General features: G+C 36.8%; 7 protein-coding genes across 7 annotated transcripts; all 7 read left to right on the plus strand.

Moving 5' to 3' along the window:
• Nucleotides 1-3,615: 3,615 nt before the first annotated feature.
• LOC311170494 (olfactory receptor 10AG1-like) lies at nt 3,616-4,572 on the plus strand (the record flags this gene model as incomplete). The annotated part of the gene is made up of 1 exon (XM_084232911.1): nt 3,616-4,572. One exon carries the CDS (start codon nt 3,616-3,618, stop codon nt 4,570-4,572), a length of 957 nt encoding a protein of 318 aa, XP_084089037.1.
• An 8,617-nt stretch (nt 4,573-13,189) lies between these two features.
• Nucleotides 13,190-14,146, plus strand: LOC311169255 (olfactory receptor 10AG1-like; the record flags this gene model as incomplete). Its single annotated transcript, XM_084231062.1, has 1 exon — nt 13,190-14,146. The coding sequence occupies one exon, from the start codon at nt 13,190-13,192 to the stop codon at nt 14,144-14,146; it is 957 nt and encodes a 318-aa protein (XP_084087188.1).
• Nucleotides 14,147-21,645: 7,499 nt separating this feature from the next.
• On the plus strand, nt 21,646-22,602 carry LOC311169344 (olfactory receptor 10AG1-like; the record flags this gene model as incomplete). Its single annotated transcript, XM_084231185.1, has 1 exon — nt 21,646-22,602. The coding sequence occupies one exon, from the start codon at nt 21,646-21,648 to the stop codon at nt 22,600-22,602; it is 957 nt and encodes a 318-aa protein (XP_084087311.1).
• Nucleotides 22,603-35,248: 12,646 nt separating this feature from the next.
• Nucleotides 35,249-36,205, plus strand: LOC311170505 (olfactory receptor 10AG1-like; the record flags this gene model as incomplete). Its single annotated transcript, XM_084232920.1, has 1 exon — nt 35,249-36,205. The coding sequence occupies one exon, from the start codon at nt 35,249-35,251 to the stop codon at nt 36,203-36,205; it is 957 nt and encodes a 318-aa protein (XP_084089046.1).
• Nucleotides 36,206-43,148: 6,943 nt separating this feature from the next.
• LOC311170485 (olfactory receptor 10AG1-like) lies at nt 43,149-44,132 on the plus strand (the record flags this gene model as incomplete). The annotated part of the gene is made up of 1 exon (XM_084232902.1): nt 43,149-44,132. Exon 1 carries the CDS (start codon nt 43,176-43,178, stop codon nt 44,130-44,132), a length of 957 nt encoding a protein of 318 aa, XP_084089028.1. The 5' UTR covers nt 43,149-43,175.
• A 6,636-nt stretch (nt 44,133-50,768) lies between these two features.
• Nucleotides 50,769-51,725, plus strand: LOC311170459 (olfactory receptor 10AG1-like; the record flags this gene model as incomplete). The annotated part of the gene is made up of 1 exon (XM_084232864.1): nt 50,769-51,725. One exon carries the CDS (start codon nt 50,769-50,771, stop codon nt 51,723-51,725), a length of 957 nt encoding a protein of 318 aa, XP_084088990.1.
• A 5,933-nt stretch (nt 51,726-57,658) lies between these two features.
• Nucleotides 57,659-58,615, plus strand: LOC311170444 (olfactory receptor 10AG1-like; the record flags this gene model as incomplete). The annotated part of the gene is made up of 1 exon (XM_084232839.1): nt 57,659-58,615. The coding sequence occupies one exon, from the start codon at nt 57,659-57,661 to the stop codon at nt 58,613-58,615; it is 957 nt and encodes a 318-aa protein (XP_084088965.1).
• Nucleotides 58,616-72,089: the final 13,474 nt, after the last annotated feature.

Below are 72,089 nucleotides of genomic sequence, written 5' to 3' on the forward strand. Positions count from 1 at the left end.
AACATCAGAGCTACCTGTCATGTTGACACATTGAAGCTAACAAAGAAAATCTCACATACATTTGCATTGAGTCATAAAATTAAAGTGTATGGAAAATTTGATAAATTTAAAGTTAGAAGTTCACATTGGTGGAAATATGTATATTGGAGCCACAATTAATAAACACACATTAGCAGTGTTGTTTACCAAGACAAAGAGCTTCACACAGTCTTAATATAATTCATGTGACCTTCTCTTCCAATTACTTACACACAGTAAGGACACAACTTCAAGTCTGATTCTGGCCTATATCTTCTCCTACATAAAGTATTGCAATCACTTCCCAAGAGGTGATTCTGCTTCTTTTCAATCCAAATTACCACATTGTGTTCTGATTTCACACTGCCTTTCACTGACATTTTACTCCTTTCCAACAATGGAAAAATACACACAATACATGTTATTAGTGGCTTAATTTGCAGAAATTAAATAACCCAGATGTAATTACTGAGTCTCTGATTTATTGAGCCCTAGATGTACTGTGTAAATGATGCCACAATTGGAGCTAAGTATTTAGAGTTAACAAGACAAATGAGTTGGAGCTGAGTTGTTTATAAAACAACGAAAATGTCAAAATGGAAGAAAAGTCAAAATGTCATATAAGGGCCAAAAGGAAATTATATTAGAGGGATATGAGAGTGTCAGACTTGAAATATTTACCTTTTTGGTCATTATTCATCCAATGTAACCATCAGGCTCCCTCTAAAGGATGAACAGGAGTCTAACAGCAAACACTGTGACCAGCCTACAGGGGGTAACTACTGTATCTGATGAAACAGAGCATAGCACTTTATATGTTTAGATATTTAATGATGTTTAATAAATAGAAAATTGAATGAATGTATTAATAATAAAATTTACTCTACTTTGTCACTCTTATCACTTTAAAAACCACATAATTTCATTTTCACAGTCATACCTTCTCAATATATAAAACTCAAGACTCAATGTCCTATATCTTCTTGTATGAACTCATTTTTCTTTCTTATAAAATTCTCTAACTAATTATAAATGATACCGGCCGAATAACAATTGGGATGATACATGAGCTCTAGAGACCTTCCAAGTTACATTATTTGAAGTAAAGAAATTGTGTTTGCAATTTGAAATTTAGTATCCTCAGATTTCATTTGTAGTTTTAGTCTAATAAAAACAAAAATATTTTTATTTTTAATAAAATAAATAAATATAAAAATGATAAATATAAAAATACTGTGAATGCCTTCTGCGACCTCTCCCAATGGAGATTTGCTCTATGCCCCAGAGGTGGGAAGCCAGGGCCAGAGGTCTGGTCAGGGGTTAATGCTCCTCAACCTCTATCCCCAGAGACAGAGCTGCCAGGCATTGTTAATCCAACTCAACACAGCCTTAGCTATTTCCTAGTTTCTACTTGATAAACAGATCATTGAGTTTAAAAATGCAACAAGAATTGGAACACAAATTCCCCACGGCAAATAAGACTCTTTACTATAAAGGTGTCCTTCTCATTTAAGTAAAGTATGAGTTCAAGGAAGAAAAATAATAGATGAATTTGTTACTTCATAATTAAAACCAAAAGTTTATATGACATAATATCTTATTCTTTGCAATAAGAGCAGTTCAGCGGTTTCTGTATAATATGAAAAGGGTAGGCATCATTATTTTACCCTGCTTATTTTATCATAGTGTATTTTTTAAACTCAATAGTCAAAAGTCCTTGAAAAGGCACTTTCTTTTTTCTAATCAAATTCATTTTTGAGAATGATCTTCTGAACTCAAAATATAAACTGAAACTGTGAGTAATCAGCTATTCATTTTTATAATAGTAAAATAGATATAAATGGACATGAAATAAACTTGGTTGTGAACAGTTTTACTTACATCTTCAACATATTGCATTAAAAATTACTTATCATTGAATGCTTTACGACAACCATGACTTTTGATTAAGAATGTGGAGTCTGCATTGTGCTGCTGAATTTGAAGCCACCTGGGTCAGATAGTCACTTCCTGACATTGGGCAGGTTGTTTAAACTTTCTATATATCTGGATTTTTTTCAAAATATAAATGTAATAGTGCTCACAGAATTCAGGATGCATTAATGAGAAAACACATGTAAAATATTAACAGCATGGTTATCATAATAAATATTATTAATAATTAAATTGCTAATAATAAAAAGTATCAAATAACCAGACCTCTCTATATTTCACAGCTATGCCAATCCCATGTTAAAACTGCTTAGTTCCTCTAATTCTTAATGGAGAGAGTAGACCAATTTCAGAAGAGAAAATATTTAAAGAAAGTTATCTTGGTATATGCCCTCAGATATTAAATAAAATTTGAGATAGATTGTTAGGTTTAATTTATTTGTATTTTTATAATATCTTCTTCTCTTATGTGCTCAAAATTCAAAAAATGGTACATAAAAGCCAATGAGTTAAAGTTGTTATCTCCAGGCATTAATGCTGGTTTGCATCACTGAGCATAGAACTGTCTACTATTTTTAAGCTCAGTATTCCTGCCAAATTACTACTATGTGCATTCTCTCCCTTCTAGATCAGGAAATATCTACTCCATGATTGGATCAAAGATGAACAACTTCAAGATAAAAAATGATATCTAAAATATATCACTTATGCTGTATGTATTTATCATAATATAACCACTTATATCATGATATATCATTTATGAATTATATTCTATGTATTATGTGTTAGTAATAGTAGATGATAGATAAATAAATGAATTGATAGATTTTCAAAACTCCTATTAAAAACAGAAGATATAAAATGGCAGACTTTATACACATAGATATGGTGTCATGTGTGAACTGTCTGATCAAATTCTCTGACAACCTTCAATTGCCTTTACTTTTTGTAACTATTCTCTAAAAGGGTAAGCTTAACAAATTATTACTAAAAGTCTAAAGTTTGTAAATTGCTTAGAATTTTAAGACTGTGGAGACTACGGTAGAACTGAGGGTGTCTTATAACAAAAATCAGACTTTATGTGCACATAGGACCTCATATGGTGCATTATTTCTTGTACAAGAACCTGATGAGTGACCAGGTATGCTGAAGTGGACCAGGCAGTGGAGACTTACTGATCACCTTCTCCTGGGCTGCCTGAGAATACCTCACAGGAGAAACATCAAAATCAATGTACAAAAATCATATAAACAGATTATAAATTTCACGGTGCTAGACAGAAAAATATAGACATAGGCATCGAATAGAGAATAAATTAATGAGGAAGGCGAAACATTTCTTATTGGAGAAGGTCTCAGGTTACCAGGAGCTGTTTGAGAAGAGGCTTCCTATCATGTTCTCTCTAATTTTATTTCATCTTCTTTTTAGTGTTAGTAATATACCTATAGTTTTTAGTATGATCAGAAAACGGATTATCTTTTTAAATTTCCTGGAATTTTATTATATTAGATTTCAAATGTATGATCCAAAATAGAAAGCAAACAAGAAAATCAGTATCTATTCTGTGTCAATGAGCTTGAAATCTATAACTTAATTTGTCCCAAATTTCAGCTTGAACCAAATAATTGAATTGACTTCTAAGCCGTGAAATCATTTTGTTCATAGATGGAATGCACAGGACAAAATTCCCCTCTGGGGAACCACACTGCATTGGTGGAATTCATCCTGATTGGGTTCTCTGATGTTCCCAACCTTCAAGGATTCCTTTTTGGTATATTTCTGATAATCTATGTCTTTATTCTTACAGGAAATAGCCTCATTATCATAATAACTAAGGCTGATCCTTCCCTACAGACCCCCATGTATTTCTTTCTTAGGAATTTTTCCCTTTTGGAAATATGTTATGTGTCAGTTACTGTTCCCAGATTATTAACAGATCTCTGTAGAAAATATGAAAATATTTCCTTTCTGGCTTGTGCTCTTCAAATGTATTTCTTTCTGGTTCTGGGAGACACGGAGTGCTTTATCCTCACTGCAATGGCTTATGACAGGTATGTTGCCATTTGCAACCCATTACTCTACCCTGTCATCATGAACAACAGACTGTGTATGCAGCTGGCAGTTGTCTGCTGGACCACTGCAATTCCGGTACATACAATATTCATCTCTGTTGTCTTCTCCTCAACCTTCTGTGGATGTAACCAGTTGAATCACTTTTTCTGTGATCCACCTCCAGTTGTTCAGCTTGTCTGTGGGGATACTTTCATGTTTGAAATGTTAACTTATGCAGTTGCTGCATTCGGCGCCAGTATACCTTCTTTTATGATTCTTGGATCATATGGGAAGATAATCTCCACCATCCTGAAGCTGCCATCAGCAACTGGGAGAGCCAAGGCCTTCTCTACTTGTTCTTCCCATCTCATGATTGTGACTTTATTCTTTGCATCAGGCATCATTGTATATATGAAACCTAAGTCCACTTACTCAACAGGAATGGACAAATTCCTTTCTCTTTTTTACACCATTTTGGTACCCATGTTCAACCCTATTATCTACTGTCTGAGGAACAAAGATGTAATAGTCGCATTAAGAAAATTCCTGCAGAAATGGACTGTGCTGTGACTCACAAACATAACTTCTTAAAACTCGCTTCATATTTTTGACATTCTCCATTTGTTTTTTCTTTAATTTTGCAAAAACCTGAACTATTATGAATGGTCTCATATATTTATCTCTAATAAATAAACTCACCTGTTACTGTTAAGCCAAATAAATACCCAACTCAATATAAAGTTTAGAAACATTGTTAATATCTCATTGGAGTCATTAAAGTTTGTTGATTTAAGTGTTGTTTTGAAAAGTATAGAATATTATCTTTTTACAAAAAATATTTACTTATATATCTGCAGAACCAATAGTTTCTGAACATAAATTTGTTGGTCTAAAGGGATGATTACCACACATGTGTAACAATTATTTTTTTTCTGCTTCAGCCAAATTATATTGTAATTATCCAAAGTGAAGTACAGAAATAAAGGTTTGGAGTCCAAGAAACTTAACTATAGTTTAATCTACTAAAAAGTCAAATCTGCTCTTGTGTCATCTGCTCTTATGTCAATTGAGTAGCTCAGTCCTTAATGATGAATCACATGAGAACAGTGCTCACACTATCTTGGTGATAGGATCCAGTCTTTCTCTAGAATGTGACTTAACTCTATTCAACTTTTATTGCATTCATCTCAACAGCTAAATTAAATTTTGTTATACGGGTCTTAAATGTACATAAGGAATGCTAAAACTATAGAAGAACAATATTTGAGTGATTCAATAAAAAATTAAACTATGGTTGTGTGTTACTTTTACTGACTGTCTTACTGAGGTAGAAATGTCCTGTTATGCTTACACTTTTCTTTACATAATTGTATAGGTTTTACTGAAAAAGAATAGCTTTGTAGGTTTTAAGAGATAAATTCTAATTTTAATTTTGTAAGATGTGTTTATTAATGTTTTTCCCACATTGTTTTCCTTCTCCATGAAACACATTCTGTAAGTCTCTTATCATCAACCCTCCCAGACTTGCATTATTCATGTTGACTTCCCATGAGTTTCCTTCCAATACAGAAACCCTCACTCACTTCCCCTGTCCCATCGTTCATGGCACATTTATGATTAGAGATCTCTATAAGGTAAATAACACAATGACTGCATAAATATTCCTGACATAAAATTCCAGTTAAGGAGAAAGAAAAATGGGGGAAAAAACTTTAAAACTTTATTTTCAATGCTAAATTTATTCCATTTTAACAAAATGTAGCTTTGTTCTTGAAGCACTGTTAAATAAGTTATCAAATATAAATAACTAAATCATAGAGATGTTCTTCCATTATTTGTGAAGGTGCTATTAAAAAAATAGAAGGGGGGTTTCAAACATGACCAGTATGTTCTCTTTAGAGTTGTCCCCTGCCCACAAACATCAGCTACCTCTCATTTGAGAATAGTGAAGCGATCAAAGATCTCAAGCAGAAGTAGAGAGGGTGAATACTGGCAAACACATTATGTGTGGGGAAATTACATATCCAGTCAACATCAACATGTCAAAATTTCATGTTTTTTTTTAACATAATTAATTGTGCTTTGATGGTGGATGTAGTGTGGTAACATACATTTAAACTTTATGAAACTACATCCATAAGAAAACTATAGTGTTCTAAATGGATGTTGTTAATATAAAATTATATTTTTTTAAAGGATATTAAGATGTGTTGCCTTAGAATTTTGTACTAGCAATTCTATGTTGGAAATCCAGCTTGAGGAGGATGAAGGAAAGAAGAATATTCACAGGGCTACATAGAACATCAAACCCTAGTGTGATCCAGAGCATGGCCTGATGCGTGTGGGCACATAGAGAAGGGCAGACCTTAGGTCAGCTGGACTTCTCAGAGGAGGACAACACCCTGGAAAAGGTGGGTCCCCTGTGAGGATGAGAGCTTGAGTTACTAAATACTCAATAGTCTATAGGTAGAAAGGACCCACTGATCACCAGTTTTAACTCCTCAAACACCATAGAACATTGGAAGAGGCATAATGGCTAGCTGCATTTGTTGAGGAAGACATTCTAGAAATTCTAGATAGAATATGTCAAGCCTGGTCAGGAAAATTTTCTTTACCTTTAGCACAAATCTCATGAAGGCAACATTTGCAACAACCTGCTGCAGAGAAGAATCTAGATATTGTTGGGACATGTGTTCTCTAAAGCATAAGGTTTGACCACAGTAATACCAAGAGGTGGCAGCTGCATTATCACCAAATAATTTAGATGGGGTTTTATGTGTGCTTCTAGACAGCAGTGAGTGCTGTGACACAGAATGTGTGATGTTCAATCCATATTCCTGTCTTCTAACAAGAGTCAGGGAAGGTATACTCTAGTATCCAACATTTATGCTGACAAAGCATCCTCATTATTGGGTTCTGAATATAACATTAGTTTGATACATTTTGCCTGTGTGAGGATCCTGGTATATATTCCTGTGGGTACAAGTTCACTCCTGTAAGGACTTGTTTCAACAGGACTTGTGAGAAGCAAAGCTCTGATTCTCTGGGCCTGATCCTGACCTGCAGAACCTGGTGTAAGCAGGTGCCTCTCTCTGAATATGCCCTTAAGTCGGCATTTGATTGTGTTCTTGGGTCATCCCCACACTTCCTCACCTGCTCAAGACAATTTTGAAAAGTGAAAAGACCCATTGTCCTGTGGGTTAAAGTGAAAAATATGAATGTTGCAAATATAGCTTTTAGGGAAAATATCATGACTACCAAGCAAGATTTTTCTGCAATATAAAGACTGAAGTTAAACACAGGTTATGATTCACAGAAGGAATCCAGAGTCTTTGATGAGTGGATGGATTATAAAGTGGACTGTTTAGAAGCAAGGAGATCATTGATTTGTTTCATAGTTCACTCTAGCAAAGGCCAGCTGTTATTGGGATTTGTGACACAAAAGAGAACCACTCCCAGACTTCAAACTATACTACAAAGCCATAATCATCAAAACTGCATGGTATTGGAACAAGAACAGACACACAGACCAATGGAATCGAATAGAAAATCCAGAAATAAACCCACAGATTTATGGTCAACTAATCTTTGACAAAGGAGCAAAGAATATGCATTGGAGCAAAGAAAGTTTGTTCAATAAATGGTGCTGGGAAAACTGGGTCACTACATGCAAAAGAATGAAGCTTGACTATGGTTTAAGGTTAAACCATACACAAAAACCAATTCAAAATGGATTAAAGATCTAGACAGAAGACCTGAAACCATAAAATACATAGAAGGAAATATAAGTGAAACACTACTTGATATGCACATCAAAGACATCTTTACAGACACATCACCCAAAGCAGTGATAGCGAAGGCAAAGATAAACAGCTGGGACTACATCAAATTAAAGAGCTTCTGCACAGCAAAAGGCACAATAACAAAAACAGAGAAACCCCAACGACTGGGAGAACATTTTTGCACACAACACTAATGATAAAGGACTGATCACAAAAATCTACAAAGAGCTGATGAGACTCAACCAAAACAAAGAAAATAATCCAGTCAAAAAATGGGCAGAAGAGCTAAAAAGAAACTTCTCTGAAGAGGAAAGGCAAATGGCCAACAGGCATATGAAAAAAATGTTCAACATCACTTGTAATCAGGGAAATGCAAATCAAAACTACCATGAGATACCATTTTACACCAGTGAGAATGGCACATATTAAAAAAACTAGCAACAACAAATGTTGGCGAGGTTGTGGAGAAAAAGGAACTCTCCTGCACTGTTGGTGGGAGTGCAAACTGGTCCAGCCACTATGGAGAGTTGTGTGGAGATTTCTTGACCTACTAAACATAGAGCTTCCATATAATCCAGCAATTCTGCTCCTAGGTATTTACCCAAAGGACACAGAAAAATCAATTCCAAAGAGCACCTGCACCCCTATGCTTATAGCAGCACTGTTTACAATAGATAAGCTTTGGAAACAACCCAAATGCCCAAAAATACATGACTGGATCAAGAAGATGTTGTATATATACACTATGGAATATTACTCAGCATTCAAAAAAAATATAAACACATGCAATTTGCAGCAACATGGATGACGCTGGAAGGGATCATGCTGAGCGAAATAAGACAGAAAGAAAAAGAAAAATACCGGATGGTCTCACTCATAGCAGGAATCTAGAAAACTTAAATAAGGGACCAGGAAAAAGAATAACTATAAGAAAGTAAAAATCAAAATCAACAAACAACTATGAACCAGAGACACTCTGTGGAGCTGGGGAGTGGGAAGGGGAGTGATTGGGGTCAAAATCAGGGGATTGCAATTTTATGGGGAATATAAAAATAAAATTCATAATAAATAAATAAATTAATTAATTAAGGTATCATCTTACGAAAAAAAAAAAAAGAGAGAACCAAAGGACTTCAATACAATTTAAATTGGACTTATTTTCAATATCTACTGACAATGAAAATTTCATTTTTAGATATCAACTTTGAATTCTTAAAACTTAAATGGGCTGTGTGTGTGTGTTCATGTGTGTGAGCGCTCCAAAGGGTTGGTAGTAACATATAGGCCATTTATAGGAAGTCAGTGACATTGGGTTCAACCCTTGAGAACAACTAGATCAGGTCAGCTCCTCCTGCAGGGCTTTTCTATTCCCCCATCACCCCCCATATTCCTATTTACTCAATCCAAAGCAGAAAAAATATGCTGAGCCTCATTTAGCAACTACAAAAATATAGAAAATGTGCACTCAGGTATGGCAGTTCACACATAGTAAGTCAGAGACCAATTTGTCATTTTCATATTCACACCTTCTCAATATATAAAACTCAAGAATCAGTGTACTAAGTCCTCTTCACCAAACCATTTTTTTTATTCTTATATAAATGCCTGTAATTAATGCTCAAAGCAAAACTCATATGTTCAGAGGGCCATGAGGACAAACAGGATGATGCATGAGCTCTAGAGACTATTCAAGTGAATTTTCTGAACTGAAGAAATAATTTTTTTAATAATTTAAATTTAATGTCCACAGATTTCATACATCAATCTAGACCAAAGTTAAGACTATACATGCCTTCTGCAGCCTCTTCTCATCGAGACTTGCTATACTCCCTAGAGATAAGAGGAGACATGCATGGGGAGTCTGGGACAGAGGAGTGGTCATGGAGTTAATGCTCCTTAACCCATATTCCCAGTGAAAGAACCTTCCAAGCATTGCTAATCCAGCAAGGGACAGACTTGGTTATTTCCTAGTGAGTTCTGACAAACATTTTGAATTTAAAAATGTAACAATATTTGAGCATAAATTCCCTATGGCAAATGAGGCACTCTATTATAAAATCAACTATGCCGTGTTGCTTTAAGTAAAGTTTGAACTCAAGAAAGAAAAACAACATTTGAATTTATTGCTTCATAATTAAAGCCACAAGTTTATATAACAACACCTTATGCTACATAAAAATGCAGCACAAAGATTTCTCCAATATATGAAAAAGGTAGGCAGAATTATTTTACCCTGCTTATTTTATTAAATGTAATTTTTGATATCAGTAATCAAAAATCATTTTTTGATTATTTTCTTTTTCTATTCAAATTCATTTGTCACTATAGTCTTCTAAACTTCAAATATACACTATAACTTTGAGTAATCAGCTCCTCATATTTATAACAGCATAGAATATATAAAATAGAATGAAATCAACATGCTTTTGTAAAGGATTTTATATAACTTAGTTTATTTACATTTTTGTGAATATTGCATTCAAAAATCACTTCTCACTGAAAGCTTTATGACAACCATTGAGTGTTGATTAGGAATATGGAGTCTGATCATACTGCTGAGTTCAAAGTCACCTGGGCCAGGCACCAGCTTCCTGACATTGGGCAGGTTATGTATATCTCTGTATATTGGGTACTTATGCAAAATGGGAATATTAACAGTGCCTACAGAAATCAGATGCATTAGTGAGGAAATCCAGGTAAAGTAGACTGAATATTAGATATGCAAACTTTAAGATAAAGAAAACAGGATATAAGATAAAGTAATGATGACAAAGACATTATATATGATAAAAATTATATAACAATGCTGAACAGAACTACAATTGCATCTTTTAAGCCAGCCTCTCAAATAGATTATGTCCTTAGGTCTTAAAATAACTCCCTTAGTTACACATTATTATGACTCTATATTTTCTTTCTTTAATTTTTTTTAAGATTTATTTATTTATTTATACAAGCACTGGGTAGAGTCAGAAGTGTGGGAGGGTGTGAGAATTCACCAGAGCCAGAGCAGGGAACAGAACAAGCAAACTGACGAAATACACTGCTGAGGGGAGCAGAGGGCGCAGCAGGAGAGGTCTGTCATGCCATGTGGGACCCTCGCCGGTGGCCTGGGATTGAACTGGTGCTGCAGAAGTTGTGGGCAGCTTTGCAGCCCAGCCCTCAACTGCTGTGCCACCAGGGGAGACCCATGACTCTATATTTTCAACATGAAAAACTGAGTAGAAAGATCTTTGGTCAGTGAAGATTTCAGGTACCTATGCAATATTATGAGTCAGTGGGAAACCATTTCCAATTACCCATCAGCAGGTATTTCTAAAACACTCACACCACAAACACTAGATAGTTTGGGTTATGGAATTGAAAGAGTATAAGGCCAATTTTTCTGGAAATAATGTTTATTCTCTTTCCGCAAAGGGGCAAAGGGATAATACCAGCACAAATCTGTTTTCTGACTAAATCTCAGAGTGATGTCATTTGCTTAGAAACAGCCCTCCTGCAAGACCAGGTAACTCTCCCCACATAGATCTGCCCTTTCTAGGGTGACATCTGACTTTCCTGTCTCACCTTACCACTGGTCGATAATTCTGTGAAGATGACTAAAATCATATAATTCACCACTATTATTATTATTATTACTCTCCTTAGCCATGGACACACTTGCATTTAACATGCACTTAATATTTATCCACTATAAACTGCAGTAATTCGTATTTAATATATATTGTTTAAATGCCTAATACACTTGAAACATTTTGGGTCATTGAAAATTCATTTCTCTTATTGCTATAGTTGTTTTTCTTAAGGTACAGCTTATATAAAAATACTTAGGAGTATGATACGCATATTCAAAATTTGAGAAGATATAATATGGAAAAATAAATACCAAATAGTGAATTTATAGAAAATAAAGGCACAGAGACTCAAACATAGAGATCCAAGAGAAGACTACTGTTTCAGGTTAGAGAGGATATTCTTTGAATCTCAAACATCCCAGATCCTTGATCCTTTCTGTTCAGAAATGTGAGTCATAAATATAAATGAGCGATGAGGAGCTTTGTCTTGAGGGTGTGCTGTGAAAAACTAAAGACATAAATCAGGATTCCTTGACCTGAGAAGGAAAGGATCTAGGGTTATAAGAACTAAGATACAAAATGTGCAAATAATAAATTGTTTCATTGGTTTCATTTGTGGGAAATGTGGAACTTGGTGTCACACAAGAAGAAAAGTTGTTGTATTTCAAAGAAATTGAAAAAATGGCTATAGTTTCAAACACCTGATAATGGCTATTTCAGACTATGGACTATGTGTGAAAAATGTCATTATTTCACATGGATAAATGCTACAAAGCCTGGATGGAAATAACAAAATTAAGATGTAGGATTCAGCACAGTACAGGAATTACTGAACATAATCTGATGTAAAAATGGTTTTATTTTGGGAGATTACAGAAAATTACACTGCAATTAGCAGTTTGTTTCTAAATTTCGATGGAGTTAATCAGTTTGTAATATGAACAGCATATTTATACATTAATAATTATATATGAGAGATGTTCAAATTCCTATTAAATATAGAGTAAAAGATACTATGCCAGATTTTACACATACCTACTCTCACATTTGAACTCTCTGTTCAGATTCTCTGACATGCCTTCATTTTCCTTTTATCTAATTACTCCCCAAAAGGATAGGCTTATCTAATTGTTACTAAAAGCCTAAAGTTTGGAATATCTTAGAATTTTTATAAATGTGGGGACATGGTAAAATTAAAGAAATTATATAATAAAATCCCAATTTATTTAATATTTTGGACTTTATGTGCATATAACACTTGCTAAAATGCAATATTTCCAATACTGATAGCTGGTGGGAGGCCAGGTTGCTTACAGTGGACCAGACAGTGGAGAATTACAGACCACCTTGCCACTGGGTTGCCTGAGAGTAACAAAAAGAAGAAACATCAAAAGCAATGTACAATAGCATAACAACTGACTACAAATTCAGTGGTGCAACACAGAAACAAAAGTAGACAGAAAAAAATGAATAGAGACCAAATTATCAGGAAGGTTAAACATTTCTCATTAGAGAAGTTCCCAGGTTACTTAGAGTTAAGCTTTGAGAAGAGGATTCCTGATGCTTTGCTCTACTACATTGTCATCTGTTTTGTAGTGTTAGTGACAAAACCATATTTTTAAATATGATCATGAAAATAGATGATCTCTTTTACTATCTTGCACTTTTAGGTTATTATATATGAATGTATTCCCTAAAATATAAAACAAACAAGAAAATGACATCTATCCTACCTCAATGGATTTGAAACCAGTCATATAATACATCCAGTTTCAACTCAAACCAAAGGACTGAATTGAAGACGAAGGCTTGAAATGATTTTGATCATAGATGGACTGCACAGCCCAAAATTCCTCACTGGGGAGCCACACTGCACTGATGGAATTCATCCTGATTGGGTTTTCTGACATTCCCAACCTTCAAGGATTCCTTTTTGGTATATTTCTAGTAATCTATGTCTTTATTCTTATGGGTAATAGCCTGATTATCATAATAACTAAGGTTGATCCTTCCCTACAGACCCCCATGTATTTCTTCCTTAGGAATTTTTCCCTTTTGGAAATATGTTATGTGTCAGTTACTGTTCCCAGATTATTAACAGATCTCTGTAGAAAATATGAAAATATTTCCTTTCTGGCTTGTGCTCTTCAAATGTATTTCTTTCTGGTTCTGGGAGACTCGGAGTGCTTTATTCTCACTGCAATGGCTTATGACAGGTATGTTGCCATTTGCAACCCATTACTCTACCCTGTCATCATGAACAACAGGCTGTGTATGCAGCTGGCAGTTGTCTGCTGGACCACTGCAATTCCGGTACATACAATGTTCATCTCTGTGGTCTTCTCTTCAACCTTCTGTGGATGTAACCAATTGAATCATTTTTTCTGTGATGCACCTCCAGTGGTTCAGCTTATTTGTGGGGATGCTTTCATGGTTGAAATGTTGCTGTATATGATTACTGCACTAGTTGCCAGTATACCTTCTTTTCTGATAGTTGGATCTTATGTGAAGATAGTCTCCACCATTCTGAAGCTTCCATCAGCAACTGGCAGAGCCAAGGCCTTCTCAACCTGTTTTTCCCATCTCACAGTTGTCACTTTATTCTTTGGCTCAGCCATCATTGTGTATTTCAGATCTACGACCAATCGCATAACAAGAGTGGACAAATTCCTTTCTCTCTTTTATACTATCTTGACACCCATGTTAAACCCCATTATATATTGTCTGAGAAACAAAGATGTTAAGGTGGCATTGGAGAAGTTACTACAAAAATGCACTCTGCTGTGACTTAGAAGCATAACATCTTTATATTTGGTCCTTATTTTACATATTATTCATTTGTTTTTTTATCAATTTTGCTAAAAAATTGAATTTTTTGAATGAATGATCTCACATTTTATCTCCCACATAATAAACTACCTGTTACTTTTAAGTCAAAGATCCCACTCAATGTAAATTTAGAAAAATTGTATCATTAGAGTATTAAAGTTTGTTGAATCAATTGTTTTAACAACTATAGAGCATTATCTATTTATTTTTTCAAGAAAATATTTATTTATGTCTTGAAACAATATATTGTCCAGAAAACAAAGATATTTAATTATATTTGTTGCTCTAAAAGGATGACTAATAGTAAAAGTGTAATTATTTCTTTTCCCAAATAACATTATAATCGTAAAAAGTGATGTCGACAAAAAGGTTTGGAGTCCAATAACCTTACTGTAATCAAATGTTAAAAAGTAAAATGCCCATCTGCTCTTATTGCTGATTTGTCAGTAATTCCCTAAAGATAGACCACACCTACACCAGGGCTCAAGCTATCTTAGTTCCAGAATCCAAGACTTCTCTAGAATGTGATCTATTTCCATTTAATTCCATTGCACTCATTTCAAAACTCAATTACATTGTTTAATACAGAGTTTATTTATTTTTTTTTATTTTTTGGAGTAGAAGAACTGGAGTATAGGTCAGGGAAACAAGGATGAGAAGATTTACCAGAACAGTCAGATAAATGGATATACACTGCTGAGGGGAGACGTGGGTGAGACAGGAGAGGTCTGCTGCATGATGTGGGTCACTCTGGCTGGGAACAAAACCTAGGCCACAAAATATACAGGTCTTAAATGCACATAAACAATGCTAAAACAGGGCCTCCCCGGTGGCGCAGCGGTTGAGCGCTGGGTTGCGAAACTGCGCGCGGCCTCTGCGGCGCCGGTTCGATCCTCGGCTGCTCCCCGGCCACCAGAGGAGGGTCCCACATGGCGCGCAGACCTCTCCTGCCGCCCGCTGCTCCCCTCAGCAGTGTACTTCGGTCCTTCTGCCTGCTCTGCTCCCAGCTCTGGCTCTGGTGAATTCTCTCACCCTCCCTCCTGCACTTCTGACTGTACCCAGTGCATGTATAAACAAAACAAACAAACCAGCAAAACAAATAAATAAAAAGCATGCCTCTATTAAAAAAAAAAAAAAAATGCTAAAACAAGTATTTGAATAATGGAATAAAGAAATTAACTGTGATTGTCAGTTACTTTTACTGACCTTCTCATGATGTGGAAATCATCAATTATGCTTTTTTTCCTTTAATGGTTTTATAGATTTTATTGAAAAAGAATAGCTGTATAAGTTTAAAGAGAGAAAATTGTAATTAGAATTTGGTAAGATGTGATTATTAGTCATGATCCACATTCTCTAAGTCAGTCATACCAAAACTTCCCAGACTCTTGTATTGTTCACCTGACTTTCCATGATGTTCCTTCCAAAATAGAAACCTTCAGTCGCTTCCCCTATACCATCACTCATGTCACATTATGACCAGAGATCTCTATGAGGTAATTAGTTGTACACATGATACAATATCTGCATAAATATTTCTTGACATAAATTTCCATGTTCAGTAGAAATAAAATGGGGGAATAAACCTACAAAAATGTTTCCAATGCAAAATATTATTCATTTTTTACAAAATGTATGTTTGTTCTTTGAGCACTCTCAAGAAGTTATCAAATATAAGTGACTAGGTTGTAATGCTGTTCTTAAATTTTGTGGAGTCATTATACTAAAAAATGATTAGGGCAATTTTTAAAACATTGGCAGTAATTGACTTGCCTGGCTGCCTCCTCCACCATACATCAGAGATACCTGTTATATTGAAAACAATGAAGTGATCAAAGATCTCTGAGCAAAAGTAGAGGGTTGAATATTGGCAAACACAGCACATGGGCCCAAATTATATATCCAGTTAACATCAAGTCAATTTTTATCTTTTTATAACATAATTAATTGGTGCTTGATGGTGGATGTAGTGTGATAATACACATCTAACTTTATGAAACTAAAGCCCAAAGAAAAATATAGGTTCTAAATTCTTGTTGCCATAGTAAAATGATACATTTTTTTAAAAAAAGATACCAAAACATGTGAATTTTATACAAGCGATTCCATGTTGGAAAACCACCTGGAGGATAAAGGAAAGATGAATAGGCATAAGGCTATGAAAGGCATCAAACCCTACTTTGATCCAGAGCATGGCCCAACTCATGTGAACACATGGAGAAGGGCAGACATTGGGTCAGCTGAACTTCTCAGAGTCTTTGCACCATGGCAAAAGCAGGTCCTCTGTGAAGATGAGAGCTTACGCTACCAAATACTCCACAGTCTGTAGATAGAAAGGAGCAACTGATCACCAGTTTTAACTCTTCAAACACCACAGAGCATTGGAAGAGGCATAATGACTGGCTGCATTTGATGAGGAAGACTTTCTAGAAATTCTAACTAGAATGTGTCAAGCCTGGTAGGGAAGATGTTCTTAACATCTAGCACAGATCTGATAAGGCAACATTTGCAACAGCCTGCTGCAGAGAAGAATCTAGATGTTGTTAGGACATGTGTTCTCTAAAGTTGTTTATAAGGTTTGACCACAGTAATACCAGAGGCGGCAGCTGCATATCACTGAATAATTTAGATGGGATTTTGTGTGTGCTCACAGACAGCAGAGAGTGCTGTGATTCAAAAAGTGTGATGTTCAACCCACATTCCTGTCTTCTAGCAAGAGTCAGAGAAGGTAGACTGAGGAATGTAATAATTAAGCTGGCAAAGCATCCCATTATTGGGTCCTGAATTTAACATTATTTCGAGGCACATTGCCTGTGTGTGGATCCTTGTGTATATTCCTGTGGGTACAAGTTCACTCCTGCAAGGACTTGTTTCAACAGGACCTGTGGAGCAGTAAAACTTCCCACATGTAAGTCTCTGTACCTGATCCTGACCTGCAGAACCCGGGTGAGGCAGGTGTCCATTCCCTGAATGTGCCCATAACACTGCATTTGATTGGGTGCTCACGTCATCCTCACACTTCTTCACATAAAATTTTGAAAAGTGTAAAGGCCCATTAGCCTATGATGCTAAAGTCAAAATTTGAATGTTGCGAAAATGACCTAAAGGGAAAATATCATGACAGTTAAAAGAGGCTTCTCTGCAATATAAAGACAAGTTAAAAACAAGTTATATTCACAGCAGGAATCCAGAGCCTTTGAGGAATGGAGGGGTTATAAAGTAGACTGTAAGCAGCAAGGTGATTATTAAGTTTTGTTTCATAATGGACACTAACAAAGGTCAGCAGTGTTGGAATTTGTGACATAAAAGAGAATCAAAGGACTTCAACATAAAATTGAACTGATTTAGAATTTCATTTGGCAATGAAATTTTATTCTCAGGTAGTAACCTTGTATTCTTAAAACACACACACATGGGCACACACACACACATACAAGCAGGAGGGCTTTGGAGTATCACATAAGATTTTTTGTAGAAAGTCATTCAATTTAGATTCAACCCTTGAGAAAAATAGAGCAAGGTCAGCAACTCCTGAAGGGTTTTTCTTCCCCCCTCCCCATAATCCTATATGTTCAATCCAGACCAGAAAGTATGTTGAGGATCATTTGGCAGCTACAAAAATATAGAAAATGTGCACTCAGATGTGGCAGTTCATATAGTGAGAGGGCCATAAAAACCAACAAGAGCTCTGGAATCTTTCCAAGTGACATTTATTCCACAGAAGAAATAATATTTTCATAATTCAAAATTTAATGTCCTCAGATCATTCATAGATCTAAACCAAAATTAAGACTGGGAACGCTTTCTACAACCTCTACCAACAGAGACTTGCTCTAACCCCTGAGACAAGAAGCTGGGAGGGGAGCATGGGACAGAGGAGAGGTCATGGGGCTAATGCTCCTAACCCATATTCCCCGTGAGAGAACAAGCCAGGCATTGCTAATCCAACAAGGGACAGCCTTGGTTATTTCCTAGTTACCAACTGATAAACATCTTTGAATTTAAAAATGCAACAATATTTGGAGCACACATTCCCCTTGGCAATTGAGACACTCTTTATTATAAAGGTGCCATGTTGATCAAGTCAAGTATGAATTCAAGGAAGAAAACAATGGTTAATTTGTTACTCATTATAAAAGCACAAGTTTATGTGACATACACCTTATTTAGTACAAAAGAGCAGCTCGGGGATTTCTTCACAGTATGAAAAAGGTGAGTAGCAATCACTTTACCCTGATTCTTCCATAATAGTGTGTTTTTTGATCTCAATAAACAAAGCTCATTGAAAATATATTTTCTTTTCCTATTCCGATTCATTTATCTTATAGTTGTCTGTCCTTCAAATATACATTACATGAGTAATGAGCCTCCAATTTTTAGAGCACCATAGAATATATAAAATGGGGATAAAATCAACTTGTTCTTATAAAAGTTTTATATAACTTAGTTTTACTCATATTTTTCAGAATATTGCATTCAAAAAATCATTTTCACTGAATACCTTATGACAGCCATTGACTGTTGATTAGGAATGTGAATTCTGATCACACTACTGAGTTTGAAGTCACCAGGGTCAGACATCAGCTTCCTGCCACTGGGCAGGTTCTTTATCTCTCTGCATTAGGTACTTATGCAAAATGGGAATATTAACAGTGCCTACAGATCAGATGCATTCATGAGGAAATCTGGGTAAAGTGGACTGTATTTAAGATAAGCAAACTTTAAAATAAAGTGAGTATAAGATAAAGTAATAATGATAAATACAATATCTATGATGAGCATCAAAACAATGCTGAACCGAACTACAACTGTGTATTTTAAACAAGGCTCTTAAATGGATTAAATCTCTTCTCAAAAGAAGTCTCACTTAGTTACTTATTATTATGACTCTGTATTATCAACAAGGAAAATTAAGCCTTGATAATTTAGATAACTACATATTACCAAAATATTTCTGATTTTGTATGTAATGGAATATAAAGTTCTTTGCTCAGTGAACTTTTTAGTTACCCTGGCAATATTGTGAGTCATTGGGAAATCATTTGCAATTAGCATCAGCAGGTATTTTTAAAACACTCACATTGCAAAGACTCGTTATTTGGGTTACAAAGTTGAATGAGTATGTCGACCTATTTTCTGGAAATAATGTTTATTTTCTTTCCTTATAGGTGATAATCCCAGCATGACTCTGTGATCTGACAAAATCTCAGAGTGATGGTCACTTTCTTAGGAATGTGTTCCTCCTGCAAGACCAGGTAACTCTCCCCATATAGATCTGCACTTTCTACATGACATCTAACTTCCCTGTGTGACCTTACCAGTGGCCAGTAAGCTTTGTAAAGATGACTGAATTCATGCAATTCACCACTATAATTTTTACTATCCTAAATCAATGTACATACATGTATTTATCATGCACTTAATATTTATCCACAATAAACAACAGTAATTCTTATTAAATATATCTTGCTTGACTGTCTGATACATTTGAAACATTTTGGGTCAATGAAAATTCATTTTTCTGAATGTTGTAGTTAGTTTTCAAAGATATAGCCTATATAAAAAAAAATTAAGGTGGTGTTATATTCATTTGAGAGATACAATATGGAAAATTAACTACCGAATTGTGAAATCAGAGAAAATAAAGGCACAGAGATGCAAACATAGAGATCCAAGAGAAGATTATGGTTTCTGTTTAGCGAGCATATTCTTTGAATCTCAAACATCCCTGGTCCTTGATCCCTCCTGTTCAAAAAGTGAGTCATATACACAGAAGAGACATGATGAGGTTTGTCCTGAGGGGGTGATTTGAGATACTAAAGACAGAATGCAGGATTCCTTGAACTGAGAAGGAAGGGATAAGTGTTTGAAGAACTTAGATACAAAATGTAGAAATTATAAATTGTTTCCTTGGTTTCAATTTGTGGGAACGGAAGAGGTTGGTGTCAGAGAGGAAGAAAGGGGAGTTGTACAGAAATGGAAATGGCTACACTTCCAAACACATGACAATATGGATTTCAGACTATGTGACAATGTGTGAATAGGTCATTGTTCACATGAATAAATGCCACAAAGACTGAATGGAAATAGGGCCTTCCCTGGTGGCTCAGTGGTTGAGGGCTGGGCCGTGAAGCTGTCCACAGCGCTGGGGCGTTCCCTGCCATCCAGCGAGGGTCACACATGGCTGGCAGACCTTTCCTGTCTCACCCACTGCTCCCCTCAGCAGTGTATTTTTCAGTCTGCCTGTTTGTTCCCCGCTGTGTCTCTGGTGAATCGTCTTACCCCCACCCCCCGCACCTCTGGCCAGTACCCCGGTTCTTGTATAAATGAATGAATAAATCTTTAAAAAAAGGAATATTATAAAAAAAGACTGAATGGAAATAACAAAAATTAAGATTTAGGATTCAGTGCAGTGCAGGAATTACTAAATATATTCTGATGTAAAAATAGTATTTTAGGAGATGACTAGAATAAGTTGCACTGCAATTAGCAGTGTGTTCCCAATTTTAAAAGGATATCAGCAAAGTTTGTATTATGCACAGCACCTATTAATCATAATACATAATGTGTGATATATATTATATATTATATTGTAATAATATAAGATGGATGGATAGATACATATCCCCAATTCCTATTAAACATAGAAGTACAGATACTACAGCAAGTTTTTCATATATCTGTTCTCATGTTTGAACTCTCTGCTCACATATCTGATATGCCTTCATTTTCCTTTTCTTTGTCTAATTACTGTCTGAAAGGATAAGCTTATCTAATTATTACTAAGAGCCTAAAGTTTTGATTATGTTTGAATTTTTATTTCTGTGGAGATGTGTTAGAATTAAAGAGATAATATAGTAAAATGTTAATTTATTTCCTATTTTGTATTTATGTTCACATAGGGCTTGCAAAGATGCAATATTTCCAATACTAATAGCTGGTGGTTGACCAGGGCGGTTGGAGTGGACCAGGCAGAGGAGACCTACTGACCAACTTGCCCCTGAGTTGCCTGAGAGTAGCGAACAGAAGAAATATCAAAATCAATGTACAAGATCATAAATTCAATGGTGCTAGACAGAAATAAAAATAGACAGGAAAAATGAAGAGATCAAATTGATCAGGAAGGGGAATCATTTCTCATTAGAGACGGTTCCAGGTTACCTAGAGCATTTTGAGAAGAGGCTCCCTAATGCTTTTCTCTTAATTTGTTGTTATCTATTTCATAGTGTTAGTGACAAAGCATAAATTTCAATATGATTATGAAAATAGATTATCTCTTTTAATATCTTGGACTTGTAGGATATTCAATTAGAAATGTATTCCCCAAAATAAAAAACAAACAAGAAAACAACATCTATCCCATGTCAATGGATTTGAAACCAGTCATGATACATCTACTATTCAACTCAAGCCAAAGGATTGTTGACTACTAAGACTTGAAATCATCTTGATCATAGATGGATTGCATAGGACAAAATTCCTCCCTGTGGAACCACACTGCATTGGTGGAATTCATCCTGATTGGGTTTTCTGATGTTCCCAACCTTCAAGGATTCCTTTTTGGTATATTTCTGATAATCTATGTCTTTATTCTTGTTGGAAATAGCCTCATCATCATGATAACTAAGATTGATCCTTCACTGCAGACCCCCATGTATTTTTTCCTTAGGAATTTTTCTTTTTTGGAAATATGTTATGTATCATTTACTGTCCCCAGATTATTAACAGATCTCTGTAGGCAATATGGAAATATTTCATTGCTGGCCTGTGCTATTCAAATGTATTTCTTCCTGATCTTGTCAGCCACTGAGTGTTTTATTCTCAGTGCCATGGCTTATGACAGGTATGTTGCCATTTGCAACCCATTACTCTACTCTGTCATCATGAATGATAGGGTGTGTATGCAGCTGGCAGTTGCCTGTTGGTCTACTGCAATTCCAATACATACATTGTTGATCTCTGTGGTCTTCTCTTCAACCTTCTGTGGATGCAACCAGTTGAATCACTTTTTCTGTGATGCACCTCCAGTGATTCAGCTTATTTGTGTGGATGCTTTCAGGGTTGAAATGTTGTTGTATATGATTACTGCACTACTTGCCGGTATACCTTCTTCTCTGATAGTTGGATCTTATATTAAAATAGTCTCCACCATTCTGAAGCTTCCATCAGCAACTGGCAGAGCCAAGGCCTTCTCGACCTGTTTTTCCCATCTCACGGTTGTCATTTTATTCTTTGGCTCAGGCATCATTGTGTATTTCAGATCTACGACCAGTCATTCAACAGGAGTGGACAAATTCCTTTCTCTCTTTTATACTATCTTGACACCAATGTTAAACCCAATTATATATTGTCTGAGGAACAAAGATGTTAAGCTGGCCTTGGAGAAGTTACTGCAAAAATGCATTGTGCTGTGACTCAGACACATAACAGTTCAAGTTGTTCCTTTTTTACATAATATTCATTAGTTTTTTATCAATTTTGCTATAAGCCAGAATTTTTCAGAATGATGTCACATTTTTATATCTCACGAAATAAACTATCTGTTATTTTTAAGTCAAATACCAACTCAATATAAGGTTTAGAAATATTATTAATATCTCATGGAGTAATTAAAGTTTGTTTATCCAATTGTTTTAAATACTATAAACATTGTCTATTTATTATTTTCATGAGAAATATTTATATATGTCTTGAACCTATTGTTTGGAAAACAAATACATTTAATTAAATTTGTTTCTCCAAAAGGGTAACTAATAGCACAGATGTAGCTATTGATTTTTTTTCCCCAAATTTTCATTATAATCATATAAAGTGATGTAGACATAAAGGTTTGGAGTCCAAGAACCATATTGTGATTAACATGTTAACAAAGTTGAGATTGCCATCTGCTTTTACTGCTGATTCATCAGTAACTCCCTAAAGATGCAGTACACATGCAACCGGGTTAAAGTGAAAATATGCATTTTGCAAATATGGTTTTTAGGGAAAATATCATGACTACTAAATGAGATTTCTCTGCAATATAAAGACTGAAGTTAAACACAGATTATGATTCACAGAAGGAATCCAGAGTCTTTGATGTGTGGACAGATTATAAAGTGGACTGTTTAGAAGCAAGGTGATCATTGTTTTGTTTCATAGTTCACTCTAGCAAAGGCCAGCTGTATTGGGATTTGTGACACAAAAGAGAACCAAAGGACTTCAATACAATTTAAATTGGACTTATTTTCAATATCTATTGACAATGAAAATTTTATTTTTAGATATCAACTTTGAATTCTTAAAACTTAAATGGTGTGTGTGTGTGTGTGTGTGTGTGTGTGTGTTCATGTGTGTGAGTGCTCTAAAGGCTTGGTAGTAACATAAAAGCCATTTGTAGGAAGTCAGTGACATTGGGTTCAACCCTTGAGAACAACTGGATCAGGTCAGCTCCTCCTGCAGGGCTTTTCTATTCCCCACCACACCCCATATTCCTATTTGCTCAATCCAGAGCAGAAAAAATATGCTGAGCCTCATTTAGCAACTACAAAAATATAGAAAATGTGCACTCAGGTATGGCAGTTCACACATAGTAAGTCAGAGACCAATTTGTCATTTTCATATTCACACCTTCTCAATATATAAAACTCAAGAATCAGTGTACTAGGTCCTCTTCACCAAACCAATTTTTTTGTTCTTATATAAATGCCTATAATTAATGCAAAACTCATATGGTGAGAGGGCCATGAGGACAAACAGGATGATGCATGAGCTCTAGAGACTATCCAAGTGAATTTTCTGAGCTGAAGAAATAATTTTTTAATAATTTAAATTTAATGTCCACAGATTTCATACATCAATCTAGACCAAAGTTAAGACTGTGAATGTCTTCCACAGCCTCTTCCCACCGAGACTTGCTATACTCACTAGAGACAAGAGGATGCATGCGTGGGGAGTCTGGGACAGAGGAATGGTCATGGGGTTAATGTGCTTCACCCATATTCCCAGTGAAAGAACCTTCCAAGCATTGCTAATCCAGCAAGGGACAGACTTGGTTATTTCCTAGTTAGCTCTGACAAACATTTTGAATTTAAAAATGTAACAATATTTGGAGCATAAATTCCCTATGGCAAATGAGGCACTCTACTATAAAATCAACTATGTCTTGTTGATTTAAGTAAAGTTTGATCTCAAGAAAGAAAAACAGCATTTGAATTTATTGCTTCATAATTAAAGCCAAAAGTTTATATGACATAACACCTTATACTACATAAAAATCCAGTAGAGATTTCTCCAATATATGAAAAATGTAGGCAGAATTATTTTACCCTGCTTATTTTATTAAATGTAGTTTTTGATATCAGTAATCAAAAATCATTCTTTTTTGATTATTTTCTTTTTCTATTCAAATTCATTTGTCTCTATAGTCTTCTGAACTTCGGATATACACTATAACTTTGAGTAATAATCAGCTCCTCATATTTATAACACCATAGAATATATTAAATGGAGTGAAATCAACATGCTTTTGTAAAGGATTTTATATAACTTAGTTTATTTACATTTTTGTGAATATTGCATTCAAAAATCACTTCTCACTGAATGCTTTATGTCAACATTGAGTGTTGATTAGGAATGTGGAGTCTGATCATACTGCTGAGTTCAAAGTCACCTGGGCCAGGCACCAGCTTCCGGACATTGGGCAGGTTATTTACATCTCTGTATATTGGGTACTTATGCAAAACAGGAATATTAACAGTGCCTACAGAAATCAGATGCATTAGTGAGGAAATCCAGGTAAAGTAGACTGAATATTAGATATGCAAACTTTAAGATAAAGAAAACAGGATATAAGATAAAGTAATGATGACAAAGACATTACATATAATAAAAATCATATAACAATGCTGAACAGAACTACAATTGTATCTTTTAAGCCAGCCTCTCAAATAGATTATGTCCTTAGGTCTTAAAATAACTCCCTTAGTTACACATTATTATGACTCTATATTTTCTTTCTTTAATTTTTTTTAAGATTTATTTATTTATTTATACAAGCACTGGGTAGAGTCAGAAGTGTGGGAGGGTGTGAGAATTCACCAGAGCCAGAGCAGGGAACAGAACAAGCAGACTGATGAAATACACTGCTGAGGGGAGCAGAGGGCGCGGCAGGAGAGGTCTGTCATGCCATGTGGGACCCTCGCCGGTGGCCTGGGATTGAACTGGTGCTGCAGAAGTTGTGGGCAGCTTTGCAGCCCAGCCCTCAACTGCTGTGCCACCAAGGGAGGCCCATGACTCTATATTTTCAACAGGAAGAATTGAGCAGAAAGATCTTTGGTCAGTGAAGATTTCAGGTACCTGTGCAATATTATGAGTCAGTGGGAAGATATAATATGGAAAAATAACTATCAAATAGTGAATTCAGAGAAAATAAAGGCACAGAGAATCAAATATAGAGATCCAAGAGAAGACTACTGTTTCAGGTTAGAGAGGATATTCTTTGAATCTCAAATATCCCAGATCCTTGATCCCTTCTGTTCAAAAATGTGAGTCAAACATATAAATGAGCGATGAGGAGCTTTGTCTTGAGGGTGTGCTGTGAGAAAGTAAAGACATAAATCAGGATTCCATAACTGAGAAGGAAAGGATCTAGGGTTATAAGAACTAAGATACAAAATGTGCAAATAATAAATTGTTTCATTGGTTTGATTTGTGGGAAATGTGGAACTTGGTGTCACACAAGAAGAAAAGTTGTTTTATTTCAAAGAAATTGAAAAAATGGCTATAGTTTCAAACACCTGATAATGGCTATTTCAGACTATGGACTATATGTGAAAAACATCATTATTTCACATGGATAAATGCTACAAAGCCTGGACGGAAATAACAAAATTAAGATGTAGGATTCAGTGCAGTACAGGAATTAATGAACATAATCTGATGGAAAAATGCTTATGTTTGGGAGATTAAATTACTCTGCAAGTAGCAGTTTGTTTCTAAATTTAGATGGAGTTAATCAGTTCATATTATGCACAGCGTATACTATACATTAGTAATAATATTATTATATTATTATAAATAATCAATTATTTATAATATTACTATAAATAATAATGATGATAGATGTTCAAATTCCTATTAAATACAGAGTAAAAGATACTATACCAGATTTTACACATACCTAGTCTCACATTTGAACTTGCTGCTCAAATTCTCTGACATACCTTCATTTTCCTTTTATCTCATTACTCGCCAAAAGGATAGGCTTATCTAATTATTACTAAAAACCAAAAGTTTGCAATATCTTAGAAATTTTATAAATGTGGGGACATGGTAGAATTAAAGAAATTATATAATAAATCCCAATTTATTTAATATTTTAGACTTTATGTGCATATAACACTTGCTAAAATGCAATATTTCCAATACTGATAGCTGGTGGGAGGCCAGGTTGCTTGCAGTGGACCAGGCAGTGGAGAATTACAGACCACTTTGCCACTGGGTTGCCTGAGAGTAACAAAAAGAAGAAACATCAAAAGCAATGTACAATAGCATATCAAGTGACTACAAATTCAATGGTGCAACACAGAAACAAAAGTAGACAGAAAAAAAAAATGAATAGAGACCAAGTTACCAAGAAGGAGAAACATTTTTCATTAGAGAAGTTCCCAGGTTACCTAGAGTTAAGCTTTGAGAAGAGGCTCCCTGATGCTTTGCTCTTACTACATTGCCATCTGTTTTGCAGTGTTAGTGACAAACCATAATTTTCAATATGACCATGAAAATAGATTATCTCTTTGACTATCTTGCACTTTTAGGATATTATATATGAATGTATTCCCTAAAATATAAAACTAACAAGAAAATGACATCTATCCTACCTCAATGGATTTGAAACCAGTCATATAATACATCCAATTTCAACTCAAACCAAAGGATTGAATTGAGCTACTAAGGCTTGAAATCATTTTATCATAGATGGAATGCATAGCACAAAATTCCTCACTGGGGAGCCACACTGCATTGATGGAATTCATCCTGATTGGGTTTTCTGACATTCCCAACCTTCAAGGATTCCTTTTTGGTATATTTCTAGTAATCTATGTATTTATTCTTATGGGAAATAGCCTCATTATCATAATAAATAAGGTTGATCCTTCCCTACAGACCCACATGTATTTCTTCCTTAGGAAATTTTCCCTTTTGGAAATATGTTATGTGTCAGTTACTGTTCCCAGATTATTAACAGATCTCTGTAGAAAATATGTAAATATTTCACTACTTGCTTGTGCTCTTCAAATGTATTTCTTTCTGGTTGTGGGAGATACGGAGTGCTTTATTCTCACTGCCATGACTTATGACATGTATGTTTCCATTTGCAACCCATTACTACACCCTGTCATCATGAATGATAGGCTGTGTATGTAGCTGGCAGTTGCCTGTTGGTCTACTGCAATTCTGATACATGCATTGTCAATATCTGTGGTCTTCTCTTCAACCTTCTGTGGATGTAACCAGTTGAATCACTTTTTCTGTGATGCACCTCCAGTGGTTCTGCTTATTTGTGGGGATGCTTTCAGAGTTTCCAGTATACCAGTATACTAGTTGCCAGTATACCTTCTTTTCTGATAGTTGGATCTTATGTGAAAATAGTCTCCACCATTATGAAGCTTCCATCAGCATCTGGGAGAGCCAAGGCCTTCTCGACCCGTTTTTCCCATCTCACGGTTGTCACTTGATTCTTTGGCTCAGCTTATCATTGTGTATTTCAGATCTACAACCAATCGCATAACAAGAGTGGACAAATTCCTTTCTCTCTTTTATACTATCTTGACACCCATGTTAAACCCCATTATATATTGTCTGAGAAACAAAGATGTTATTACGGTGGCATTGGAGAAGTTACTACAAAAAATGCGCTCTGCTGTGACTCAGAAGCATAACATCTTTAAATTTGGTCCTTATTTTACATATTATTCATTTGTTTTTATCAATTTTGCTAAAAAATTGAATTTTTTGAATGAATGATCTCACATTTATATCTCCCACATAATAAGCTACCTGTTAATTTTAAGTCAAAGACCCCACTCAATGTAAATTTAGAAATATTGTATCATTAGAGTATTAAAGTTTGTTGATCTAATTGTTTTAACAACTATAGAGCATTATCTATTTTTTCATGAAAAATATTTATTTATGTCTTGAAACCATATATTGTCCAGAAAACAAAGATATTTAATTAAATTTGTTGCTCTAAAAGGATGACTAATAGTACAAGTGTAACTATTTTTTTTCCCCAAGTAACGTTATAGTCATAAAAAGTGATGTCGACATAAAGGTTTGGAGTCCAATAACCTTACTGTAATCAAATGTTAAGAAGTAAAATGTCCATCTGCTCTTATTGCTGATTTGTGAGTAAACCCCTAAAGATAAATCATACCTGCACCAGGTCTCAAGCTATCTTAGTTCCAGAGTCTAAGACTTCTCTAGAATGTTATCTATTTCCATTGCATTCATTACAAAACTCAATTACATTGTTTAATACAGAGTTTATTTTTATTCATTTTTGGAGTAGAAGAACTGGAGTATAGGTCAGAGGATTTACCAGAACAGTCAGATAAACAGATATACACTGCTGAGGGGAGCAGTGCGAGACAGGAGAGGTCTGCTGCATGATGTGAGTCACTCTGGCTGGGGACAAAACTCGGGCCACAAAATATACAGGTCTTAAATGCACATAAACAATGCTAAAACAAGTATTTGTATAATGGAATAAAGAAATTAACTGTGATTGTCAGTTACTTTTACTGACCTTCTTATGATGTGGAAATCATCAATTATGCTTTTTTTCCTTAAATGGTTTTATAGATTTCACTGAAAAAGAATAGCTGTATAAGTTTAAAGAGAGAGAAATTGTAATTAGAATTTGGTAAGATGTGATTATTAGTCATGATTTTCTTCACCATGGTCCACATTCTCTAAGTCACTCATCCCAAACCTTCCCAGACTCTTCATTGTTCACATGACTTTCCATGATGTTCCTTCCAACATAGAAAACTTCAGTTGCTTCCCCTCTGCCATCACTCACGTCACATTATGATCAGAGATCTCTATGAGGTAATTAGTTGTACACATGATATAATATCTGCATAAATTTTTCTTGACATAAAATTCCATGTTTAGTAGAAATAAAATGGGGGAATAAAATTTCAACAATATTTCCATGCAAAATAGTATTCATTTTTTAAAAAATGTATGATTGTTCTTTGAGCACTCTCAAAGAAGTTTTCAAAGATAAGTGACTAGGTTGTAATGCTATTCTTAAATTTAGGGCAATTTTTAAAACATTGCCAGTAATTGACTTATCTGGGTGCATCCTCCCCCATACATCAGAGATACCTGTTATGTTGAAAACAATGAAGTGATCAAAGATCTCTGAGCAAAAGTGGAGGGTTGAATATTGGCAAACACAGCACATGGGCCCAAATTATATATCAAGTTAACATCAATAAGTCAATTTTTATCTTTTTATAACATAATTAATTGGTGCTTGATAGTGGATGTAGTGTGGTAATACACATCTAACTTTATGAAACTAAAGCCCGAAGAAAAATATAGGTTCTAAACTCTAGTTGCCACTGTAAAAAGATACATTTTTTTTTAAAAAGATACCAAAACATGTGAATTTTGTACAAGCAATTCCATGTTGGAAATCCACCTGGAGGATAAAGGAAAAATGAATAGGCATAAGGGTATGAAAAGCATCCAACCCTAGTGTGATCCAGAGCATGGCCCAACTCATGTGAGCACATGGAGAAGGGCAGACATTAGGTCAGCTGGACTTCTCAGAGTCTTTGCACCATGGCAAAGGCAGGTGCTCTGTGAGGATGAGAGCTTAGGCTACCACATACTCCATAGTCTGTAGATAGAAAGGAGCAACTGATCACCAGTTTTAACTCTTCAAACACCACAGAACATTGGAAGAGGCATAATGACTGGCTGCATTTGATGAGGAAGACTTTCTAGAAATTCTAACTAGAATGTGTCAAGCCTGGTAGGGAAGATATTCTTCACATCTAGCACAGCTCTCATAAGGCAACATTTGCAACAGCCTGCTGCAGAGAAGAATCTAGATGTTGTTGGGACATGTGTTCTCTAAAGTTGTTCATAAGGTTTGACCACAGTAATACCAGAGGCGGCAGCTGCATATCACTGAATAATTTAGATGGGATTTTGTGTGTGCTCACAGACAGCAGAGAGTGCTGTGATTCAAAAAGTGTGATGTTCAACCCACATTCCTGTCTTCTAGCAAGAGTCAGAGAAGGTAGACTGAGGAATGTAACAATCAATCTGGCAAATCATCCCATTATTGGGTCCTGAATTTAACATTATTTCGAGGCACATTGCCTGTGTGTGGATCCTTGTGTAAATTCCTGTGGGTACAAGTTCACTCCTGCAAGGACTTGTTTCAACAGGACCTGTGGAGCAGTAAAACTTCCCACATGTGAGTCTCTGCACCAGATCCTGACCTGCAGAACCTGGGTGAAGCAGGTGCCCCCGCCCTGAATGTGCCCTTAACACTGCATTTGATTGTGCGTGCATGTAATTCTCACACTTCTTCACATGAAAATTTTGAAAAGTGAAAAGGCCCATTAGCCTATGAGGGTAAAGTCAAAGTATGAATGTTGCAAAAATGACCTCAAGGGAAAATATCATGACTACTAAAAGAGATTTCTCTGCAATATAAAGACAAGTTAAAAACAGGTTATAATTCACAGCAGGAATCCAGAGCCTTTGAGGAATGGAGGAATTATAAAGTAGACCTTAAGCAGCAAGGTGATTATTAAGTTTTGTGTCATAATGGACTCTAACAAAGTTTAGTGGTGATGGGATTTGTGACAAAAGAGATTCAAAGGACTTCAACATAAAATTGAACTGATTTTGAATTTCATTTGGCAATGAAATTTCATTATCAGGTATCAAACTTGTATTCTTAAAACACACACACAGAGGCAAACACACACACAAACACACAGGAGGGCTTTGGAGTATCACATAAGATTATTTGTAGAAAGTCATTGAATTTAGATTCAACCCTTGAGAAAAATAGAGCAGGGTCAGCAACTCCTGCAGGGTGTTTCTTGCCCCCCCCAACCCCCACATAATCCTATATGCTCAATCCAGACCAGAAAGTATGTTGAGGCTCATTTGGCAGCTACAAAAATATAGAAAATGTACACTCAGATGTGGCAGTTCATATGGTGAGAGGGCCATAAAAACCAACAAGAGCTCTGGAATATTTCCAAGTGACATTTATTCCACAGAAGAAATAATATTGTAATAATTCAAAATTTAATATCCTCAGATTATTCATAGATCTAAACCAAAATTAAGACTGGGAATGCCTTCTACAACCTCTGCCAACAGAGACTTGCTCTAACCCCAGAGACAGGAGGCTGGGAGGGGAGCATGGGACAGAGAAGAGGTCATGGGGCTAATGCTCCTAACTCATTTTCCCCATGAGAGAACAAGCCATCATTGCTAATCCAATAAGGGACAGCCTTGGTTATTTCCTAGTTACCAACTGATAAACATCTTTGCATTTAAAAATGCAACAATATTCGGAACACACATTCCCCACGGCAATTGAGACACTCTTTATTATAAAGGTGCCATGTTGATCAAGTAAAGTATGAATTCAAGGAAGAAGAACAATGGATAATTTGTTACTCATTATAAAAGCACAAGTTCATGTGACATACACCCTATTCAGTATAAAAGAGCAGCTCGGGGATTTCTTCACAGTATGAAAAAGGTGAGCAGCAATCACTTTACCCTGTTTCTCCCATTATAGTGTGATTTTTGATCTCAATAAACAAAGCTCATTGAAAATATATTTCCTTTTGTTATTCTGATTCATTTGTCTTATATTGTCTGTCCTTCAAATATACATTACATGAGTAATGAGCCTCCAATTTTTGGAGCACCATAGAATATATAAAATGGGGATGAAATCAACTTGCTCTTATGAAAGTTTTATGCAACTTAGTTTTACTCATATTTTTCAGAATATTGCATTCAAAAAATCATTTTCACTGAATACCTTATGACAGCCATTGAGTGTTGATTAGGAATGTGAATTCTGATCACACTACTGAGTTTGAAGTCACCAGGGTCAGACATCAGCTTCCTGCCACTGGGCAGGTTCTTTATCTCTCTGCATTAGGTACTTATGCAAAATGGGAATATTAACCGTGCCTACAGATCAGATGCATTCATGAGGAAATCTGGGTAAAGTGGACTGAACTTAAGATAAGCAGACTTTAAAATAAAGAGGGTATAAGATAAAGTAATAATGATAAATGCAATATCTATGATGAGCATCAAAACAATGCTGAACAGAACTACAACTGTGTATTTTAAACAAGGCTCTTATATGGATTAAATCTCTTCTCAAGAGAAGTCTTACTTCATTACTGATTATTATGACTCTATATTTTCAACAAGGAAAATTAAGCCTTGATAATTTAGATAACTACATATTACCAAAATATTTCTGATTTTGTATGTAATGGAATATAAAGTTCTTTGCTCAGTGAACTTTTTAGTTACCCTGGCAATATTGTGAGTCATTGGGAAATCATTTCCAATTAGCATCAGCAGGTATTTCTAAAACACTCACATTGCAAAGACTAGTTATTTTGGTTACAAAGTTGAATGAATATGTGGGCCTATTTTCTGGAAATAATGTTTATTTTCTTTCCTTATAGGTGATAATCCCAGCATGACTCTGTGATCTGACAAAATCTCAGAGTGATGTCACTTTCTTAGGAATGTGTCCCTCCTGCAAGACCAGGTAACTGTCCCCATATAGATCTGCACTTTCTAGGGTGACATCTGACTTCCCTGTGTGACCTTACCAGTGGCCAGTAAGCTCTGTAAAGATGACTGAATTCATGCAATTCACCACCATAATTTTTACTATCCTTATCAATGGACATAGGTGTATTTAACATGCACTTAATATTTATCCACAATAAACAACAGTAATTCTTATTAAATATATATTGCTTGACTGTCTGATACATTTGAAACATTTTGGGTCAATGAAAATTCATTTCTCTGAATGAATGCTGTAGTTGTTTTTCAAAGGTATAGCCTACATAAAAAAAAAAAAAAATTAAGGTGGTGTTATATTCATTTGACAGATACAATATGGAAAATTAATTACTGAATTGTGAAATCAGAGAAAATATAGGCACAGACTCAAACATAGAGATCCAAGAGAAGACTATGGTTTCTGTTTAGAGAGCATATTTTTTGAATCTCAAACATCCTTGGTCCTTGATCCCACCTGTTCAGAAAGTGAGTCATAAACACAGAAGAGACATGAGTTTTATCTTGACAGTGTGATTTGAAATACTAAAGCAGAATGCAGGATTCCTTGAACTGAGAAGGAAAGAATTAAGGGTTTGAAGAACTTAGGTACAAAATGTAGAAATTATAAATTGTTTCCTTGGTTTCAATTTGTTGAAAAGGAGGAGGATGTTGTCAGAGAGGAAAAAAGGAGAGTTGTACAGAAATGGAAATGGCTGCACTTCCAAACACATGAAAATATGGATTTCAGACTATGTGACAATGTGTGAATAGGTCATTCTTCACATGAATAAATGCCACAGAGACTGAAGGGAAATAGGGCCTCCCTTGTTGGCTCAGAGGTTGAGGGCTGAACTGTGAAGCTGTCCTCAGCCTCTGCAGCGCTGGTTCGTTCCCTGCCAGCCAGCGAGGGTCCCACATGGCGCGCAGACCTCTCCTGTCTTGCCCACTGCTCCCCTCAGCAGTGCATTTCCTCAGTCTGCCTGTTTGTTCCCCACTGTGTCTCTGGTGAATCCTCTTAACCCCCCCCACCTCTGGTCTGTACCCCGGTTCTTGTATAAATGAATAAATAAATCTTTTTTTAAAAAAGAATATTATAAAAAAAAGACTTAATGGAAATAACAAAAATTAAGATTTAGATTCAGTGCAGTGCAGGAATTACTAAACATATTCTGATGTAAAAATAGTATTTTAGGAGACGACTAGAATAAGTTACTCTGCAATTAGCAGTGTGTTCCCAATTTTAAATGGAGATCAGCAAAGTTTGTATTATGCACAGCACCTATTAATCATAATGTATAATTTGTGATATATATTATATATTATATTGTAATAAGATGGATGGATAGATAAATATTCCCAATTCCTATTAAACATAGAAGTAACAGATACTACAGCAAATTTTTCACATATGCTGGTCTCATGTTTGAACTCTCTGCTCACATATCTGATATGCCTTCATTTTCCTTTTCTTTGTCTAATTACTACTTGAAAGGATAAGCTTATCCAATTATTAGTAAGAGCCTAAAGTTCTGATTATGTTTGAATTTTTATTTCTGTGGAGATGTGTTAGAATTAAAGAGATAATATAGCAAAATGTTAATTTATTTCCTATTTTGAATTTATGTTCACATAGGGCTTGCTAAGATGCAATATTTCCAATACTAATAGCTGGTGGGTGACCAGGTTGGTTGGAGTGGACCAGGCAGAGGAGACCTACTGACTAACTTGCCCCTGAGTTGCCTGAGAGTAGCAAACAGAAGAAATATCAAAATCAATGTACAAGATCATATCAATAGACTATAAATTCAATAGTGCTAAACAGAAATAAAAATAGACAGGAAAAATGAAGAGATCAAATTAATCAGAAAGGAGAATCATTTCTCATTAGAGACAGTTCCAGGTTACCTAGAGCATTTTGAGAAGAGGCTCCCTAATTCTTTGCTCTCAATTTGTTGTTACCTATTTCATAGTGTTAGTGACAAAGAATATATTTCAATATGATTATGAAAATAGATTATCTCTTTTAATATCTTGGACCTTTAGGATATTCAATTTGGAATGTATTCCCCAAAATAAAAAAACAAACAAGAAAACAACATCTATCCCATGTCAATGGATTTGAAACCAGTCATGATACATCCACTTTTCAACTCAAGCCAAAGGATTGTTGACTACTAAGACTTGAAATCATCTTGATCATAGATGGAATGCACAGGACAAAATTCCTCACTGGGGAACCACACTGCATTGGTGGAATTCATCCTGATTGGGTTTTCTGATGTTCCCAACCTTCAAGGATTCCTTTTTGGTATATTTCTGATAATCTATATCTTTATTCTTGTGGGAAATAGCCTCATCATTATGATAACAAAGGTTGATCCTTCACTGCAGACCCCCATGTATTTCTTCCTTAGGAATTTTTCTTTTTTGGAAATATGTTATGTATCATTTACTGTCCCCAGATTATTAACAGATCTCTGTAGGCAATATGGAAATATTTCATTGCTGGCCTGTGCTATTCAAATGTATTTCTTCCTGATCTTGTCAGCCACTGAGTGCTTTATTCTCAGCGCCATGGCTTATGACAGGTATGTTGCCATTTGCAACCCATTACTCTACTCTGTCATCATGAATGATAGGCTGTGTATGCAGCTGGCAGTTGCCTGTTGGTCTACTGCAATTCCAATACATACATTGTTGATCTCTGTGGTCTTCTCTTCAACCTTCTGTGGATGTAACCAGTTGAATCACTTTTTCTGTGATGCACCTCCAGTGATTCAGCTTATTTGTGGGGATGCTTTCAGGGTTGAAATCTTGCTGTATATGATTTCTGCACTACTTGCCAGTATACCTTCTTCTCTGATAGTTGGATCTTATGTGAAAATAGTCTCCACCATTCTCAAGCTTCCATCAGCAACTGGCAGAGCCAAGGCCTTCTCTACCTGTTTTTCCCATCTCACGGTTGTCACTTTATTCTTTGGCTCAGCCATCATTGTGTATTTCAAATCTACGACCAGTCGCTCAACAGGAGTGGACAAATATCTTTCTCTCTTTTATACTATCTTGACACCAATGGTAAACCCCATTATATATTGTTTGAGAAACAAAGATGTTAAGGTGGCCTTGGAGAAGTTACTACAAAAATGCATTGTGCTGTGACTCAGACACATAACAGTTCAAAGTTGTTCCTTTTTTACATAATATTCATTTCCTTTTTTCAATTTTGCTATAAGCCAGAATTTTTCTGAATGATGTCACATTTTTATATCTCACAAAATAAACTACCTGTTATTTTTAAGTCAAATACCTAACTCAATATAAGGTTTAGAAATATTATTAATATCTCATGGAGTCATTAAAGTTTTTTTATCCAATTGTTTTAAATACTATAAACATTGTCTATTTATTATTTTCATGAAAAATATTTATATATGCCTTGAACCAATATATTGTTTGGAAAACAAATCCATTTTATTAAATTTGTTGCTCCAAAAGTGTAACTAATAGCACAGATGTGGCTATTGATTTTTTCCCCAAATTTACATGATAATCATATAAAGTGTTATAGATATACAGGTTTGGATTCCAAGAACCATATTGTGTTTTAACCATTTTAACCACATGTTAAAAAAGATGAAATTGCCATCTGCTTTTACTGCAGATTCATCAGTAACTCCCTAAAGATGCAGCATACATGCAACCGGGTTAAAGTGAAAAATATGAAAGTTGCAAATATGACTTTTAGGGAAAATATCGTGACCACTAAATGAGATTTCTCTGTAATATAAAAACTGAAGTTAAGCACAGATTATGATTCATAGAAGGAATACAATTTATTTTTTTTATATTTTTAAATAAATTTTATTTCTATATTCCCCATACAATTGCAACCCCCTTATTTTGACCCCAATACCTCCCCTCCCTGTCCCCTAACCCCCATAGAGTGTCTCTGGTTCATAGTTTTTTGTTGATTTTGATTTTCACTTTTTTATAGCTATTCATTTTCCTGTTCCCTTATTTAAGTTTTCTAGATTCCTGCTATGAGTGAGACCTCTCCCATCACTCATGTCACATTATGATTAGAGATCTCTATGAGGTAATTAGTTGTACACATGATACAATATCTGCATAAATATTTCTTGACATAAAATTCCATGTTCAGTAGAAATAAGATGGGGGAATAAACTTTCCAAAATATTTCCAATGCAAAATAGTATTCATTTTTTACAAAATGTGTGTTTGTTCTTTGAGCACTCTCAAAGAAGTTATCAAATATAAGCGACTAGGTTGTAATGCTGTTCTTAAATTTTTGTGGAGTCATTATATTAAAAATGATTAGGGCAATTTTTAAAAAATTGCCAGTAATTGACCTGTCTGGCTGCCTCCTCCCCTATACATCAGAGATACCTGTTATGTTGAAAACAGTGAAGTGATCAAAGATCTCTCAGCAAAAGCAGAGGGTTGAATATTGGCAAACACAACACACAGGCCCAAATTATATATCCAGTTCACATCAATAAGTCAATTTTTATCTTTTTATGATGTAATTAATTGGGGCTTGATGGTGGATGTAGTGTGGTAATACACATCTAACTTTATGAAACTAAAGCCCAAAGAAAAATATAGGTTCTAAACTCTTGTTGCCATAGTAAAAAGATACATTTTTTAAAAAAAGATACCAACACATGTGAATTTTGTACAAGCAATTCCATGCTGGAAATCCACCTGGAGGATAAAGGAAAGATGAATAAGCATAAGGCTATGAAAAGCATCCAACCCTAGTGTGATCCAGAGCATGGCCCAACTCATGTGAGCACATGGAGAAGGGCAGACATTAGGTCAGCTGGACTTCTCAGAGTCTTTGTACCATGGCAAAGGCAGGTGCTCTGTGAGGATGAGAGCTTAGGCTACCATATACTCCATAGTCTGTAGATAGAAAGGAGCAACTGATCACCAGTTTTAACTCTTCAAACACCACAGAACATTGGAAGAGGCATAATGACTGGCTGCATTTGATGAGGAACACTTTCTAGAAATTCAGCTAGATTGTGTCAAGTCTGGTAGGGAAGATGTTCTTCACATCTAGCACAGATCTCATAAGGCAACATTTGAACAGCCTGCTGCAGAGAAGAATCTAGATGTTGTTGGGGCATGTGTTCTCTAAGGTTGTTTATAAGGTTTGACCACAGTAATACCAGAGGCGGCAGCTGCATATCACTAAATAATTTAGATGGGATTTTATGTGTGCTCACAGACAGCAGTGAGTGCCGTGACACAGAGTGTGTGATGTTCAACCCACATTCTTGTCTTCTAGCAAGACAAGACTCAGGGAAGGTAGACTGAGGAATGTACATTTTTTTAAAAAAAGATACCAACACATGTGAATTTTGTACAAATTTTGTAATCTGGCAAAGCATCCCATTATTGGGTCCTGAATTTAACATTATTTTGAAGCACATTGCCTGTGTGTGGATCCTTGTGTATATTTCTATGGGCACAAGTTCACTCCTGCAAGGACTTGTTTCAACAGGACCTGTGGAGCAGTAAAACTTCCCACATGTGAGTCTCTGCACCAGATCCTGACCTGCAGAACCTGGGTGAGGCAGGTGTCCCCACCCTGAATGTGCCCTTAACACTGCATTTGATTGAGTGCTCAGTCATCTTCACACTTCTTCACATGACAATTTTGAAAAGTGAAAAGGCCCATTAGCCTATGATGTTAAAGTCAAAATTTGAATGTTGCAAAAATGACCTCAAGGGAAAATATCATGACAGCTAAAAGGTTTCTCTGCAATATAATGACAAGTTAAAAAACAGGTTATGATTCACAGCAGGAATCCAGAGCCTTTGAGGAATGGAGGGATTATAAAGTAGACCTTAAGCAGCAAGGTGATTATTCAGTTTTGTTTCATAATGGACGCTAACAAAGGTCAGCAGTGTTGGGATTTGTGACATAAAAGAGAATCAAAGGATTTCAGCATAAAATTGAACGGATTTTGAATTTCATTTGGCAATGAAATTTCATTCTCAGGTATCAACCTTGTATTCTTAAAACACACACAGGGGCACACACACACGCGCAGGAGGGCTTTGGAGTATCACATAAGATTATTTCTAGAAAGTCATTGAATTTAGGGCCTCCCCTGGTGGCGCAGTGGTTGAGCGCTGGGTTGCGAGGCTGTTGCAGCCTCTGCAGGGCCAGTTTGATCCCAGGCCACTGGCGAGGGTCCCACAAAAAAAAAAAAAAAAAAGGAAAGTCATTGAATTAAGATTCTAGATTCAACCCTTGAGAAAACTAGAGCAGGGTCCGCTCCTCCAGCAGGGGTTTTCTATTTCTGCCTCAACCCCCATAATCCTATATGCTCAATCCAGACCAGAAAGTATGTTGAGTCTCATTTGGCAGCTACGAAAATATAGAAAATGTGCACTCAGATGTGGCAGTTCACACATAGCAAGTCAGAGACCAATTTCTCATTTTCACATTTATACCTTCTCAATATATAAAATGTAAGACTTAGTGTACTATACCCTCTTGACCAAATCAAATTTTCATTCTTATATAAATGCCTGTTACTAATGCTACATGCTATCTTCCTATGGTGAGAGGGCCATAAGAACCAACAGATGATGCAAGAGCTCTGGAATCTTTCCAAGTGACATTTATTCCGAAGAAGAAATAATATTTTAATCATTCAGAATTTAATATCCTCAGATTATTCATAGATCTTGACCAAAGTTAAAACTGTGAACACCTTCTACAGCCTCTCCCAACAGAGACTTGCTCTAATCCCAGAGACTAGAGGCTGGGAGGGGAGCATGGGACAGAGGAGAGGTCATGGGGCTAATGCTCCTAACCCATATTCCCCGTGAGAGAACATGCCAGGCATTGCTAATCCAACAAGGGACAGCCTTGGTTTTTCCCTAGTTACCAACTGATAAACATCTTTGCATTTAAAAATGCAACATTATTGGGAGCACACATTCCCCACAGCAAATGAGACACTCTTTACTATAAAGGTGCCATGTTGATCAAGTTAAGTATGAATTCAAGGAAGAAAAACAATGGTTAATTTGTTACTCATTATAAAAGCACAAGTTTATGTGATATACACCTTATTTAGTATAAAAGAGCAGCTTGGGGATTTCTTCACAATATGAAAAAGGTGAGCAGCAATCACTTTACCCTGGTTCTTCCATTATAGTGTGGTTTTTGATCTCAATAAACAAAGCTCATTGAAAATATATTTTCTTTTGCTATTCCGATTCATTTGCCAGTATAGTTGTCTGTCCTTCAAATATACATTACATGAGTAATTAGCCTCCAATTTTTAGAGCACCATAGAATATATAAAATGGGGATAAATCAACTTGCTCTTATAAAAGTTTTATGTAACTTAGTTTTACTCATACTTTTTCAGAATATTGCATTCAAAAATCACTTTTCATTGAATACCTTCTGGCAGCCATTGAGTGTTGATTAGGAATGTGGATGCTGATCACACTATTGAGTTTGAAGTCACCAGGGTCAGACATCAGCTTCCTGCCACTGGGCAGATTCTTTATCTCTGTGCATTAGGTACTTATGCAAAATGGGAATATTAACAGTGCCTACAGAAATCAGATGCATCCATGAGGAAATCTGGGTAAAGTGGACTGGATTTAAGATAAGCAAACTTTAAAGAAAAAGTATATGAGATAAAGTAATAATGATAAATACAGTAGCTATGATAAGCATCAGAACAATGCGGAACAGAACTACAACTGTGTATTTTAAGCCAGGTTCTTATATAGATTCAATCCCTTACTTCTCAAAAGAACTCTTACTTAGTTACATGTTGTTATGACTCTGTATATTTTCAGCAAGGAGACTTAAGCTTTGATAATTATTTAAACACATATTACCAAAATATTTCTGATTTTGTGTGTAATTGAATATAGTTCTTTGCTCAGTGAACTTTTTAGTTACCTTGACAATATTGTGAGTCAGTGGGAAATTAATTTCAATTACCCATCAGCAGGTGTTTGTAAAACACATTGCAAAGACGAGACATTTGGGTTATAGAATTGAATGAGTATAAGGACCTATTTTTCTGGAAATAATGTGTATTCTCTTTCCTTGTAGATGATAATACCAACATGATTCTGTGATCTGACAAAATCTAAGAGTGATGTCACTTTCTTAGGAATGTGTCCCTCCTGCAAGACCAGGTAACTCTTTCCACATAGATCTGCACTTTCTAGGGTGACATCTGACTTCCCTGTCTGACCTTACCACTGGCCAGTAAGCTCTGTAAAGATCACTGAAATCATACAATTCACCACTATTATTATTGCTATCCTACCAATGGACACACCTGTATTTAATATGTACTTTATATTTATCCACAATAATTATTCTAATTCTTATTAATATATATATTGTTTGTTAGTCTGATACATTTGAAACGTTTAGATCAATGAAAATTCATTTCTCTTAAGGCTGTAATTGTTTTTCAAAGCAATAGCTTATATAAAAAAAATAAGAAAGGTGTTATATATATTCAAAATTTAAGAAGATATAATATGGAAAAATAACTATCAAATAGTGAATTCAGAGAACATAAAGGTGCAGTAATCAAACATAGAGATCCAAGAGAAGACTATGGTTTCAGTTTATAGAGCATATTCTTTGAATCTCAAACGTGGCAGGTCCTTGGCCCCTTCTGTTCAAAAATGTGAGTCATAAACACAGACGAGCCATGAGGAGGTTTGTTTTGAGGGCATGAATTGAGAAACTAAAGACAAAATTCAGGTTTCCTTGAGCTGGGAAGGAAGGGATAAGGGTTAGAAGAACAAAGATAGAAAATGTAGAAAGTATAAATTGTTTCATTGTTTCAGATTTGCGGGAAAGTAGGAGCTTGGTGTCACTGAGGAAGAAAAAGTGTTGTATTGTACAGAAATGGAAATGAGTACAGTTTGAAACACATGAGAATGTGGATTGACTCTTTGACAATCTGTGAATATGTCATTGTTTCAAATGAATAAATGTCACAAAGACTGGATGGAAATAACAAAAAGCAAGATGTAGGATTCAGCAAAGGGAAGGAATTACTGAACATATTCTGATGTAAAAATTTATATTTTAGATGACTGGTGTAAGTTACACTGCAATTAGCAATGTGTTTCAAAATTTGGATGGAGATAATCAGAATTTGTAGTATGCACAGCACATATTAATCATTATATAATTTGTGATATATATTATATATTAATAATAACATGTGATGATGGATGGATATTCAAAATTCCTATTATCATAGAAGTAACAGATTTTATGGCAGACTTTACAATTACCTGGTCTTATATTTGTACTCTCTGCTAAATTATCTGACATACCTACATGTTCCTTTACTTTGTCTAATGACTCCCCAAAGAGATAAGCTTATCTAATTATTACTAAGCACCTAAAGTTCAGAATATCTTAAAATTTTTATAGCTGTGGGGACATGTTAGAATTCAAGGGATAATCTAATAAAATCTGCACTTATTTCATATTTCAGATTTTATGTGCACATAGGTTGCTAAAATGCAGTATTTCCAATACTAATAGCTAGTGGGTAGCCAGGTTGGTTGTAGTGGACTAGGCAGAGTAGACTTGCTGATCACCTTGGCCCTAGGTTGCCTGACAGTAACAAAAAGAAGAAATATCCAAACCAATGTACAAGATCATATCAACTGACTATAAATTCAATGGTGCTACACACAAACAAAACTAGACAAGAATGAATGAAGAGGCCAAATTAATCAGGGAGGAGAATCATTTCTCATTAGAGAATGCCCCAGGTTACCTAAAATTGTTTGAGAAAAGAGACTCCCTGATGTTTTCCACTTACTTAATTGTCATCTATTTTGTATGTTAGTGACATAAACTTAATTTTAAATATGATCATAAGAATAGATTATGTGTTTTAATATCTTGCATTTTTAGGCTGCTGAATTTGAAATGTATTCCCCAAAATATAAAACAAACAACAAAATGACATCTACCCTACATCAATGGATTTGAAATCAGTCATATAAAACCTCCATTTTGCTACTCAAACCAAAGGATTGAATTGACTACTAAGACGTGAAATCATTTTGTTCTTAGATGGAATGCACAGGAGAAAATTTCTCACTGGGGAACCACACTGCATTGATGGAATTTATCCTGATAGGTTTTTCTGATGTTCCCAAACTTCAAGGATTCCTTTTTGGTCTAATTCTGATAATCTATGTCTTTATTCTTGTGGGAAATAGCCTCGTTATCATGATCACTAAGGTTGATACTTCCCTACAGACCCCCATGTATTTCTTCCTTAGGAATTTTTCCCTTTTGGAAATATGCTATGTGTCAGTTACTGTTCCCAGATTATTAATAGATCTCTGTAGAAAATATGAAAATATTTCCTTATTGGCTTGTGCCATTCAAATGTATTTCTTTCTGGTCCTGGGAGACACGGAGTGCTTTATTCTCACTGCCATGGCTTATGACAGGTATGTTGCCATTTGCAACCCATTACTCTACCCTGTCATCATGAATGATATGCTGTGTATGCAGCTGGCAGTTGTCTGCTGGACCACTGCAATTCCAGTACATACAATGTTCATCTCTGTGGTCTTCTCTTCAGCCTTCTGTGGATGTAACCAGTTGAATCATTTCTTCTGTGATGCACCTCCAGTGGTTCAGCTTATTTGTGGGGATGCTTTCGTGGTTGAAATGTTGCTGTATATGATTTCTGCACTAGTTGCCAGTATACCTTCTTTTCTGATTGTTGGATCTTATGTGAAAATAGTCTCCACCATTCTGAAGCTTCCATCAGCAACTGGGAGAGCCAAGGCCTTCTCAACCTGTTTTTCCCATCTCATGGTTGTCACTTTATTCTTTGGCTCAGGCATCATTGTGTATTTCAAATCCACGACCAGTCGCTCAACAGGAGTGGACAAATTCCTTTCTCTCTTTTATACTATCTTGATACCAATGTTAAACCCCATTATATATTGCCTGAGAAACAAAGATGTTAAGGTGGCACTGGAGAAGTTACTACAAAAATGCATTGTGCTATGACTCAGAAAAATAATATATTTAAAGTTGTTACTTTTTTACATAATATTCTTTTGTTTTTTATCAATTTTGCTATAAACCAGAATTTTTCTAATGCTCTCACATTTTTATATTTCACAAAATAAACTACTTGTTATTTTTAAGTCTACTACCTAACTCAATATAATGTTTAGAAATATTATTAATATCTCATGGAGTCATTAAGGTTTGTTTATCCAATTTTTTTAAATACTATAAACATTATCTATTTATTCTTTTTATGAAAAATATTTATCTGTATGTCTTGAACCAATATATTGTTTGGAAAACAAATACATTTAATTAAATTTTTGCTCCAAAAGGATAACTAATAGCACAGATGTAACTATTGATTTTTTCCCCATATTACATATTAATCATACAAAGTGTTGTAGACATAAAGGTTTGGAGTCCAAGAACCATATTGTGATTAACATGTTAAAAAAGTTGAAATTACCATCTGCTCTTACTGCTGATTCATCAGTAATTCCCTAAAGATGAAGCACACATGCTACAGGGTTCATGCTACCTTAGTTCTAGAATCCACTCTTTCTTTCTCTACACTGTGACATAATTCCATTTACTTTCATTATGTGCATTTCAAAAGTTCAATTACTTTTTTTAATGCAGGGTTTAATTATTTATTTATTTTTTTTTTGGAGGAGAAGAATGGGGGTATAAGCCGGTGGTGCAGGGGTGAGAGGATTCACTACAGACAGAGTGAAGAATATAACAAGAGGATAAACTGAAATACACTCTTAGGGGAGCAGCAGGTGACACAGGAGAGGTCTGCTGCGCGTGTGTGTCAGCTCCCTTTCAGGGATGGAACTCAGGCCAAGAATATACTTTTAAATGCACATAAAGAATGCTAAAATATGGTGGGGAATAAGCATTTGAATAACGGAATAAATAAATTTACTGTAGTTGTGAGTTACTTTGACTGACAATCTTATGATATGGAAATCATCAATTATACATATTATTTTCTAAGTAATTTCAAAGGTTTTACTGAAAAAGAATAGCTGCATAGATTTTGAGAAAGATAAATTCTAATTCTAATTTTGTAATATGTGATTATTAATCATGTTTTTCCTATATTTTTTTTCTTCTCAGTGATCCACATTTTGTAAGTCTCTCAACACACCCTCCCACACTCTTTCATTGTTCACTTTCCATGAAGTTCCTTCCAATACAGAAACCCTCACTCACTTCCCTTGTCCCTTCCCTCATGTCACATCTATGATCAGAGATATCTAAAGGTAATGAGACTGTACACACAACACAATAACTGCATAAATATTCCTGCCATATAATTGCTGCTTTAGGAGAAAAAATAAGTAGGAAAATCCTCAACAAATTATTTTCGATGATAAAGTTATTCGATTTTAACAAAATATAGCTTTGTTCTTTGATCCAGAGCATGGCCCAATTCATGTAGGCTCATGGAGAAGGGCAGACCTTAGGTCAGCTGGACTTCAGAGGAGGTCAAAGATAGGAAAGTGGGTTCCCTGCAAAAGTGGGTTCCCTGTGAGGATGAGAGCTGAGCTGCCAAATACCATATTCTTTTTTTTTTAAAGATTTATTTATTTATACAAGCACTGGGTAAAGTCAGAGGCGTGGGAGGGTGAGAGAATCCACCAGAGCCATATTCTTTAGAGACCCACCGATCGCCAGTTTTGTCTCCTCAAACCCCATAGAACAATTGGAAGAGGCATAATGACTGGCTACATTTGATGAGGAAGACTTTCTAGAAATTCTAGCTAGAATGTGTCAAGCCTGGTAGGGAAGATGTTCTTCACATCTAGCATAGATCTCATAAGGCAACATTTGCAACAGCCTGCTGCAGAGAAGAATCTAGATGTTGTTGGGGCATGTGTTCTCTAAGGTTGTTTATAAGGTTTGACCACAGTAATACCAGAGGCGGCAGCTGCATATCACTAAATAATTTAGATGGGATTTTATGTGTGCTCACAGACAGCAGTGAGTGCCGTGACACAGAGTGTGTGATGTTCAACCCACATTCCTGTCTTCTAGCAAGAGTCAGAGAAGGTAGACTGAGGAATGTAGTGATTAAGCTGGCAAAGCATCCAATTATTGGGTCCTGAATTTAACATTATTTTGACCCACATTGCCGGCGTGAGAATCCTTGTTTATATTCCTGTGGGTACAAGTTCACTCCTGCGAGGACTTGTTTCAACAGGACCTGTGGAGCAGCAAACCTTCCCACATGTGAGTCTCTGCACCTGATCCTGACCTGCAGAACACGGGTGAGGCTGGTGCCCCCTCCCTGAATGTGCCTTTAACACTGCATTTGATTGCGTGCTCGCATCATCCTCACACTTCTTCACATGACAATTTTGAAAAGTGAAAAGGCCCATTAGCCTATGATGTTAAAGTCAAAATTTGAATGTTGCGAAAATGACCTAAAGGGAAAATATCATGACAGCTAAAAGAGGTTTCTCTGCAATATAAAGACAAGTTAAAAACAGGTTATGATTCACAGCAGGAATCCAGAGCCTTTGAGGAGTGGAGGGATTATAACATAGACTGTAAGCAGCAAGGTGATTATTAAGTTTTGTTTCATAATGGACGCTAACAAAGGTCAGCAGTGTTGGGATTTGTGACATAAAAGAGAATCAAAGGATTTCAACATAAAATTGAATGGATTTTGAATTTCATTTGGCAATGAAAATTTCATTCTCAGGTATCAACCTTGTATTCTTAAAACACACACACGGGCACGCACACACACGCAGGAGGGCTTTGGAGTATCACATAAGATTATTTCTAGAAAGTCATTGAATTTAGATTCAACCCTTGAGAAAAATAGAGCAGGATCAGCAACTCCTGCAAGGTTTTTCTATTTATCCCCCCACCATAATCCTATATGCTCAATCCAGACCAGAAAGTATGTTGAGGCTAAAATACGTTGGCAGCTACAAAAATATAGAAAATGTGCACTCAGATGTGGCAGTTCACACATAGCAAGTCAGAGACCAACTTCTCATTTTCACATTTATACCTCCTCAATATATAAAATGTAAGACTTAGTGTACCTCCTGACCAAATCAATTTTCATTCTTATATAAATGCCTTTTACTAATGCTTCATGCTATCTTCCTATGGTGAGAGGGCCATAAGAACCAACAGATGATGCAAAAGCTCTGGAATCTTTCCAAGTGATATTTACTCTGCAGAAGAAGTAATATTTTAATAATTCAGAATTTAATATCGTCAGATTTATCTAGACCGCAATTGAGACTGGGAAAGTCTTCTACAAACTCTCCAAACGGAGACTTGCTCTAACCCAGAGACAGGAGGCTGGGAGGGGAGCATGGGACAGAGGAGAGGTCATGGGGCTAATGCTCCTAACCCATATTCCCCGTGAGAGAACAAAGCAGGCATTGCTAATCCAACAAGGGACAGCTTTGGTTATTTCCTAGTTACCAACTGATAAACATCTTTGCATTTAAAAATGCAACAATATTTGGAGCACACATTTCCCACGGCAATTGAAACACTCATTACTGTAAAGGTGCCATGTTGATCAAGTAAAGTATGAATTCAAGGAAGAAGAACAATGGTTAATTTGTTACTCATTATAAAAGCACAAGTTTATGTGACATACACCTTATTCAGTATAAAAGAACAGCTCGGGAATTTCTTCACAATATGAAAAAGGTGAGCAGCAATCACTTTACCCTGGTTCTTCCATTATAGTGTGTTTTTTGATCTCAATAAACAAAGCTCATTGAAAATACATTTTTTTTTTGCTATTTTGATTCATTTGTCAGTACAGTTGTCTGTCCTTCAAATATACATTACATGAGTAATGAGCCTCCAATTTTTAGAGCACCATAGAATATATAAAATGGGGATGAAATCAAATTGCTCTTATGAAAGTTTTATGCAACTTTGTTTTACTCATATTTTTCAGAATATTGCATTCAAAAATCACTTTTCATTGAATACCTCTGGCAGCCATTGAGTGTTGATTAAAAATGTGGATTCTGATCACACTATTGAGTTTGAAGTCACCTGGGTCAAACATTAGCTTCCTGACACTGGGCAGGTTCTTTATCTCTGTTCATTAGGTACCTATGCAAAATGAGATTAACAGTGCCTACAGATCAGATGCATTCATGAGGAAATCTGGGTAAAGTGGACTGAATTTAAGATAAGCAAACTTTAAGATAAAGAAAGAGGATTTAAGATAAAGTAATAATGGTAAGTATAGTATCTATGATAAGCATCAGAACAATGCTGAACAGAACTACAACTGCATCTTTTAAGCTAAACTCTTATATAGATTAAAATCTCTTACTTCTCAAAAGAACTCTCACTTAGTTACATATTATTATGACTATATTTTCAACAAGGAAAATTAAGCCAATAATTTAGACAACTACATATTACCAAAATATTTCTGATTTTGTAAGTGATGGAATATAAAGTTCTTTGCTCAGTGACCTTTTTAGTTTTTAGTTATCCTGGCAATATTGTGAGTCAGTGGGAAATCATTTCCAATTACGATGGACAGGTATTTCTAAAACACTCACATTGCAAAGACTAGACATTTGGGTTATAGATGTGAATGAGTATGAGGACATATTTTCTGGAAATAATGTTTATTTTCTTTCCTTATAGGTGATAATCCCAGCATGACTCCGTGATCTGACAAAATCTCAGAATGATGTCACTTTCTTAGGAATGTGTCCCCCCTGCAAGACCAGGTAACTCTTTACATAGATCTGCACTTTCTAGAGTGACATTGACTTCCCTGCCTGACCTTACCACTGGCCAGTAAACTCTGCAAAGATGACTGAATTCATGCAATTCACCACTATAATTATTACTATCCTTATCAATGGACTTACGTGTATTTAACATGCACTTAATATTTATCCATCATAAACAACAGTAATCTTATTAAATATATATTGCTTGAACTGCCTGATACATTTGAAACATTTGGGTCAATGAAAATTCATTTCTCTGAAGGCTGTAGTTGTTTTTCAAAGGTATAGCCTATATTAAACAAAAATTAAGGTTTTATATTCATTTGAGAGATACAATATGGAAAATTAACTACCAAATTGTGAAATCAGAGAATATAAGGGTACAGAGAATCAACCATAGAGATCCAAGAGAAGACTATGGTTTCTGTTTAGAGATCATATTCTTTGAATCTCAAACATCCTTGGTCCTTGATCCCTCCTGTTCAGAAATGTGAGTCATAAACACAGAAGAGACATGAGTAGGTTTGTCTTGAAGGTGTGATTTGAGATACTAAAGACAGAATACAGGATTCCTTGAACTGAGAAGGAAGGGATTAAGGGTTTGAAGAACTAAGATCCAAAATGTAGACATTATAAATTGTTTCATTGGTTTCGATTTGTGGGAAAGGAGGAGGTTGGTGTCAGAGAGGAAGAAAGGGAAATGGCTACACTTCCAAACACATGACAATATGGATTTCAGACCATGTGACAATCTGTGAATAGGTAATTCTTCACATGAACAAATGCCACAAAGACTGAATAGAAATAACAAAAATTAAGATTTAGGATTCAGTGCAGTGCAGGAATTACTAAACATATTCTGATGTAAAAATAGTATTTTAGGAGACAACTGGAATACATTACACTGCAATTAGCGGTGTGTTCCCAATTTTAAATGGATATCAACAAAGTTTGTATTATGCACAGCACCTATTAATCATAATGTATAATTTCTAGTATATATTATATTGTAATAATATAAGATGGATGGATAAATATTCAAAATTCCCATTAAACATAGAAATAACAGATACTATAGCAGATTTTACACATACCTGGTCTCATGTTTGAACTCTCTGCTCACATATTTGACATGCCTTCATTTTCCTTTTCTTTGCCTAACCACTATGTGAAAGAATAAGCTTATCTAATTATTACTAAGAGCCTAAAGTTTTAAATATGTTTGAATTTTTATTTCTGTGGAGATGTGTTAGAATTAAACAGATAATATAGTAAAATGTTAATTTATTTCCTATTTTATATTTATGTTCACATAGGGCTTGCTAAGACGCAATATTTCCAATATTAATAGCTGGTGGGTGGCCAGGTTGGTTGTAGTGGACCAGGCAGAGGAGACCTACTGACCAACTTGCCCCTGAGTTGCCTGATAGTAGCGAACAGAAGAAATATCAAAATCAATGTTCAAGATCATATCAATAGACTATAAATTCAATGGTGCTAAACAGAAATAAAAATAGAAAAAAAATGAAGAGATCAAATTAATCAGGAAGGAGAATCATTTCTCACTAGAGAAGGTTCCAGGTTACCTAGAGCATTTTGAGAAGAGGCTCCCTAATGCTTTTCTCTTAATTTGTTGTTATCTATTTCATAGTGTTTGTGACAAAGCGTAATTTTCAATGTGATTATGAAAATAGATTATCTCTTTTAATACCTTGGACTTTTAGGATATTCAATTTGAAATGTATTCCCCAAAATACAAAACAAACAAGAAAATGGCATCTATCCCATGTCAATGGATTTGAAACCAGTCATGATACATTCACTTTTCAACTCAAACCAAAGGATTGTTGACTACTAAGACTTGAAATCATTTTGATCATAGATGGAATGCACAGGACAAAATTCCTCACTGGGGAACCACACTGAATTGGTGGAATTCATCCTGATTGGATTTTCTGATGTTCCCAACCTTCAAGGACTTCTTTTTGGTGTATTTCTGATAATCTATGCCTTTATTCTTATGGGAAATAGCCTCATTATCATGATCACTAAGGTTGATCCTTCCCTACAGACCCCCATGTATTTCTTTCTTAGGAATTTTTCCCTTTTGGAAATATGTTATGTGTCAGTTACTGTTCCCAGATTATTAACAGATCTCTGTAGACATAAGGGGAATATTTCACTGCTGGTTTGTGCTATTCAAATGTTTTTCTTTTTGATCTTGGTAGACACTGAGTGCTTTATTCTCACTGCCATGGCTTATGACAGGTATGTTGCCATTTGCAACCCATTACTCTACCCTGTCATCATGAATGATAGGCTGTGTATTCAGCTGGCAGTTGCCTGCTGGACCACTGCAATTCCAATACACACTCTGTTCATCTCCATGGTCTTCTCTTCAACCTTCTGTGGATGTAACCAGTTGAATCACTTTTTCTGTGATGCACCTCCAGTGGTTCAGCTTATTTGTGGGGATTCTTTCATGGTTGAAATGTTGCTGTATATGATTACTGCACTGGTTGCCAGTATACCTTCCTTTCTTATATTCGGATCTTATGTGAAAATAGTTTCCACCATCCTGAAGCTACCCTCAGCAACTGGGAGAGCCAAGGCCTTCTCAACCTGTTTTTCCCATTTCATGGTTGTGACTTTATTCTTTGGCTCAGGCATCATTGTGTATTTCAAGGCTATGACTAGTCATTCAACAGGAGCGGACAAATTCCTTTCTCTCTTTTATACTGTCTTGATACCAATGTTAAACCCAATTATATACTGTCTGAGAAACAAAGATGTTAAGGTGGCCTTGGAGAAGTTACTACAAAAATTCATTTGTCTGTGACTCAGAAACATAACTTATTTAAATTTGTTCCTTGTTTTACACATTCTCCATTTGTTTTTCATCAACTTTGCTAAAAACCTGAAATTTTCTTTATGAATAATCTCACATTTTTATCTCTCACAAAATAAACTGTTATTTTAAGTCAAATACCTAATCAATATAAAGTTTAGAAATATTATTAATATCTCATGACTCAAAAGGTTTGATTCGTTCTCTCCTATACTATAGAACATTATCTATTATTTCTTTTCATGAAAAATCTTTATATAAGTCTTGAACCAATATATTGTCTGTGAACAAAGATATTTATTTATCTTTGTTGTTCCAAAAGGATGACTAATTGCACAGTGTAACTTGATTTTTTTGTTTTTTCCCAAAGTATATTATAATGATACAAAGTGATGTAGACCTAAGTGTTTGGGGTCCAAGAACCATATTGAATTAACATGTTAAAAAGTTGAAATTTTCATCTCTCTTACTGCTGATTCATCAGTAACTCCCTAAAGATGAATATCACATGCAATAGGGCTCCACTATCTTAGTGCCAGGATCCAGTCTTTCTATATAAACTTAAAAACTCCATTCAATTTCATTACATTCATTTCAAAAGCTGAATTACATTTTTAATACAGGTTTTATTTATTTGTATTTTTATTTATTTTTGATGTAGAAGAACTGGATGTAGGCCAGAGGTGCAGGGGTGAGAGCAAGTGCCAGAGACAAAGTGGGGAGCAGAACAGGCAGATCTACTGAAATACACTGCTAAGGAGGGCAGCAGGTGAGACAGGTAGGGTCTGCTGAGCAGGTATGTCAGCTCCTTGGCCAGGGATAGAACTCAGGTCACAACATATACAGACTTTTAATGAACACAAAGAATGCTAAAACATGGTAGGGAATAAGTATTTGAAAATGGAATAAAGAAATTAATTGTTGTTGTGAGTTACTTTTACTGTCTTATGAGATTGAAACCATCAATTATGCTTATTTTTTCTTTAAGTAATTTTATAGGTTTTACTGAAAAAGAATAACTTTGAAGATTTAAGGAAAGATAATTTCTAATTTGATTTGGTAAGATGTGATTATTAATCATGTTTTTCCCACATCAATTTTTTTCTCCATGATCCACATTCCTAAGTCTCTCATCACAATCTTCCTCAGACTCTTGCATTGTTCACCTGACTTTCCATGATGTTCCTTCCAATATTGAAACCTTCACTCACTTTCCCTCTCCTATCACTCATGTCATATTATGATCAGAGATCTCTATGATGTAATTAGTTGTACACGCGATACAATATCTGCATAATTATTTCCTGACACAAGATTCCATGTTAAGTAGAAATAAAATGGGTGAATAAACTTTAAAAAATTACTTTCAATGCAAAATAATATTCAATATTTACAAAATGCATCTTTGTTCTCTGAGCATTCTCAAAGAAGTTATCAAATATAAGTCACTAGGTTGTAATGACGTTCTTAAATTATTTGTGAAGGAGCCATTATATTAAAAACTGATTAGGGTGACTTTTTAAAACATTGCTAGTAATTGACCTGTCGAGATACCTCCTCCCCCATACATCAGCGATATCTGACATGTTAAAAAAAAATGAAGCAATCAAAGATCTCCAGCAAAAGTAGAGGGTTGAATAATGGCAAACACAACACATGTGCCCAAATTATATATCCTGTCAACATGGATCCATCAGAATTTTATCTTTTTCTAACATAATTAATTGTGCTTTGTTGGTGATGTAGTGTGGTAACATACATCTAACTTTATGAAATTAAAGCCTTAAGAAAAATAGTTTCTAATTCTTGTTGCTACCTTATACATTTTTCTAAAAAGGACCAAAACAAAAAAAAAGAGGACCGAAACATCCGTTGCCTTAGAATTTTGTACTAGCAATCCCATGTTGGAAATGCAGCTTGAGGAGAAAGAAGGACTATAAGAATAGTCATTTTCACATTCAAACCTTCTCAATATATAAAACTTAAGACTCAGTGTACTATATCCTCTTAAACCAATCTATTTTTTGTTCATATAAAATGCCTGCAATTAATGCTAACTGCTATCCTCAATGGTGAGAATGCCATAAAAACAAAGACGATGCACAAGCTCTGCAGTCTTTCATAGTGACGTTTTCTGAGCAGAAGAAGTAATAATTTTTTGACAATTTGAAATTTAGTACCCTCAGATTTCATATGCAGATAGACCAAAGTTAAGACAGTGAGCGCCTTCGACAGCCTCTCCCAACAGAGACTTGCTTTACACCCCAGAGACAAGAAGATGGGAGGGGAGTCAGGGACACAGGACTGGTAATGGGTTAATGCTCCCCAACCCATATTCCCAGTGAAAGAACAGGCATTGCTAATCCAACAAGGGATAGCTTTGGTTATTTTTTCCTTAACAACTGATAAACAACTTTGAATTTAAAAATGCAACAATATTTGGAGCATAAATTCCCAACTGCAATCGAGACACTCTTTGCTATAAATGTGCCTTGTTGATTAAAGTAAAAAAGGAGTTCAAGGAAGAAAAACAGTAGTTAATTAGTTACTCATAATTAAAACCACAAGTTTATAGGGCATAGCATTATATACAATAAATAGGGCAGCTCAGTGATTTCTCAACAATATGATAAAGGTAGGAAGCAATTATTTTACTTTGTTTATTTTATTATAGTGTATTTTTGATGTCAATAATCAAAAACATTGAAAATATATTTTCTTTGGTTATCAAATTTGATTATTATTAGTTTTCTAAATTCAAATATAAGCTATATAAGTTATCAGCTTCCCATTTTATAGCAGCATAGGATATATAAAATGGAGATGAAATCAACTTACTGTTGTGAAGGTTTCATGTAACTTAGTTTTACTCTTATTTTTCAGAATATTGCATTCAAAAATCACTTTTCATTGAATGCCTTCTGACAACCATTGAGTTCTGATTAGGAATCTGGAGTCTGATCACATTGCTGAGTTTGAAGTCACCTGGGTCAGACATCAGCTTCCAGACACTGGGCAGATTCTTTATCTCCGTGCATTGGGTACTTATGCAAAATGGGAATATTAACAGTGCCTACAGAAATCAGATGCATTCATGAGGAAATCTGGGTAATGTGGACTGAATATAAGATAAGCAAATTTTAAAATAAAGAGAAAGGAGATAAGATAAAATAATAATGATAAATACAATTGTTTGATAAGTTTCATAATAATGCTGAACAGAACTATAACTGTATCTTTTTTTTTTTTAATTTTCTAGAAGCATGTCTTATTTATTTGTTTGTTTGTTTGATGCATGCACTGGGTACAGTCAGAAGCGCAGGAGGCTGAGAGAATTCACCAGAGCCAGAGCAGGGAGCAGAGCAGGCAGAAGGACCGAAGTACACTGCTGAGGGGAGCAGCAGGTGGCAGGAGAGGTCTGCGTGCCATGTGGGACCCTCCTCCAGTGGCCAGGGAGCAGCCGGGGATCGAACCGGTGCTGCAGAGTCTGCAGGCAGCTTCACAACCCAGTGCTCAACTGCTGCGCCACCAGGGAGGCCCTTAAGCCAGGTTCTTATATAGATTATATCTCTACTTCTCAGATAGCTCTCTCTCACTTAGTTACATATTATCATGACTATGTTTTCAACAAGGAAAATAAAGCCTTGATAGTTTAGATAACTACATATTACCAAAATATTCCTGATTTTGTATGTAATTGAATATAAAGTTCTTTGCTCAGTGAACTTTTTAGTTACCTGGGCAATAATGTGAGTTGGGAAATAATTTTCAATTACCCATTAGCAGGTATTTCTAAAACATATTGCAAACACTAGACGTTTGGGTAAAGAATTGAATGAGTTTGAGGACCTATTTTTCTGGAAATAATGTTTATTCTCTTTCCTTATAGGTGATAATACCAGCATGACTCTGTGATCTGACAAAATCTCAGACTGATGTTTCTTTCTTAGAAATGTGGCCCTTCTGCAAGACCAGGTAACTCTTTTCATATAGATCTGCACTTTCTAGGGTGACGTCTGTCGTCTCTGTTGACCTTACCATTGGTCGGTAAGCTCTGTAAAGATGACTGAATTCATACAATTCACCACAGTTATTATCTCTGTCCTTATCAATGGACACACTTATATTTAACATGCACTTATATTTATCTACAATAAAGTGTAGTAATTCTTAATAAATATATATCGTTCGACTGCCTGACACATTTGAAACATTTTGGGTCAATGAAAATTCATTTCTGTTATTGCTATTTTGTTTTTCAAAGGCATAGCCTAAATAAAAAAAATAGGAAGGTGTTATAAATATTCTAAGTTTGAGAGATACGATATGGAAAATTAACTACCAAATTGTGAAATCAGAGAAAATAAAGGCACAGAGCATCAAACATAGAGATCCAAGAGAAGACTATGGTTTCTGTTTAGAGAGCATATTATTTGAATCTCAAACATCCCAGGTCCTTGATCCTTCCTGTTCAGAAATGTGAGTCATAAACACAGATGAGACATGAGGAGGTTTGTCTTGAGGGTGTTATGTGAGACACTAAAGACAGAATGCAGGATTCCTTGAACTGAAAAGGAAAGAAGGAATTTAGGGTTAGAAGAACTAGGATACAAAATGTAGGAATTATAAATGGTTTCATTGGTTTGGATTTGTGGGAAAGGTGGAGCTTGGTGTCACAGTGGAAGAAGGGGGATTTATATTGTACAGAAATGGAAATGGCTATAGTTCGAAACATATGACAATGTGGATTCCAGACGAGCTGACAATCTGTGAATTGTTTCACATGAATAAATGCCACAGAGAGTGAATGGAAATAACAAATATAGAATAACAAATAGTGTTCAGTGCAGTGCAGGAATTACTGAACATATTCTGACATAAAAATGTTTATATTTTAGGAGATGATTAGGATAAGTTACACTGCAATTAGTGTATTTCTAAATTTGGATGGCAATCATCAGAGTTTGTATTATGCTCAGAATATATTAATTGTGATATATAATGTGTGCTATATATTATATATTATGTATTAATAATATATGATGGATGGGTAGCTAGTCAAAATTGCTATTAAACATAGAAACAACAGATGCAATGGCAGATTTACACATACCTGGTCTCATGTTTGAACTCCCTGTTCAAATTCTCTGACATGCCTTCATTTTCCTTTTCTTTGTCTAATTACTCCCCAAAAGGATAAGCTTATCTAATTATTACTAAGTGCCTAAAGTATGGATTATCTTTGAATTTTTATTACTGTTGGGGTATGCTAGAATTAAAGAGATATAATAAAATCTTAATTTATTTCTTATTTTGGACTTAATGAGCACAACAGGCTTCTAAGATGCCATATTTCCAATACTAATAGCTGGTGAGTGGCCAGCTTGGTTGTAATGGACTGGGCAGTGGAGATTTACTGACCATCTTGCCCCTGGGTTACCTGAGAGTGACCAAGAGAAGAAATATCAAAATCAGTGTATAAGATCATCAACAGACTATAAATTCAATGATAGAATAGAAAGAAAATTCAATACAGAAAAGAAAGAAAATATACAAAAAAAAAATTAGAGACCAAATTAATGAGGAAAGAGTACCATTTCTCATTGAGAAGGCCCAGGTTACCTAGAGCTGCTTGAGAAGAGGCTCCCTAATGCTTCATTCTTACTTTATTGTCATCTCTTTTGTAGTGTTAGTGATAAAACCATAATTGTAAATGTGATAATAAAAATAGATTATCTCTTTTAACATCTTTTACTTTTAGGATACTGAATTTGAAGTATATTTCCCAAGATATAAAACAAACAAGAAAATGACATCTATCCCATATCAATGGATTTGAATGAAACCAGTCATATAATATATGCAATTTGCAACTCAAACCAAAGGATTGAATTGACTACTTAGGCTTGAAATTTTGATCATAGATGGGATGCACAGGACAAAATTCCTCACTGGGGAACCACACTGCATTGGTGGAATTCATCCTGATTGGTTTTTCTGATGTTCCCAGCCTTCAAGGATTACTTTTTGGTATATTTCTGATAATCTATTTCCTTATTCTTATGGGAAATAGCCTAATTATCACAATAACTAAGGTTGAACCTTCCCTCCAGACCCCCATGTATTTCTTCCTTAGGAATTTTTCCCTGTTGGAAATTTGTTATGTGTCAGTTACTGTCCCCAGATTATTAGCAGATCTCTGTAGACAACATGGAAACATTTCCTTTCTGTCCTGTGCTATTCAAATGTATTTCTTTCTGATATTGGTAGACACTGAGTGCTTTATTCTCACTGCCATGGCTTATGACAGGTATGTTGCCATTTGCAACCCATTACTCTACCCTGTCATCATGAATGATAGGCTGTGTATGCAGATGGCAGTTGCTTGCTGGACCACTGCAATTCCGGTACATATAGGATTCACATCCATGGTCTTCTCTTCAACCTTCTGTGGATGTAACCATTTGGATCACTTTTTCTGTGAAGCACCTGCAGTTGTGCAGCTTATTTGTGGGGATGCTTTCATGATTGAAATGTTGTTGTATCTGTTTACTACACTAGTTGCCAGTATACCTTCTTTTCTGATATTTGGATCTTATGTGAAAATAGTCTTCACCATCCTGAGGCTGCCATCAGCAACTGGGAGAGCCAAGGCCTTCTCGACCTGTTTTTCCCATCTCACGGTTGTCACTTTATTTTATGGATCAGGCATCTGTGTGTATTTCAAGTCTAAGAATAGTCGCTCAACAGTAATGGACAAATTCCTTTCTCTTTTTTATACTATTTTGATACCAATATTAAACCCCATTATATACTGTCTAAGAAACAAAGATGTTATGGTGGCCTTGGAAAAATTCTTACAGAAATGGATTGTGCTGTGACTCAGAAACATAACATCTTTAAAGTTGTTCCTTATTTTACATATTCTCCATTTGTTTTTCATCAATTTTTCTAAAAACCTGAATTTTTCTGCATGAATGATCTCACATTTTTATCTCTCACAAAATAAACCTCTTGCTCCTTTCTATAAATAGTTTTTTTTTAAAGACTTATTTTTATACAAGAACCAGAGTATAGGTCAGATGTGTGGGAGGGTGAGAGGATTCACCAGAGACAGAGCCGGAAACAGAACAGGCAGACTGATGAAATACACTGCTGAGGGGAGCAGTGGGTGAGACAGGAGAGGTCTGCTTTGCCATGTGGGATTCTTGCCAGGCAGTCCGGCACTGGCCAGGCACTACAGAGGCTGCGGACAGCTTCACAGCACAGCGCTCAACTGCCTGTGCCACCATGGGAGGCCCAATCTCTTGTTACTTTTAAGTCAAATACCCAACTCAACAAAAAGTGTAGAAATATTCTTGATATATCATGGAGTCATTAAAGTATGTCATCCATTGTTTTAAATAGTAAAAATATTATATTTTTATTCTTTTCATGAAAAATACTAATATATATATATACATATAGATAACTCTTGAACCAATATATTGTCTGGAAAACAAAGATATTTATTTAAATTTGTTACTCCCAAAGGATGACTAATAGCACAGTGTAACTATAGATTTTTTTTTCCCAAATTATATTATAATCATACAAAGTGATGTAGACATAATGGAGTCCAAGAACATTATTGTAATTAACTTGTTAGAATGTCTAAATTTCTATCCACTGTTACTGCTGATTGTTTAGTAACTCCCTAAAATGAATTACACATGCAACAGAGCTTAGCTATCTTTGTTCCAGAATCCAGTCTTTCTCTAGAATGTGACATAACTCCATTAGCTTTCATTGCATTCATTTAAAAATCTCAATTACATTTTTCATACAGGTTTTATTTATTTTTATTTATTTTTGGAGTAGAAGAACTGGAGTGTAGACTAGAGGGCAAGGGTGAGAGGATTCAAAAGAGACCGAATAAAGAGCAAAACAGGCAGATCTATTGAGATACACTGCAGAGGGGAGCAGCAAGTGACACAGGAGAGGTCTCTGAGCTTTATGTCAGTTCTTTGGTTGGGGATCGAATGCAGGCCTCAACATACAGTGGTTTTAAATGCACATAAAGAATGCTCAAGCACGGCGGGGTATAAGTATTTGAATAACGGAATAAAGAAATTAACTGTGGTTATGATTGAATTTTACTGATTGTCTTATGATGTGGAAATCATTAATTATACTTTTTTCATTAATTTTATAGGTTTTACTGAAAAAGAATGTGTAGGTTTCAAGAAAGTTAAATTCTGATTTTAATTTTGTAAGATGTGATTATTAGTAATATTTTTCCCCCATCATTTTTCTCTCCATGTTCCACATTCTCCAAGTCTCCCATTACAATCCTCCCCAGACTCTTGCATTGTTCACCTGACTTTCCATGTTGTTCCTTCCAATATTGAAACCTCCAGTCACTTCCCCATCACTTATCTCACATTTATGATCAGAGATCTCTATGAGTAATTAGTTGTACACACAATACAATATCTGCATAAATATTTCCTGACATAAAATTCCATAAGTTGGAAAAAATAGGTGAATAAACCTTAAAAAAACTATTTCCAATGCCAAAAATATTCAGTTTTTACAAAATGTACCTTTGTTCTTTGAGCTGTGTCCAAGAAATTATCAAATATAAGTGACTAGCTTGCAATGATGTTCTGAAATTATTTGTGAAGGAGCTTTTGTATTTAAAAAGTAATAGGGGGATTTTTTCAAACATTGCCAGTAATTGACCTGTAGAGCTTCTTCCTACCCCTAAAATCAGAGCTACCTGTCACATTGAAATTAGATGTTGTTGGGACATAGTGTCCTCTCAAGTTGTTTGTATAGGTTTGACCACAGTAATGCCAATGGTTCAGCTGCATTTTCACAAAATAATTTAGATGGGATTTTATGTGCGCTTATAGATAGCAGTGAGTGCTTTGACACAAAATGTGTGATATTCAACCCACATTCCTGCATTCTAAAAGAGTCAAAGAAGGTAGACATAAACAACATTTATGCTGTTAAAGCATCCTAATTATTGGGTCCTGAGAATAACATTAGCTTGATTAAAATTGCCTGTGTAAAAATCCAATTGCCTGTGTAAAAATTCATAATGGAAACATTTGAATTTGTTATTTCATAATTAAAGCCACAAGTTTATATGACGTAACACCTTATACTATATAAAAGTACAGCTCAGTGATTTCTCCACAATATGAAAAAGGTAGGCAGCAATTATTTTACCCTGCTTGTTCTATTATAGTTTATTTTTTTACCTCAATAATCAATATTCACTGAAAATATACTTTCCTTTTACATTCAAATTAATTTCTACTTCTCTCATGTGTTCAAAATTCAAGAAACAAGTACAGATGAGCATAAAACTGAATGTAAAATTCCAATAAGTCAGAGTGGTTTCCTTCAGGCATTGCTGTTGGTCTGTATCAAAAGGCATAGAATTGTCTTTTTAAAAATTCAGTATTACTATAAATTATTACCCTGTACATACTTTCCTGCTAGATTGAGAAACATCTACTCCATGACTGTATATAACATGAGCAAATTTAAGATAAAGAGGAAGGATATAAGATAAAATAATAATAAATACAATATGTATGATAAGAATCGTATAACAATGTGAACAGCACTACAACTGCATCTTGTAAACCAGCCTCTTAAATAGATTATTCTTTACTTCTCAAAATAACTCCCTTAGTTGCATATTATTAAGAATCTTTGTATTTTCAACAAGGAAAATTATGCCTTGATAATTTAGATAAATATGTATTACAAAATATTTCATTTTTTCAAAACAAAATTAGCTTGAGTGTGTGTGTGTGGGGGAAGGGTGTGGACTGGGATGGTAAGGTCATTTGCAAGGAGTGACTTTAGATTCTGAGAACAAATAGGTCAGGTCAGGTGATTGTGCAAGATTTTCTATTTTTTCCTCATACAGGCTATGTGCTCATTCGAGCAGAATTTATGATGAGAGTGATTCATGTAAACTCATTAAGTCCTGCTTTATCAGCTACAAGGTATGGACAATTTGTACTCAGATTTGGCAGGTCACATGTCATATCAGTTTTATCTAATAGCAGCTAGCCCATTCTCCACATTAGTAAGTAAAATAGATTTTATTAACAATTTTGTTGGGTGTAGCAGCAGGAAGGGACAGTGCAGGTTTTCTATGACCCAGCAAAGGAGGAGTCCAGGAGCCCTCAGTGGCTTTTTCAGGCTTTTATTGAGTTTACCAGGTTCATAGCAGGCACGGATGCCCGGGGGGACTGGGAGGCTGGCAGGGCTCCCAGCCCCGGGCGAATCTTCACTCTAACTGGGCTCTCTGGGCTTCTCTCCTGGCCTCTGCTACTCTGTTGGTTCTCTTCCTGTCTTTCACTTGTTCTCCGCCTCTCTGCTCTGCTGGTATCCCTGTGATGCTGCCTTTATAAGCCCAGTCTCAGCCCAAGTGTACCCACCTATGCATGCCCACACCCTACTCTAGGTGTCCGCCATCCTGCATGCATTTAATCTAATGGTGGTGATACTGGAATTGTAGGTTTTCAGGCCTAGTCTCTCAGCCAGGAATGGATCCCAGGCTGCAGGGGCAGCGCTGAGCCCCAGCCACTAGACCACCACGGGGTTGGTGTCTCACGAAGCCGCAGCAGGAACTTCGCAGACATTCAGGCAAGCAAACAAGAGGCAAGTTTCTTTAGAGAAAGAAAAAGTTTATTGAGGAGAAAAGGAACAGAAATTAAGTGGGACTCCCAGGCCATGGAACCAGGCCAGGGAGGGGCAAGGAAGTCGAGTGGAGTCGTGCCTCAGGGAATATATACCCTTTCTTCCCTAATTATTCTAAAGCTCCACCAGTCTCTTTGTGATTGGTTAGTTCTCTGTGGTCTCACACACTGCTGAAATGTCTCCGTGCCCAGAACTAATTCTCAGTGTCCCAGCCCTTATCTTTTTTTTCTTTATTGTCCTCAATTTGGAATGTCCTGTTGACCTTAGTCCTGGGGTGTTTGACTGGTCCCCTTTGGAATTTGTGGCCCTTTACTCTAGAGCCTTCCTTAACTCTCCTGAAGTCCCTGTGTTACAGGGAGGGACAACAACAACACAGGTATGAAAACCTGGTACAGTTACATGATGCACCATAGAGTGTTTTCCACAACTGACCTTCCTCAGTAGGAAACAGAAACTTAGAATCTTATCTTACACCTGCAATTAAATCCAGAATTCAAATGGCAAACGTGCCCAAAACAAATTGTGTAGGCAAAATTCACAGCAGCAAATCCTTTCCAACTCAGACAAAATCTTTTCAATTTTTCTGATCCAGACTTTGCAAAAATTCAAGTTTTCTCCAAGAATCCATCAAGGCTACCAGCAATTACCAATTGCTTTCCTTAACACCCAGGCATACATTTGCTAATTTAAACACCACTGCTCCATAGTTGGCTTGCAAAACCCCTCAGGCAGAGGTCAGGAAGTAGTCAAAAACAAAGCAACACATGACTAAAGAATCATTATTGCCTTTAGAAATGCTAATGAGACAGAGATCACCAAAAAAAAAAAAAAAAAAAAAGAAAGTCCAAAGTCCTAGCAAGAAGAACCTCTGAGTTTTATAAGAGCCTGCCAAGTGGCCTCAGACTTCATCTTTGATCTGGCCACATGGTCCAACGTACTGATACCGGAATTGTCAGGCCTAGTCTCCCAGCCAGGAACGGATCCCAGGCTGAGGGCAGCGCTGAGCCCCAGCCGCTAGACCCCCCACGGGTTGGTGTCTCACAAAGCCTCAGCAGGAACTACGCAGACGCTCAGGCAAGCAAGCGAGAAGAGGCAGTTTGTTTAGAAGATGAAAAAGTTTATTGAGGAGAAAAAGAGCAGAAATAAAGTGGGACTCCCAGGCCAGGGAACCAGGCCTGGGAGGGGCAAGGAAGCCAAAGTGGAGTCGTGTCTCAGGGAATATATACCTTTTTTTCCCTCATTATTCTAAAGCTCCACCAGTCTCTCTGTGATTGGTTAGTTCTCGGCTGTCTCACTTAATTTGCAAACTGAGTAGGGATCTTCACATTCCTTATCTAACAGCTTTCTCTTTCCCCATTAGTTGCATCTTTAAATTTATGGCCCAGTCTTCTGGATGGGCATCCCTGCATTGAAGTTAAACATCTGCCCTTCTAATGTGTCCATAAATTAAACCACTCTCCATTTCTCCAATCTCCGCCTCCCTTTACCACCTGAAGGAAACCAGGACCAGCATTAACAATGTTGTCCTTGGTCCTGGCATGTTTGTTTTTCCTAATGGAATGGGTTACTTTCCCTTGCTTGTCCTTATCTCTGAAGCCTCCCTAAATTTTTCAGAGGTCCCCTCCTGCACTATCCCTAAAACTGCCTATTAACCCTAGCTTGCCCTGTCTCAGTACTACCTAATCTTTTGAGTAAAACTGTTGCACAGAACAATTTCTACAAAATCAAATCTCTTAGCAAGTCACTACAAACAAATTACACACAGACACACAGAATCTTCACGAAGCCAACAGCAAATCGACATATGAAACAAACGCACTAGAGATACCAAAAATCACATTTGCGCTTATAGTAGACATAGGGAAGCCCAATTTCCCTATGGGGCTGGCTAACCACAGATGACTCTGTCCAAAATCACGTTGGGTGCTAAATCTGTTTTACAGGGCAGGGAGAGGGGCACCCAGACCCCCCAAACCTGCCTGCTCTAAATAGGTTCTGCCATTCGCCGCATCAACACAAAACATAGGAGACTTTAATGGGAAGCAACTTTAATACAATTAGGAAACAATACAGGAAAGGCAAAGAATCTAGTTTCTAAATCAAGTACCCAAAGCTACCCGTTCCCTCATGGGTAAAAGTCCATCCAAATGGGATTGGCCCAGAGCAAGGCCCCAAAGCCTGCCACAAGTCTAAAGCATTTTCCAGTGGGGATGTCATAGGGACCCACAGAAAAGGATCAGAAACAAGCAGACATGTCTGGAGAGAAAAGAGCAAAATCAAAATCAAGACAAAAACTGCCATTGTCACCTCCCCATGGGCCTCTCACCCACATCTGTGTCACCCAGTCCATGACCAAAAGGCAAGCACAGTTTCTTCACATGTCTCTTAGCTGCATGTGCCTCCCCCAGGTCTCCTTCTGGTTCCATCCTGCTTCCTTCCTTCCTCAGTCTCTTTTCCAGCTTCTTCTCTCTCTGCTCAGCTCAACCCTCCCTTTGTTAGGGGGAAATGATGTCCTGAGCTAATCCCATACAGGCTTTGTGGACTCCACCCCCACTCCAGACTAAAGCCATCAAGACATTGGAAAAGACAAATCCCATCACCACCAAAGGGAGGGTGGCTGGGACCTGAGGGTAGAGTTGGGCAGCCAGGTTGGATATAAAAACCAAACACGTGGGCCTTGGGGGGGCTCGCTATTGCTCGCCTCCTGGCTTCCCGGCTCCTGGCTTGCAGCCCCTCTCAGAGCGCCATTTGGGATTCCTGACCGGCGGATTGGGTAGGACTCATTTAAAACTTTGTCTCCCACTTTTCTCCCTGAGCTGTACATTTCCTCATTTCCCCTTCCCTTGTAAATAAACCTTTTATTAACCTTTCGCATGTGTCTGCAGTAGAGCATTGATAAGTCCTTTTAAGCGCGGGTGAGGACCCACAGTCAGGCACCCCGTTTTGTATCGGGGTTGCTCTACAACACCTTGGGTGGGGCAGGAAACCTGGAACCTCCCCCTTTCCTGGGGACCACCCTGTTATACCTGCACTGTCCCTGAGGCTAATTATCCCTAACTTGCCCTAGGATTCAGTAGGAGGGCAGAAAAACCTGAAACCTTTTACTTACCCTACATTGGGAACAAAAGAAAAGGTTTTCACAGTTCACACTCTTGAAAACTAATTTTAAAATGTATAACTGATTTATTTGTCTACTCCAAGTTCCTTTTTCATTGATGAGGCAGGTTTATCCATTCAGGGGCTCAATAGTGTATGAGAGAATCATGATTTGAATAAATAAATATTAAATTCTTTAACACAGAGTTGCTTTTGAGTTCAAAAAGTCATCCCAAAATCACAAGTGTCTACTTCTACAAAACAAACTAGTATCCCTTAAAGATAAAAAAAAATAATAAGTAGAACATGACCAGATGAGATTAACTGTGGGTCTACTAATCCTAAGCAGCCTGTTCGGCCCCCATTTTGTTACCTGCAGTTCTGCATTCCTATACAAGGTCAGAACTACCTGGTCAATCAGTCAGAGCCAAAAATTACAAAGTGCCTTTCAAATCAACCAAGAGCTTAAAGCTTGATCACTCTGGGAAGGCTATGCATCAGGAGGTATGACCAGGAACACCTGGGGGGTTGAGGACAGATGTAGGACTAGGAACCCCAGAAGCTAATCAGTAGAAAGACTTGTTGAAAAGGTTGAAACTAGGGGATCTAGGGCTCGGGATCTAGAGCTTGATCTTAGTTACAATACCACGTCCTTAAGCAGATGAAAAGTGCTGGAGGGCGGACTCCCAACCCCTGATAGTATAGATGACTAAGCACAGTTTCACCCCTCCCTTTACTCCTTGTCTGTCGGGGCCCAGACCTGAGGCCCAGACCTGAACATCCGGGTTCTTGCCTGAAGCAGGTACTGAATGTTAGCTCCAGGGAAGGTTTCAAGTTTCCTATTGTGACGACTGAACCTTTCCCCCTGTTTGCTACTGTGGCTTGTTTGCATTGGTGGTCTCTCCTTGCTAGAGATAAGGAGAGACCTCCTCCTCTGAACCCTATATAACATTGTACACATTCCTGAATAAATGAGACTGGCGATGATCCTGGCTTTGTCTCCACTCCTCGCGTACCCCTGTTCCATACCAAGCCCCTGCTTCCTCCCCCGGGTACCCCGTTGATCTGCCCGGCTGGCCCGGACATTTGGCGCCCAGCGTGGGGCCCGGGTATGAGGAAGAACTTACAGAGGGAGAAGACGCCCGAAAAGGAAGCTAGCTAGCTCAGGAGGAAGCCTTACCGATGTGGGACCCTGCCGCGTCGTGGATAAGGTAAGCTCAGGTACAGCGTCTGAATCATGGGACAGGAAATAAGCCAGCATGAGATATATGTGAAGCAATTAAAAGTGGCACTTAGGACGCGAGGAGTCAGGGTCACAAAAAAGGATCTACTCCACTTTTTTGATTTTGTTCAAGACCTGTGTCCTTGGTTCCCTCAAGAGGGCACAATAGATCAAAAAAGGTGGGAACGGGTAGGAGATGCTTTAAATGATTTCTATGAAGCTTTTGGCCCCGAAAAAATTCCGGTGACAGCATTCTCATACTGGAATCTAATTAATGATTTAATTTCAAAAAAGGAAGCCTACCCTGATATTAAAAATACCATTTGCCAAACAGAACAACTGCTTAGAAGTGCTTCTCCCAGCATGGCAGGGGCCCCATCCCCCAATGGTTGCTGTGAGGACTTAATTCCGTTTCACAGTGATGTGGAGGATGATCCATCCAAAGAAGAACAAAAAGAACCTTTAGAGAAAAATGAAAGGGCCTCTCCCGACCGGCCCAAAATAAAAAAGAAAAACAGAATTTATCCCTCTTTGAACAAGTTTACTTTTGTAGCTACAAACCCTCCTTGGTCTCAAGAAGAGGGCGGAGTTTTTCCACTGCTTAACTCCAAAAGCGAAATCAAAGTTGCTTCACAACCTCCCCCCAGTATCGCAAAAGGGGAGGATCCTGAGGTGGGCAAAGTAGATTGGAGCAACCTGGAGGAGGATGCTGCACGTTACGATCCCCACTCTCCTCCTTATTACACGGCCGCTGTTGCCTCTGTGCCCTCACAACTCGCTGACCCTAATCTCTACCTTAAAACCAAAATCGCCCACCTTGAGGAGCGCATGCGCCTACAGGCCCATTATCATAAACTTTCCCTTCAACTTCGACAGATTCAGTTAACTTCTTCATCCAACTCAGATCCCGCTCCGCCATTATGGGGGAGGGGTGACGCCGAGACCACCTTAAAGCCGCCTTCACGGGGCGGAGTTGACGCAGACACCATTTTAACTCCTCCCCCAGCTCCCGCTGCTTTGTCTGCTTTCCCGCCTCCCAAAAAGCCCTTTTCCGCGGCTTCTGTCTTTCCTGTTATTGAAGCTCCAGATGTTCAAGGCCACCTCCACCGCTATCACCAGCCACATAATTTTCAACATTTAAAGGAATTGAAAACCGCTGTTACCCAATATGGTGCTAGTGCCCCTTTTCACTCTCACAATTCTTGATTCTATTGCAGAAGGGTGGCTCACTCCCCTAGATTGGCAAACTTCAGTAAAGGCTGTCCTTGACGGCGGAGATCATTTACTTTGGAGGACTAAATTTCAGGATCTCTGTACGGCCCTACAGAGCCTGATCTGGGGAAGGGGATCAGCCTGATCTCTGATCTGGGGAAGGGGATCAGTATGTGTATCTTCACAGACTCATGATGCGGCCCGATGGTTGCCTGAAGGGCTTGTCAGATTTGTTTCAGATTTGTTACAGCATGGTGACCGCTTCCTGACTCATCCTCTATGCTGAGATGTTACTTTTCTCTTCGACCTTTGCCGGCTTCAAGGATCCAGGCAAGATTGTGTCTTTGACTCAACATCTTCATGGTAAACCTTGTGAGTACAGGTGGGGCTATTTCTCTACCGCTCCTAATGGGTATGTCTCTTACATGACTTGCCCTGGCCACATCACATATTTGGTCACTGTTGCAGGCTCCGCTATAAATGCCTCCGGACAGCTATAGGTGGCCCCTCACATGGAGGGCAGTGTACCTGCACTTCCTTTGCTGAGTCAGTACACTCCTCGTGTTACTGTTATAGAGCAACCCTGGGGTGGGGGTGGAGTCCACAAAGCCTATATGGAATTAGCTTTGGGACATCCTTTTCCCCCTAACATTACAAGACCTTTTCTCAATGCACGGCCAATAATAATAAGACTTATTATACTGCTGTTCTTATCAGGACATCCCCTGCGAGTCAGCTATAGGCCTCTACCTTGCTGACCACCTGTGGTGCCAACAAAAAGGTGGGTGACACAGTGTGCTGGGCAACTACTGCCCCCGTACATGTCACCGATGGAAGAGGTCCTCAAGACAAAGCCAGAGATCACTTTGTCAGTACAGTCTCAAAACAGCTTGCACCGCGCCTTCCCCCTGCGCTTAGCTACCATCCACTTGCCCTTCCTGCTGAAAGACAAAAGTTGGGCATTGACTACAATACTTTTAATATCCTCGACTCTTTGTTCAATTTACTTAATTTAACAAATTCCTCACTGGCCAATAATTGTTGGCTATGTTTACAAATGGGTTTCCCTGTGCCTTTGGCCTTTCCAACAACCAATTCCTCACTTGCACCATACCGTAATTGCTCCATCACGGTTCCCATTTTGGTTCAGCCTATCCAGTTTTTTGATACGCCGGGCGCAGTGGCGCGCGCCTGTAATCCCAGGCTACATGGGAGGCTGAGGCAGGAGGATCGCTTGATCGGCAGTTCTGGGCCACATCGGCAGTCGGCCACAGTGCGCTGCACCCAGGTGCCCGCACTTTCACCTCCTCAGACGTGGTGACCTCTCCGGGGGCGGGTGTACCACACACAGTTGTTGGGAGCACAGAGAAAGGCTCCTCAGGCGTTCTGGAAATAAATCACATCCATTGCCGACTAATTGGACTGGTCAATGTGTGTTGGGGTTCCTTCTACCTGACATAGACGTTGTTCCTAAAAGTGAGCCCATGCCCATTCCAACGGTTGACCATTTTTTCAGTAAAAGTAAGAGAGCAGTACACCTGATTCCCTTATTTACAGGCCTGGGTATAACTGCCGCTGTGGCCTCAGGGACAGCTGGATTAGGCATATCTCTCTCACAATATACTAAACTGTCTCAACAACTTACTAATGATGTTCATGCTCTTTCTAGTACTATTCAGGATCTTCAGGATCAGGTTGACTCCTTAGCTGAGGTAGTCCTTCAAAATCGACGGGGCCTTGATTTGCTAACTGCGGAAAAGGGGGGTATTTGCTTGGTCCTGCAGGAGAAATGCTGTTTCTACGCCAACAAATCAGGAATTGTCCGCAATAAAATCCGACAGTTACAAGATGACCTGGAAAGAAGACGCCAGGAGCTAGCTGAAAATCCACTCTGGACTGGTCTCAATGGACTCTTACCTTACCTTCTTCCCCTCATGGGTCCCCTATAACCCTTTTGATATTGGTTGTCATGGGTCCTTGCATTTTTAACAGGATAATCTCTTTTGTAAGACAACAGATTCAGGCCCTTCAGGCAAAACCCATTCAGGTACATTACCATAAGTTGGAGATGCGAGATAAGGGAGGCTCTTACTCAGACTTATGCTCAGTCTGAAGAAATAAGACTCCCTTCCCCTGTGCGATGGACTGGTCAGCCAGTGACGGGTAAGATCGGGGGCAGACTCAAAATGGCTTGAGGTGCTAAATCGCCACACGTCTGTGACTCCTGACGACCTAAGACAGGCGCAGTCCCCAAGGGGTTTTTGTCTTTCCGCTCTCTCATTAGAAATAATAGAAAAGGAGGATCTGTCGGGGCCCAGACCTGAGGCCCAGACCTGAACATCCGGGTTCTTGCCTGAAGCAGGTACTGAATGTTAGCTCCAGGGAAGGTTTCAAGTTTCCTATTGTGAAGACTGAACCTTTCCCCCTGCTTGCTACTGTGGCTTGTTTGCATTGGTGGTCTCTCCTTGCTAGAGATAAGGAGAGACCTCCTCCTCTGAACCCTATATAACATTGTACACATTCCTGAATAAATGAGACTGGCGATGATCCTGGCTTTGTCTCCACTCCTCGCGTACCCCTGTTCCATACCAAGCCCCTGCTTCCTCCCCCGGGTACCCCGTTGATCTGCCCGGCTGGCCCGGACACTTGTCCTCCTTACTCTCAGAACTGAGGCTTTATAATTATTTTATCAATTAAAAGGCTGGGGATCTTGCTCTTCAGTAGCATCCTGCATTATGTAGCCTGCTTGGCAACTCACTCTCATTTCTTTATCAGTGTGGTGTTGCCCAACACGTTGCAACAGTTAACAATGTATGATTTGCTGAAAATGTCTATTCAGAGGTGCTATACAAAATGAAAATGACAGTTAACAAATCAATAAATAAAGGGGAAAATTTGAAGTACAATTCATATACTCTGTTTTGGGGACATGAAGAGTACATGGAATTATATTCCATGGAGAGACTTCAGAAATATCTGGTCTGCTGTGAATAGAATTGTTTGGAAAACCACACCAAATTAATTGCAAACAGGAGCTAATAACTAGCAATTTAGAAGTACATGGAAGAAAGATATTCCCACTGGTAAAAAGCAATTATGAATTTTCTCCATAAAGAGCTCTTTCAAAAGCAAGCTAAATTCTAGTTTAAAAATGCTATCGAGTCTAAATAACTTAATGTTTAAAGTATGAAAACTTCATCAATGACAAAGAAGTGACCAGCAAAATGAAAAAGGTAAATATAATGTACTGATATGTTGACAATCTATGTCAATTAAAATAATGCTCTAAATCCTGAGACTCTTTTGCTTATACTTGAGTTTACCTGATGAGGAGACGATGGAGGGTCCCTCATAGATTCAAAATGGGGTATTGTTCCCTAGAGAAACCTAAGAACTTTTAGCCCCAAACCTGACCACAGGAAGGCAAGAGCAGGCAAGTAAACCCAATCATCAGTGGCCAATGATCTGGTCACTCACAGCTATGTACTCAAGCATCTATAAAAACTCTGAAGTGAAGGGGCTTGGGGGCATTTAGCTGATGAGCACATCTAGGTGCTAGGAAGGTGGAACGTGAAAGTTCTGTTTAACATGGTACCAAAGAGATGTGTGCTTTTCCTGAGTGTTTTTTTTTTTTTTTAAGATTTATTTATTTATGCATACAAGAGCTGGGGTACAGGCCAGAGATGTGGGGAGTGAGAGGACTCACCAGAGACAGAGTGGGGAACAGAACAGGCAGACTGACTGAAATACACTACTAAGCGGAGCAGTGGGTGAGATAGGAGAGGTCTGCTTCGCCATGTGGGTTTCTCCCCTGCCAGCAACTTGTACTGCAGAGGCTGCAGATTGCTTCATAGTTTGGTGCTTAACCCCTTGTGCCACCAGGGATGCCCCTGAGTGTGTTTTTTCTGACACTCCAATCCATGGTCAGGAAAAGAAAAATTGGCCTTCACTAAGATTCTGTTTTTCTTATGGATGGAGAGGGAATAGAGGTGAGAGATGGTTGTGGAAGAATTTGGATAATGAAATTTCAATTGTAACCCTAATAAGAGATGTGTATAAATACCATTGGGTAATTAATAGAAAACAAAATATGCTCTATTAATTGCATTGCATGT

Source organism: Talpa europaea (assembly GCF_964194135.1).
Source record: "Talpa europaea genome assembly, chromosome: 1".
Classification (NCBI taxonomy): Eukaryota; Metazoa; Chordata; class Mammalia; order Eulipotyphla; family Talpidae; genus Talpa; species Talpa europaea.